Source organism: Asterias rubens, chromosome 14, assembly GCF_902459465.1.
Source record: "Asterias rubens chromosome 14, eAstRub1.3, whole genome shotgun sequence".
Taxonomy (NCBI): Eukaryota; Metazoa; Echinodermata; class Asteroidea; order Forcipulatida; family Asteriidae; genus Asterias; species Asterias rubens.
This window is the reverse complement of record NC_047075.1, coordinates 10,005,174-10,065,805: the sequence shown is the minus strand read 5'-3', so window position 1 is coordinate 10,065,805 and position 60,632 is coordinate 10,005,174. Positions and strand designations below refer to the sequence as shown.

At 38.7% G+C, this 60,632-nt stretch overlaps 2 protein-coding genes across 4 annotated transcripts; one reads left to right on the top strand and one right to left on the bottom strand.

The window, feature by feature from the left end:
• Positions 1-9,512: 9,512 nt before the first annotated feature.
• Positions 9,513-47,243, bottom strand: LOC117299542 (APOBEC1 complementation factor-like). Of its 3 annotated transcripts, XM_033783090.1 has the most exons (9): positions 46,422-47,243; positions 31,026-31,200; positions 27,159-27,351; positions 26,154-26,340; positions 23,807-23,890; positions 22,532-22,630; positions 21,391-21,520; positions 13,199-13,468; positions 9,513-11,282 (listed from the first exon to the last, which is right to left on the bottom strand). In XM_033783090.1, the coding sequence occupies exons 1-9, from the start codon at positions 47,112-47,114 to the stop codon at positions 11,185-11,187; spliced, it is 1,929 nt and encodes a 642-aa protein (XP_033638981.1). In that variant the 5' UTR covers positions 47,115-47,243; the 3' UTR covers positions 9,513-11,184. The 3 variants fall into 3 exon arrangements, with proteins under 3 accessions (XP_033638981.1, XP_033638979.1, XP_033638980.1); XM_033783088.1 differs by lacking the exon at positions 13,199-13,468; XM_033783089.1 differs by lacking the exons at positions 13,199-13,468; positions 23,807-23,890.
• A 4,980-nt stretch (positions 47,244-52,223) lies between these two features.
• Positions 52,224-58,779, top strand: LOC117299412 (U1 small nuclear ribonucleoprotein C-like). Its single transcript, XM_033782951.1, has 5 exons — positions 52,224-52,342; positions 54,254-54,296; positions 55,460-55,568; positions 56,397-56,627; positions 58,482-58,779. The coding sequence occupies exons 1-5, from the start codon at positions 52,335-52,337 to the stop codon at positions 58,577-58,579; spliced, it is 489 nt and encodes a 162-aa protein (XP_033638842.1). The 5' UTR covers positions 52,224-52,334; the 3' UTR covers positions 58,580-58,779.
• The last annotated feature ends 1,853 nt before the right edge of the window (positions 58,780-60,632 follow it).

Genomic DNA, 60,632 nt, shown 5'->3' with positions numbered 1-60,632 from the left:
TTACCTCGTCGACTAACACGGTCGGTCATTTATGAGAGTCAAATTTTTCAAAGGAAAACCACGAAATTTCGAGGCAAATTGTGTGGATCATTGTATTCTACTTTCAAAACATCTTTCCAACCACATGCATTTTATTACAAACGATTACAAATGCTTTTTTTACTGGCAACGTGTCCCTTTCAAATTACTACAAACACAAAATTTGGTTTCGTTTTATAAATTTATGTTGATGTATGATTTTCAGATGGGAAATAGTTTTGAAATATTGATTCAAGACATGATAATGTGCTCTCAATTTTTATGATTGAGCGGAAGTAGGTCATGGGTCACGATGTTACTTACATTAAGTTTACACTGTTGTGCCTGGTCCCCCACTCGATTTTTGCTTAGTTGTTTTCTGTTATTTATTTTCTGCTTAACAGCTCTATTAAATGTGACCCTAGTCTCCAAATTGTTAAATAGCTTTTTACATTGTTGAATGAGAAATGTCATTGTGAATTTTTGCCACATTGTGAATTACTTAATAAATAATAGTATGTACATAATCACCTAAAAAAAGGGATAATAAAAAACTCTTTGAACCATGTTATCTCTTTTGTCGGAATTGCCGAGTCAATGGAGATTAACTCCTTTCTGCATTTAATCTTAGTAGTGCCTAGCCTTGGCCCAAGACGTCAGTGATCAATAGTGGATAGTGTGCTGCCTTGGTTTCGTTGGTTACAGATGCTATGTCAGATTTTTGGCCCCAAACATTTAAAAAAAAAAAAATTTGAGTGAATGGTATTTCAAAGAGTATCACCCGCTCTAACGAAAAAAAAAAGTTTAACTTTTACTTTTAATGGTCAGGAACCATGACCATTTTGAGCACTTTATTTCACTGCTACTAATAATTGGCGGACTTTTTGAAGCAATGGTTCGAATGAAAGCTTGTAACTTTCTCGACCCCCATCAAAATACCTATTGAATTTTAAATCAAAATTTGGGTCAAATCGGCCAAAAATCTGACATAGCATCTTTAAATCATACCGTTGTAATGATTTACAACTGAGCGTAGTACACGGTCTACTATCGATCACCGGCGTCTTGGGCCAAGACTGTCATGAGTAGGTCACATGCCTTTGTTGTCTCGGCCTTGGTGTCCCTTTGAAAGTTTCCCATTAACTTGAAATATTTTCCATGCGCAGGCCTGGAATTTCATCTTGAGAGGGCATTGCCATTCTCATTTTGCAAAGGGCACTTCCATTGGAAAATCTAAAGGTCTTTGGGAAACTTTTGGAGAGGGACACCAAGGCCATCAGGGTAGACTTGTGGACAAGTCGTTAAATCGGCCCCACGCGGTAAAGATAGTCGAGTTGTAGCGGTGCTCTCTCGCAAGATCACTACTCTCGCGTGAACTGCTGGCTCCCCGATTTCTCTACTCACTAAATCGGGGAGCCAGCAGTTCACGCGAGAGCAGTGATCTCGCGAGAGCACCGCTACAACTCGACTATCTTTATCGCGTGGGGCCGATTTAACGACTTGTCCACAAGTCTACCATCAGGGCAATAACGGATGTGGCCTCTGTGAAATTCTAGACCCGAGGTCTTTATCTTGACCCGAGGTCTTTATCTTGACCCGAGGTCTTTATCTTTCGTTAAGTACTCCAACAACTATTTTCAAGACACGATTCCCTTTGAAATAAAGGGTTTGGATAATTTGTCACAAACATTTGAATCCGAGAATTAATTCAGGAGTGAATCGTTTCTCCTGCAACTCTTAGTACCCGCTAAGTGAGGATGGACTCAACGTTCTTGTGAAACTGGGGTTTTTTTTGCGATCTTCTCTACAACTAGAAACTGTATTGAGCTGAAACGTTCACATGTAACTTTTATTGTATTTTTCTTGAAAATTTTGCCAATACACATTAATCAGTTTTATGTTGACAAAAACCAATATACATGTAGGACCGTACTTTTAATCTGCAAATAATGATTTCTATATTGAAATTGAAATTCTCGTAGAATCAGAACTGTGTAGTGGTTGCCAGACTCAAACTCATCAAGAAAGAAACACAAAAAAGACAAACTCTTCCATTTCAATTCTTAGATGATTTTATTTATTTAATGATGGAATGATGATGATAAAATGATAAACAAAAATAATGTGAACCACTACAAACAGGGAAACCCCCAGATTTACAAGGGTGGCTGGCTTCCGTAAAATTCAACTAAAATAACTCTTATTAACTCATCAACTCTATATCAATAACAAGGGCTTTTAAAAGCATTCTTTTCATCATCAAGTACACATTTTGTTCATGTTAAATCTCGTGATTTTTCATACATGAGATATTTTGTCATGCTGCATTACGAACATGTTTTTTTTTAGTTGACCCCTTGCATCCGATGTCAAAAATCATACGGTGCCGTAACTGAGTTCAAAGGCAAATCGAGTTCCATACGACCATTTTTGTTCATGGTGCACACTTGCTTGATCTTGGCCACGGCAGCTTATATGCAAAGGGTCTGTTGATATTTGCTAAGCAAAAAAACCAATGTTGGTATCGTCACAAGGAATCTATAATCACAGGGCATTGCAATACTCCATTGCAAATGCCGTGTGACAAAATTATAACAATTTCTTACTTAGCAGTAATATTCATAACAGCTTTAACAGTGGGGTGTTTGTTTAGGTTTTTTTTAATTAAAGTACAAGTTCTGTTTAGTATCAAGTAAACTTTGGCAATCAATTTTTTTGTTTAAGGTCAAATTTTCCTTTCCCTTGACGCGGACCAGTTAACACAAAACATTGCAATCTGCACCTCAGTCACTGAATTCAACTTGAGTTTGATGGATTTCAGATGGTTCTGAAAAAAAATCCATTTGGACCAAATATTGGTCACCACTAAACAAGTTTTACTTCAGCCAAACAAGCTTGTTATATCAATTCTGTTTTCACTGGTCCGCAAATCACCAAAGGTTAATTTTGTTTCTTTTTGTTTCTTTTTACTCTCAAAATCACAACAAATAGTACAATTTCCTCACACCACTAAAATGTGGTGCATCAAAAGGCACTTTTCAGCCAAAAAATGTTGACGCAAGTTATACTTTAAAAACCAAAATGAAATAAAACACTCTGAAATATTAAATTTTTGTCCTCACCATCAGGTATTTTCTAAATTTTCTGAGTCGCTGTCTAAGTTCATTGTTCATTGAAAGGCGACTGATAAATTTCCATGCACCTAAGGATGCTCAAATATTACATCATCCTAAACTGACGAATCATGATCTCCGACAGGTATCTTGGACACTGTCTGGAGACATTAGGACACTAAACCGTGCAATGCGATTGGTCAACCAGAGGCAATATAAAAATAGAAAACACCTGAGTAGGCGGAGCTTTGTTGGAATCCAACTGCTGTTTAATGTTAGTTTTAAAATGCACACAAAACAGCAGTTGGATTCCATCAAACTTGTGTACCTTTCTGGGGAGCACAAGTGAATACTTGTTTAAACTAAAAAAACTTCTCTTTTTAAACTTTAGACTAAATATATATTTATTTCTTATAAAATAGCTTGAATGCTTTGAACTTTTTACTAGCATAAACAATGCAAGGTTTTAAAAATACTTGCATCAAAAAGGTTTTCGGCATGTTTTTGTTGTAGTTGCAAGTAGCAGATGTTATATAGTTGTAGATCAAAACATAAAAATTTTGTTTTTGATGGGCAAGAGGGTTTGTGTGTAAATCTCACAAGTGCCACAAATTATCCTAGTTGGGATAATATTCCAAAACGGGCAACATTTGAGCGTCTATAAAGTGACTGTATTTTAAGACGGGCAGTGTCACAAAAACTACCCAAATAGGGTTTATTATTTTCCCCACTGCGAACTCATCCACTCAATGGGGATAACAATAGTCTCCGATCTAGAACTTTTAGGGAGACAACAATTGTTGCAAGTCCATTCAGAGCCTGATCTTATAAATCCGCTTAACACATTTTGTACAAGTAAGCAGAGTTTGTATGAACTCATCAAAATCCATAGAGATCAACTCAGAATCTTGACGAGCACCCAATTTCTTGTAAGCAGGTTCTTTTTGTGCTTAGCAGCCTAGTAAATTCAGACTTAATACAAAGTTTGTAAAATATAAGTACAACTTGATGCAATGAACAACATTAACAGGCATGAACTCTTAACAATAACGTTAACATGTGTACACAATAATATACCTAACACTCCCCTCCTGTTTAAAAGAACAAACAGGAAAAGATCCTAAACTACCTTAAAAGGAACAACTAACTACAGTTTCAACAACTAGCTTCTAAAAAGGGGGGTTGAACTTCATGATAGCAGCAGGCCTCGTTTCTTTACATGGACTTATCTTATTATGAACTCTCGCCCAGTTACTGCATGCACACATGGGCCCGACTTCATAAAGCCTGCAAGCACACAAACTTGCTTATCAAAAACAGGTTACCAGCCAGAACACCAAACAGTTACCATTGCTGTGGCTGGTACCTTGATCATTTTTTTGCAAGCCACAAAATTTGCTTAAAGCAGAATTTTCTGCTTAATAGCTTTCTAAAACTGGATCTTCAACTAGCAGTAATAGATACATGTATATGGCTAGCTAGTGTACGCGTGCATGCAATAAGCGAATGAGAGTTTATGATTGCCATGTAATGCCACAGGCTTCAATCACGAAGACATTACAATTTTACATTGATTTGAACTTGTTAAATGGCGCTCTTAAACTCGTTTTTCAAGCTGTCAACATTTGTTGCAATTAAAACCTTTACAAAGATCTATACACTTTATGCAAATCAGTCTTGACGACGATGGACTTTGATTGGTTCAATATAATTGACCCTGTGAACCATGGCCAATGAAAACAGCCGTTTTATTTTCCGACTGGTAACTGGTTATAATTTGTTATGGAGTAGTTCCTGGCAGTCTACCAGTCTACTTTTACTGAAACAAGCCAATGGCATTAGCTGTTGCATCATTGGCAATAATGAACTAGCCAATCACATCAACCGTTCTATGCAGTCAAGAGAGATTTGCAGCATTGATCACACATACATAGCTTTACAATATTTCCAATCATGTCCTTTGTACTAGACTCAATTTCATAGAGCTGCTTAAGCACAAAAATTTGATAATTACGCTTACCAGGACATGGTTACCAACCAAGCTACAGTGCCACATGTACAGTTTGTGACTGGTGTCCAGTTCATTTCTGCTTAGCAGACAAATTAATTGTTAAGCAAATATTTTCTGCTCAAACAGCTCTTGTGAAATTGTGACCTCTTGTGTTGGGAGTTTGTACAAACAGAACGCAGTGATTTTTATCGTTTTTTCCTTAAATACTCTAAAAGCGAGGATATTTCTTTTTGTCCTTCACAGCAAGACGCAGTGAGCACCTTCACATGATTGTCAACATAAATATGCGCAAACTTCATCACTGTCAAATAATTACCTATCCCTATACATAACCTCTATGCAAATATGAAAATAGTTTTAAATAGTATGCATATTTTAATGATATGCAAATGAGATACAGTATTCAATACTGTGCAAAGTCAATTCACAGACATGTGTGCTGATGGTCAATTCATGATGTCATTGAATTATGAATGATTTGATTGGTCAAGAATGTGACCATGATATAATTCATGAATATTCAAAGTATGTAAATTCATGTAACTTCAAATGGAATGTTGCTTAACATTTTTTTCAAGTTTTAAAATGCATTCGAAAAGCTTAACAAAGTAAAATCAAAACGAGTTATTCAAACGAACTATGAAATAACAGTAAACAGAGAAATAGAAGTGTTTTAAAATAGTGCATACTATAAACCTCAAACATGAGCCAACTTTTCTACAGTAATTAAATCACCAGTACCGCACTGGGTGCTAGCTTGTGGAAGTACCACATTAAGACTTGACTGCACAACTGCATGGATCAACCATACATGCCAGGCTACACTAATACCAAAGCTGTACAAACAAAAAGGCATTGACAACTTGAGGCCACATAATGCAAACTTCAAACATCATGTGCCTTCATAATCCACAACAAAGGTTTTACATTCCGACTGATGTTTTTGTTTTTCTAAGTGACAGAATTTTGAAACTCTCTCAGGGTTGGAAATGGCAACTCCCCTACTTGACTACCAAGCATCTACGAATGAACTAAGTGGGGAAACAAATAATAATAAACAAAACTAAACAATAATATTAATACATACATAGCAAACTCTGCATATAGTTTTCTCTAAACTTTCCTGTTTTTTTGGCAGTTACATGGCTAGTAAATACACAATTTAGTTTGGCAATAACAGTACTGTTGCTTTCCTTAAAAAAATACGAGTTGGAGTTTGTTTTTTTGTACAAAAGATAAGAAGGGTTTTTTCCCCACGATGTGATGAAAAAAACCAGAGGGAATAATATGTGGTTAAAAATAACTCTTTGAAATGGTGACTGCTCTATATTTCGACAACCCTATGTTCCGACAACCCTTCTGAAAAACCCTTGATGGCTTACATGCTAGGGTAAGGGTGATGGTAACAAACAAACAATAGGAGTGTCAAAACGTAAGGACGTAACCATTAACACCAGTCAAAGATTTTGTGACCAATTAAGATGTTGACAAGTTATAGAAGGGGTAATTGGAGATTTTGAAATAGCACAGATCAGCTGAAGAGAACCAATGATTTTCCAGGTTTTTATTATCAGCCGTCGATTTCACCAAACTCTTCCTAACTTAAGATTAATCTTAGAACTTAGGACGGGTTCCTATACCCTGCACTGTAGAATGCAGACCTTAAGATTAATCCTAAGTTAGGATGAGTAACTCGTCCTAACTCGAGATAGGATCAATCCTAGCGTTTCCTGAAATCGGCTGCAGAACAATTAAAGTAACTTTTAAAACAAATCTTGCGCTCAACGTGAAAAAAAGGTCTAGATTGCAGGCCCGATACATGCACTTCACAGGGGCAGCAAAGGCGATTGCCTCCATGCCCCCTGGACAGTGTCTTGGTGCCCTTGAAATGCTCCAGTAGAAATGTCCAATTTCCTCATAGGGTGCCCTTTGCCAAGGTGAAAATGCCTTGGTGCCCTTGCCCTTTCAAAATCAAAGCATACAGGCCTGAGATTGACCTATTACGGGGGCAAATAATAAGCATTAATTGTCTTCCCCTTTATTACTTTATAAAATGCAAGAACTGGAAAATCATTGGTCCTTCTAAGCTATGCAGTCAAAGCAGAGCTAAATAAATACAGTAAGAAAAGAAAGAATACCTCGGCAGCTTTACAAGGGTTTGGGTTTTGGGTGGGTTTTTCTTTAGGGATAGGGTGAGGAAATCTGCCAAGACGTTAATGAACTCTTCTAGTTTTCTTAAAAACACAACTACTGATAAAAAAAGACTTTGCATAATGGTATAGCACACTTGTTGAAAATGACAAGAGTATCGGCAGATTTAGGAATCAGTAAATCCAGCAAGTTTTTCTTTCTTCTTCTTCAGTTAACAGTTAAATAATTTATATTACTCTTCGACTTATTGATTTTTTCTTGATAAAAGCAAGCACTTGATCTGATCATCCACAAAGAGTCACTAATAATTATGTTTGTTTGAAATTGGTCAAGATTTCTTTGAGTTGAAGCTGATCTTTTATGCTGGTTTTACCGATCCCTAAAATGTCTTTGGTTTCAGAATTTTGCAATTACTGATTACTGAATATTCATGAGCATGAGATGCTTTTTATCCAATAGAAAGATACTTATGAGGCTTGGTGACAGATTACAAAGGATAATTTGATGCATTTCTGCATACCTAAATGCAGAGTCACACTGCAGCGATAACGATCACTACGCAAAGAGAACGCATTCTATTGGTTGAATTGCTCCACGCAGAATACGCACACCCTCATCCAACCAATGGAATGCGTTATCTTTGCGTCGTTATCGTTCTCGTTATCTGGTTACAGACTACAAAGGATTGTTTATGTATTTCTGCATACCTAAAGGCCAATCACACTGCAGCGATAACGAAAACGATAACGATCACTATGCAAAGAGAACGCATTCTATTGGTTGAATTGTTCCACGCAGAATACGCACACCCTCATCCAACCAATGGAATGCGTTCTCTTTGCGTCGTTATCATTCTCGTTATCTGATTACAGACTACAAAGGATTGTTTATGCATTTCTGCATACCTAAAGGCCAATCACACTGCAGCGATAACGAAAACGATAACGATCACTATGCAAAGAGAACGCATTCTATTGGTTGAATTGCTCCACGCAGAATACGCACACACTCATCCAACCAATGGAATGCGTTCTCTTTGCGTCCTTTTCGTTATCGTTCTCATTATCGCTGCAGTGGGGTCGAGCCTGTAGTTTATAATGTGCCTCATAAGTATCCAGTTTTTATTGAGAGCTGATCTGCTCTGGGTTTTTTAAACTTTTTTTTCCTTTCTCTCAAGCTACTTTCATTTTTGCCGATTTAGTTGTATGATTACAACGGTTACCGTTTGTGATCAAAAAAGCCTTTTCGCTCACTTTTCTTAACCATTCCAACAAATAAACCATCGGTTGGTAGTTAAACTTACAGGGCCACATTGCCTTAGATTGGGTTATTTTTGGACAATACAAAGCATTTGCCATGAAATGATTTCAAATGAATATGGTTGGAAAGATGTTGAAAGTAGAACATAATGACCCACACAAATATGGCTCAAAATTGTGCGATTTCCCTTTTATTTTGTGAACTAACACAGTCCAACTGTATTGTAGTACCAAAATTGGGACTCCATGAATTGCGGACCGTGTTAGTTTACAAAATAAAAGGAAAACCACAAAATTCTGAGGCATATCTGTGTGGATCATTACATTCAACGTAAACCATCTTTCCAACCATATTTATTTGTATTCAGTTCCTTACAAAAACGCCTTCACAGCCAAGATCCCCCAATACGAGGCAAAGTGTTCCTTTAACTAATCACGTTAGTTATTAGAACTAGGCTTACCTTACCAAATAATCCAGTTATTTTTTCTCACTTTTGTTTGTTAACTTCCCCTCAAATTTGTTTCTTATTTTCCTCTCAATTCTATGGTAAGAATCTTTGGTAGTGTCTCGGAATTCATTCAACACTTTATCTCTTCATAATGCAATACATCTTAAAACACTTCTTTTAAAATCCGATTTAAAATTCATAGATTAACTAGTGATGATAACTAGTTATAACTTTCAAAAAACATTACTAGTCTAGGTTAAGACTAGTAACGATCAACCACTGAAGTTAAAACTAGATAAAAATTACTAGTTAGATTAAACCAGTTTAAAATGCGTCTATAATCTACTCTAACTACTGATATCATTAACGCACCAAGCATTAATAAACTGAGTAAAATTGAGTCATAACTAACTTTTACCTATTAAAAAGTAGACAACATATTGGGTAGTAATAATAAATGAGTTGTATGAACAAAAAACAATGATGATACGCTTGATGATACGCATGCTTTACTTTAAACTTGGTGAATTTAACATGAGTGTAAAAATTTGATGAATAACTAATGAATGATCAATAATGAATGCAACTAAATCTACTTCAAAACTTCAAAGGAAAAACGGTGAACACCAGGCTAGTTTCAAGACTGTTTAGTGTAGGCCAAAAATGCATAACCCCTGGTTAAGATTGAAATGACAGGTTTAATTATCATTTACCGAAAACGGTTTAAAGAGTTTTGGAACTTAACTTAAATCTAAACCATCTGGAAACTTGGCAAGTATTCAAATAAACAAGTAAGATCAAAACTTTCATAAAACTGGATTGATAAAAATTAGGAAATCTTTCCTAAGCCAAACTAAAATGGGTTATCAATCAAATGAAACTCGCTAACTAGTTTAACCAACTTGTTAGCATAATTTGTGGTAACTTCATGGTAAAAGTTTCGTAAATCCATACATTCTCTATAACACCTTAATCTACTAACCATAACTAGCAACATAATCCTGGTAATATAATCCAAGTTAACTATTATAAACTATCAACTAAGATGAATACCTCTTTACAGATAGAACAACCAAAAATAGCCAAAATATACAAGATGAAAAATCTCAACTCAGTAATCAACAATTATGTAAATCAACAAATATCCTCAACTCAAAAAGGTTAAACTTTAAACTTGCATTAAAAATTAGCACACGCTTTTGTTACCAAGCAGCGATGCAAACTTTGCACTTGGTAGAACCCGCTCACTCGGTTTAAAGCTTTTAATCTTTGGTATATTATTTAGCTGTATACTTCCTCAATGGGGATGATGAAAGGAACTACAAAAAGAAGAATGATCTAGGAGTGCTTATAAATGATGAATAAGGAAATGGTCAAAGTGCATGATGAATGATTTGTCTAGTAATATAAGTTTTATAAATCTTGAAAACTCCGCACCAAAACGATCGTCCCCTTTTTGATTTATACGACTGGTCTTGGGGAATTTTCATAACTCGTGGGATGAAAGTGTTTCTCCTTTCAACAATTTGATCTTAATCTGGCTAACGGCTGGATGATCCTGAAAATATTTGGCAACATTTAATTTATGGGAAAAAACATTTGTTTTGCGTTTTGGGTTTTTTTTTGTTTACCTTCGAGGGACTTAAATTGTCGGGACTCATAATAAGCGATCAATGCATCGTATGACCAATCAATACATCTCATGACGGATCAGTACATCTAATGACCGATCAAAATATTGAATGACTGATCAATACATCCAATGATTGATCAATAAGTCCAGTGCAAAAAGGTCAACCCAGGTTATCATTGTTTATCTTTAAGGATTTCACATTGTAAAATAAGCGATAAACGCATCAAATGACCAACCGATATATTGAATAACACATCAATACATCTAATGACTGATCAATACATCTAATGACTGATCAATACATCTAATGACTGATCAATACATTGAATGACCAATCAATATATCAATGTTAAACAATGATCGTTGACAACCTGAGTGTAATGTTTATAGATATGCCAAACTTTGAGGGTTTTACATTTTCTGGGCTCATCGTCATTTTTAGCGATCAATACATCAAATGACGAATCAATACATCTAACCACCAATCAAGACATCCGATATCTGATAAATAAATCCAACTTGGCAATCACAGGGTCGGTGCTGTCTTTGTTTAATATTGTGTCTGGTAGACCTCTGGTGAGGTAGGGGCGTATCCCTGGCCATGGTAACCTCCGTAGCTGTAGTGGGGGCTGTCTGGTGCGTCACCTCCTGAGAATCATACAGAAAAGAGGAACAGAGAGAAGAGGACCAAGACAAGATTTTGGAGAAGAAAATAAATGTTAAAATTGCTCATAAAAACACAAGATAACACTCAAAAAAAGAATGTACGATTAAAATGTATTTGCAATGACAAAAACAGAGCTGCCAAACAATTGCTGCTTGCAATGAGGGAGACGTCATGCAACCATCAGTGAGATTTTTAGTTTGCATTCAATAATGCTGTATGAAAAAGGTTTTCATATAAAATCAATCTGTTACCCTGCCTTTATAAACTCAATTGCTGACAAAATGTCCACAAATAAAAAGTACATTGTGAGTTGACCAATGGAGTGCATCTGATGCAACGTTAAATACAATTGAGGTGCAGTAAATGTAGCAAACTTTGAAGCTAATCACATTTTGAAGAAGAAAAAAAAGTGAAAAGAAGAAAAATCACAAAAACCATGCTTGCTGGGTTATCGTGTCAGAGTTACATGTACGCAGGGAGATTTTCAAATGAATTGTTCATCAGAACATTGAATAATTGGTTTACTTTCAGGGAACTTTTTTCAGAATCTGGTAAAGTTGGCAGCTCTATGGTAGATTTCACGGGTCCATATTTCAACAGAAATTAAACCACTTGGATTGTGACTTTTGACTGGTCCTTGTGTTTTAACTGGCATTTGGCCGGTGGACCAGGTAAGGTATACCTTTGGCCAGTGAACCAGGTAAGATGTACCTTTGGAAATTACTCCAAAAATTAATGATCATAAAAACTTACTTAGTAAAAAGCATGGGAGAGGTGTTGATGGTATTTTCAGGAACAACCCTTTTTGAAGTAGTTGACTTAGAATGCTTTTGCAGTGACACAACAATGTATGGCTTGACTTATGCCAAATGTCTGGCAAAAGTCAAATGATTCTAACAGTTTGAAATGTATGATTAATGAAGCATTAATTATTAACATGATTAAAGAGGGAGGGAAACGATCGATTCATATTTGCATGGTGCACTCATAATTCCAATTGCGTCCTTATGGAAGTGGGGTAAAAAGTTACAATTCTCTAACCTCATGTTAGAATGATGTAAATTGCCAATTTATTTGATACCAACCCAGTGCAAAATTTGTCAACATCCAGAACATCTGACTGCATCATTCTGACAAGAAAAAGGCCCGTAAACTTTTGTATAGGAATGTTTCGGTTCATTACTGACTGTTTTAGGGTGAAATTTGGAACATGACACCATTGGATTTCAACAACTAGTGGATAGATTATGCTATTCTATCAAAATATCAAATTCAAGGCTGTTTTGATTGAATATTATCGGAAAACAAGTTTTAAAGAGAGATACATGTTTGGTAATTACTGAAAACAAATATGAACTTAAAACTGACTTGGTGACGAGCATTGGAGAGCTGTGATAGTGAAGTAGTGTAGTTTTTGAGAAAGAGGTAATTTCTCACTAAAATATTAAAAGACTTCTAGCTAAAAGTCTTTTATTCCTATCTAAAAGCACACAAATTCGTCCAACAAGGGCGTTTTTTCTTTCATCAGTTTCTCGAAACTTCGATGACCAGTTGAGCCAAAACGTTCACAGGCTTGTTATGTTATGCTTATGATGGGATACACCAAGTGAGAACACTGGTCTTTGACAGTGCCTTTGAGCAAAAACATCCCAAGAGAAAACTGTAGAGACCTATTTTTCTCAGAATGTCATCAGATGTTCTGGGCGTGGACAAAATTGCACTGTATTAATGCAATGACATTTTTCACCATTTTATTGTGACGTTAAAGACTTGTACATGTTCTCCACTCACATGAGGACTCTATCTAATTGAAAAAGAGTATCAACGTTGATTTGATGATCATTTCCCCCCCCCCCCCTCTAAAAGGTGGAATCTAACATGATGAAAGACTGCATACCTGGCGTCAAAATCACAGGTGATGTTGTCGTGATAGGGACACTGACATATGTAGGCTGGTAATTAGCGGATGTGATGGCAGCTACACCATTGCTCATCCCGTGGGGGTTGGGTGGAATCCCGTGAGGGTTAGGCGGGAGTCCGTGGGGGTTGGACGGGACCCCCTGGTGTTGGTGTGGAGGTGGGGGATGGGACAGCATGTAGTCCCCGGAGCCTGTGGGGGAAGATGAGGTGACAATGGTGGTCGTGGGTGCAGCGCCGTCCAGCAGGCCTGGATGCAAAGCAAGAAGAGGAGGAGGGGTAGAACAAAACAAAAAAAGAAAGCCATGCAGGAATCAAACTGGCTGCTTTGTGAATGCGTGAAGCATAGAGATATAAAAAGGGGCTTCGATGTCAAATTCAGTTTTGTGATTCACTCATGTTCCAAGTGAAAAGGAGCATGTCAAAGAAGTCTTTAAACAAAAGTATCTAATGTTTAAGGGGTCTGGGTACTTTGTACATAATGTCCACAGATACTACAGCACCTAATCAAGTAGAATTTTAAAGGGAAGCTTTCTACTATCATTATCTTCAAACTGAGTAGGTTAATGGCAATCTGTGGACATTATGTTTTGTGTTTAACAAAGTACCCGCATCTTTTAATGGTGTAAGTACGTTTGATACCCTCCAAGTGCATTTTTTCATAAAAATTTTGAAAATGTTTGATGAATGTCATAATTTCAAAACGATTTTGTATGAGAAACTTTAAGTTGATTCCTGAATGCTGATTATACTTTATCAAAACAGTGTTGAATTTGACTTTTTGACTGCCCCAAAAAACTATTGTATAGACCCGTTTGTTTTTGATGTTCGTTTCAATTTTTGCTATGAAAGAGTCTCAGACAAAATGACATTTTACATTTTACACGCGACAAGAGAGTTTGTAAGTTTCCCCGGCTTTCTTGAGGACTTTATCTACTGGGCAAATGAGTGCATCACAAAACTAAACTCGACATTGAATCATTTCTTTCGGGACCCTTTCTCTATGCATGAAGGGAGGAAGGAATTCTTGACACATTTCTACATGAAGTGAGGAGGGAAGGAGGGGCGCATGAAAATGAGAGCATGATTCTATTACACTACATGGCACATGTATATCAAATAAAACAAGGGTGAGAGTCACTGCAAACAAAAAAGTCTAGTATCGAGATCTTAAGAGATCTTAAGAGGTACATTGAAATTATAGCATTTCTATCTTGTTAATGAAAAAATGTTGGCGACCCCAACCAGAAACATTGAGTTTCAGTGATTAAACTGTTTCCGATCAAACCATAACCGAGTTGTGAAGACATTTTTATTATTTTATATTTATCACATTGGCTCAGCTTACCTGAGCCAAAAGAATAGTATGTCAAGCCCTATTTCAGAGAGCTGCTTTAAAGGCAGCGGACACTATCGGTAATTACTCAAAATAATTATTAGCATAAAACCTTTCTTGGTGATGAGTAACGGGGAGAGGTTGGTGGTATAAAACATTGTGAGCAACGGCTCCCTTTGAAGGGCCATAGTTTTCGATAAAGAAGTAATTTTCCACGAATTTGATTTCGAGACCTCAGGTTTAGAACTTGAGGTCTCGAAATCAACCATCTAAACGCACACAACTTTGTGTGACAAGGGTGTGTTTGTCTTTCATTATTATCTCGCAAGTTCAATGACAGATTGAGCTCAAATTTTCCCAGGTTTGTTATTTTATGTTGAGATGCACGAACTATGAAGGCTTGTCTTTGACAATTACCAATAGTGTCCACGGCCTTTAAAGACACTGGACACTTTCGTTAATTGTCAAACCAGATCTCCTCACTTCCTTGTCGTATTTCAACATACTATGCATAAAATAACAAAACCTGTGAAAATTTGAACCCAATTGGTCTTCGAAGTTGTGAGATAATAATGAAAGAAAAAACACCCTTCACACTAAGTTGTGTGCTTTCAGATGCTTGATTTAGAGACCGCAAAATCTAATTCTAACGGTCTCAAAATCAAATTCGTGGAAAACTATTCTTTTCTCAAAAACTACGTTACTTCAGAGGGAGCCGTTTCTCACAATGTTTTATACTATCAACAGCTCCCCATTACTCGTTACCATGTAAGGTTTTATGCTAATAATTAATTTGTGTTATTACCAATAGTGTCAACTGGCCTTAAGCACATCAATTTTTCTGATTACTAGAAAAAGCCTCACCAACCAAAATCCCATACACACCCAATTAATTGTGACTAATTTCCTGCTAAACTGGGCTTATTAGAAGTTTATTGAAGCAATAATTTCTCCTTAAGCAGCTTTATTAAACTGGCCCCTGCATGGTTTCCTGCTAAACTTTGCTTAGCTGAAACTTTTAAGTGGCATTTTCTGCTTCTTCTAACTATAAACATATGGGCCATTTAGGGCACAACTCCCAAACGTGCAATGTGCTCTCAGCTGGCAAAACTGTAGCAGTTGTTTCACTATTTAGGACAACCTGTGGGTCCCACAAGTTAAATGTAATGCAAGTTGCCAAGAACCTCAAGTCCGTTAGTGAATGATGCGGCCGGCCAGAGATGCAGTTTAGTACATGTTTTAAAGGAACACGTTGCCTTGGATCGGTCGAGTTGGTCTTTTAAAAGCAGTCTGTAACCGTTTGTTATAAAATGCATATGGGTAGAAAGATGTTGTTAAAGTAGAATACAATGATCCACACAAAAATGCCTCGAAATTGCGTTGTTTTCTTTTTAACTCGTCGACTAACACGGTCGGCCATTTATGGGAGTCAAATTGTTGACTCCCAAAATGGCCGACCGTGTTAGTTCACGACGTAAAAAGAAAAACCGTGCTATTTTGAGTGATACTTGTGTGGATCATTATATTCTACTTTTAGAACATCTTTCTAACCATATGCATTTCATAACAAACGGTTTCATATTTTTATTGACCAACTCGTCCGATCCAAGGCAACGTGTTCCATTTATGTAATGCAAGTTGCCAAGAACCTCAAGTCCATTAGTGAATGATGTGGCCGGCCAGAGATGCAGTTAAGTACCTGTTTTAAGTCGGGATGGGTTCACTGTTCTTGATCAAAATATAGGGACTGCTTTTTGCTGGAGTTTTTTTTTCAACAAGTAGGCACTATGTAAATGATTCAGCTGAACCTTTTCACACGTAGCTTATCCAAGTATCTTGATTGCCAATTTGGCCTATAAATCAGCATTACACCAACAAAACCCAATCTATGACCCTCAGCATACATTATATTTGAGCCTGTTAATCATTGGACTGTGAGCTTTTTATCACTACGTGTATGAGTAATCCATGATAAGAGATTGTGAAATACCCCCCAAAACAAGTTGTGTTTTTCTTTCAATGCTGCGAGGAACAACCTACATGGCCACTGGAGCACAGAGTTTTATCTAATGAGATAAGATTAATAAAAAATACTGTCCTGCTGTTCCAAGTGTTTTATTTTTGGGGTAGTTTGTTTTTCATCCAAAGATTAATATTCTCAGATGAAGCCGTTGTACTCTAATCATTAACCACTTCACTTCAGTATTTTACTTTTTTCCGTGCCCACCCACAATTTTTTTTATATAGAGAAACCAACCAAAACGATAGTTAATGTAAAAAACAGTTATTGGCATGACATTTGTACCATAGCAGAGTCTTTTATTTCAGCTTCTTGGAATTTGTTTTCCTTTGAAAATATCATCGCCAAATAAGCCATTTTCAAATTCGATTTGAATCAAGTCTGGTACAATGACTTGCTTAGTCACAATGTACTGAAGACATTTGTACCATAGCAGAGTCTTTTATTTCAGCTTCTTGGAATTTGTTTTCCTTTGAAAATATCATCGCCAAATAAGCCATTTTCAAATTCGATTTGAATAAAGTCTGGTACAATGACTTGCTTAGTCACAATGTACTGAAGACATTTGTACCATAGCAGAGTCTTTTATTTCAGCTTCTTGGAATTTGTTTTCCTTTGAAAATATCATCGCCAAATAAGCCATTTTCAAATTCGATTTGAATAAAGTCTGGTACAATGACTTGCTTAGTCACAATGTACTGAAGACATTTGTACCATAGCAGAGTCTTTTATTTCAGCTTCTTGGAATTTGTTTTCCTTTGAAAATATCATCGCCAAATAAGCCATTTTCAAATTCGATTTGAATAAAGTCTGGTACAATGACTTGCTTAGTCACAATGTACTGAAGACATTTGTACCATAGCAGAGTCTTTTATTTCAGCTTCTTGGAATTTGTTTTCCTTTGAAAATATCATCGCCAAATAAGCCATTTTCAAATTCGATTTGAATAAAGTCTGGTACAATGACTTGCTTAGTCACAATGTACTGAAGACATTTGTACCATAGCAGAGTCTTTTATTTCAGCTTCTTGGAATTTGTTTTCCTTTGAAAATATCATCGCCAAATAAGCCATTTTCAAATTCGATTTGAATAAAGTCTGGTACAATGACTTGCTTAGTCACAATGTACTGAAGACATTTGTACCATAGCAGAGTCTTTTATTTCAGCTTCTTGGAATTTGTTTTCCTTTGAAAATATCATCGCCAAATAAGCCATTTTCAAATTCGATTTGAATAAAGTCTGGTACAATGACTTGCTTAGTCACAATGTACTGAAGACATTTGTACCATAGCAGAGTCTTTTATTTCAGCTTCTTGGAATTTGTTTTCCTTTGAAAATATCATCGCCAAATAAGCCATTTTCAAATTCGATTTGAATAAAGTCTGGTACAATGACTTGCTTAGTCACAATGTACTGAAGACATTTGTACCATAGCAGAGTCTTTTATTTCAGCTTCTTGGAATTTGTTTTCCTTTGAAAATATCATCGCCAAATAAGCCATTTTCAAATTAGATTTGAATAAAGTCTGGTACAATGACTTGCTTAGTCACAATGTACTGCCTACATATTTTTGGATTCCTCAGACTATAGAGACAGTTGCTATGTCACATGGTTCGGGCCAAGCCTTTGTATAGCAACCTCCAGATGAGCAAACCCTGGTACTATTGTTCCATACACACATATTCAGAATTGTGTATGGGTGTTCACCATCACTTCTGTAACTACCTAAAAGCTTGCCGCTAATCATGTGGTATAGCAACGGTCTCGATAGTCTGAGCATGGTCTTAAGGTACTCAAATTTTAGTGGTAACTTGCGATCAAACACGTCATTGCACCAGACAATTATTCAAATATAACACTCAAATGGCTTATTGAAACCTTAATTTGAAACAAGTGTTCTCATATTTAGCTCCTGGATTTGATTTTGTTTATCATGTGAAAAAAAAACCTGAGTAGAACTCAACTCACTGGATTCACAGAACCTCGGCCGTGAGCCACTGCAAATATAATTGCACTGGTATAATGGGATTTCAAAAAGCAGAGACTTCCCTCTCATTGAGCCGAATATAATGACAATTAATGGTGGCAGCCCGTCTTTTCTTGGTTGCTGCTTTTGTACAAGAATACTACTAGAATCGGCCAAAATAGGGTTGGAATCGGCGGTTCCACAATAACCCTCGGAAAGGGAGTTTACAAGGCATGTTTCCTAGAACCTGTTGTCGCTCTTGATACAGTTGAAACAAAGCACAGTGTTATGTAGGTGCGTGCCTGTTCACACTGCACACTGGAAAGCCTAGATTAATAAAAAATGTCAACCGTCCGTTTGTCACAAACAAATTTGAGGAAATCCAAAGCAGTTTCAAGCGTTAAAAAACATCTTGCGGATTTTGCAGGATATAAAAAAGGTCGTCCGACGTGAGGTGGATAGGTTTTTACAAAATGAAAATGAGGCCAGTCTACTTCCAAATTATCTTCACACTCTACGAGCAGAAAATTAAAAAAAATAAAAAATAGGCAAAAAAATCAAAGTGCTTGCTGCCAAGTGTGCTGCTAGCAAGTGGCAAATTTTTAAAACAATTTTTTTTTTTTTAATCAATCACTAAAACTAAAAGAGATAAAAATTAGTCTACACTCAGCAGCTTTGGCGTGTAAGTGATAGTGGGACAAGGTCATCAAAAGCTAAGCTCTAACCTCAACAGGAATGTGATTGCTAAATAAGTTACGACAATGAAAACTTAGCTTGTTTTTGAAACCATTTACATTTATAAGTCAAGAGTATCATTTTACAACCCAGACAAATAACTTAGATAGGGTATTTTTCCGATTGTCTGATAAAACCCCGCCCCCCAGACCTTAAATAAATACCCATTTGTTATTTTAGATGATCACTCTAAATTGCAATAAACAGAAGATAAGAGATTTCTACCTCTTTCCAGAATCAATTAGAAGCAAGAAAAGGTCTTTTCAAATAATCCTGACTTACAAGGTATTATACAGGATGATACAGATGACATACATTGTATTATAACACCCCTTGCAAGTATTCTGTCTGCTCATTGGTTTAGAGCGCGTCACATGACATCTTAGTTTTGCTAGACGACGGCCGTGTGATAGTGCGTCGGTTTGCCATGCGCTAGTCCGAAGACTAGCACACGGCGTGCAGTACCCAGACGTCCGTTGCGTGTACGATGATGATAAATTTATAGTCTGTAACCATTTCGGATTGCACGACACTACATGCAGCACAGTAAAAGTGTTTGCAATCTGTATTCGCGTCGTCCGTGGATTGTGGCAATCAGTTCTGTAACTTAATAATAATAGTACAGTATTTAGAAATGTTTGGGGTGTTATAAAACAAATATTGACTGCTTTTACTCGTGCAATGGTTAAAAACTATGACTCCCGAGGTGATCCCCGTAGCCTTCTATTTTCCCTCGGCTTCGCCTCGGGAAAATAGAACGCTCCGGGGATCACCTCGGGAGTCATAGTTTTAACCATAGCACTCGAAGCAGTCAATATTTGTATACTAGTCACAGATAGTCGTGTTTTGTGGGATCAACTTCAGGGTTGCGTTTTCATCTTTGAGAGGGCCTGGCCCTATTTCATTTTGAAAGGGCCACTTCCATTAGAAGTCTATATAAAACATTTGAAGGGGCATCGCGGCCTAGACCATGGCAACAAAGGCAATGACCTCCTTGTCCTTTGTGAAATTCCAGGCCTAAACTTTATAACGAACATGTGGAAATTTTGATGCGCTGTTCGAGTCAGAAAACAAAAAATGAGAAACCCTCCAAATTTTGTTTAAAAGTCAGCAGATAATGTTCAAGTTTTGTGATCAAAAAGCCTACATGAAATAATGAGCCTGTGAAAATTTGGGCTGAATGTTTGCGAGTCAGGCGAAAAAATAGTGAAAAGCCATGAATAATTTTCAGCTTGTACACACATCAATCTTTCTTTAATTTGGTTTTTAACACCGAAACCACCTGCTTTCTTTTTTTTTTAATAATAATAATAATATGAAACATTTTTCAGCTTGTTTATTATTATATTATTATTTTGTACTCTGCTTTTTAAATACTTTTCTCGAATTGAATATAATATCTAGATTTCGGAAGGAAATATTTCTGAGAGAGAAAAATGGATCTTGTGTGATGAGGTTCATTTCAGTAAGCTTTCAACTTTAACTATTTGTTAATTTTTACCAATCTTGTGTGAGGCCTTTAAATCAGGAAATTATCTTGGTAAACCACAAATCCGGCAAGTTGAGCTAAAGGCAATTTCTTTTTTTCCCCTGTTCATTCACGAGGATGCGGCCTTATAGCATTTGTAGCATTCACATTCCGAGTTGAGTAATAGACCGATCCAGTAGGCTCCGCCCACAACGCACATGTGAGCAAGAACCAAGGGCTCTCCAATGCCTTTCTGCACAACTCTGCCGCGCGCGCCAAGATACTCACACGCATGTCGGACCTTATTTGTCGAACGTTCGTTGGTTGTGATTGGTCAATACGCAATGGGGCGGAGCTTAATGGATCGGTCTTTTGAGCAAGCCTTTGAACCTTGATTTGAGTGCAGCTGCAAAAACCTCCACCATTCATACCATGAACCGCAACGTGCTTTCAGCAAAAACAAAAAAAAACACTAAGAAGAAGACTAAACACTATCCCTGCGAAAAACAAAAATGGCAAGACTACCCTTCTACGCCCATGATGATTTGACACCAGGAGTTTGGTTTCCGGTGGGGGGTTTGTGTTAGTACCTGTCGCGTGGCAGAAGAAATGCCGCAGCTTCGTGTCTCTTTAGAATTACCGCTTACCATCTAACGGGAGCCCCATAGTGGTCAGGACGTGCTCGGACGCCAGGGATTTGGCGTCCTCCACACTGGTACAAAGCTTGGAGGGTTGCATCCCGCCGGGATAGCTCTGGTTCAGGGCTGGTATTTGGACCTGTATGGTGGAAGAACATAGATTGAATACAAAATCTGGGGGAGAACCCTGAATGCATTGTTCTTGTTGTTTGTAGTCGTAATCAATTACAACATTCCTGATATGTCACAAGTGAGCCAATTTTCACATCTGAACAGAGTTTCTTAGACACTTTTAAAGACAGTGCAGGACACTATTGGTAATTGTCAAAGAATAGTCTTCACAGTTGGTGTGTCTCAACATATGCATGTAAGATAACAAACCTGTGAAAATTTTAGCTCAATCGGTCGTTGAGTTTGCGAGATAATGATGAAAGAAAAAACACCCTTGTCATACGAAGTTGTGTGCTTTTTGATGCTTGATTTCGAGACCTCAAATTCTAAACTTGAGGTCTCGAAATCAAATTCGTGGAAAATTACTTCTTTCTCGAAAACTACGTCACTTCAGAGCGGGAGCTGTTTCTCACAATGTTTTATACCATCAACCTCTCCCCATTACTCATAATCAAGAAAGGTTTTACGATGATAATTATTTTGAGTAATTACCAATAGTGTCCACTGCCTTTAAGAGCCAGGGTTTTCCCTTAATTTTTACAAAACGTGAGCAGTCTGGAGCAAAATTTGTGTGTGTTTGGCTGAGCACGCTGAATTGTAACAAGGTCTTTATTAAGGTTTTTGTGTTTGTTGTCTATTTGGTTTTAAAAGTTATACTGTGCAATCTGGAGCATTCTGTTATGGTTTTCTGGACAAATCTTTACAAGACCAATAATGGTTTTACCAGACCAAAACTTCAAAAGGCAGATCAAGTTTCAATGTTTTTATTTGCACACCAACACTTTTTATATAATTTTACTGAATGACAAGTTGACTTTGATAACAACTGTTTTTCTCTCTTTTTTGTGGAAACTGTTTGTCCATTAGTTTTTTAGGGTGTTTGGATGTTTTGTTTTTGTTTGTTGGGGTGTTGTTTGGTTGTTTGTTTGTCTGTCTGTCTTAGCTGTCTGTTTGTCTGTCTGTTTGATTTTCACTGTACCTTGTAGACAAAGAGCTGGTCATTGTTGGGTCCTCTGCTTGACAGCAGTGTGTAGGTGGGCATGCCCCAGTTGTGTTTGGTGCATTCCTCTTCAAGAATCTGATGGAACAAAAAGGCAACAATTTTAAAATGCTTTCGCAAAATTCCATGATAAATCATTACATTGACCATTGATACCATATATATAAAGGTAGGACCACAGATTGGTTTTTCGCAACTTTAAAGTGATTGATTGGCAAAGTTTTCAAGAGCGTAACAATAAAAGTCACACGAGAAAGTCTCAGCTGAAAACAGCGTAAATAGTATTTTAAGGTCGTTAATTGTTGGAGTAATTACCCATGCCCCGCCTCATGCTTAACACATGCAACAAAACAGAAATGTATTGGCATGCTTTTGTGGAATGTCCCGTGCTGATGGTAACCATGCATATTATATAGCGAAAGAAACATGCCATGCTATATTTCCCAGTCAAGTCCTTAACGGAACTCGTTGCCTTGGATCGGTCGAGTTGGTCTTTGAAAATCGTTCTGTAACGGTTTGTTGTAAAATGTGTATGGTTAGAAAGATATTGTAAAAGTAATACAATGATCTACATGTATGCCTCGAAATTGCGTGGTTTTCTGTTTACCCTGTCGACTGACACGGTCGGCCATTTATGGGAGTCAAAATTTGGACTCCCATAAATGGCCGACCTTGATAGTTCGCGACGTAAAAGGAAAACCGTGCAGTTTCGAGTGATACTTGTGTGGATCATTATATTCTACTTTTAAAACATTTTTCTAACCATATGCATTTCATAACCAACCGGTTTCAAACGCTTTTAATAGACCAACTCGTCCGATCCAAGGCAATGTGTTCCTTTAAATGCATGCTACAAAATCAATCCAAAATGTGTTTATTTATTTGATGACTGTGTGAACGTAACTTCGCTTGAGCATTAAAATGGTTGTGACAACACAAAGTGTGTGCTACTAAAACTTCTAAGAATTGTAATATAAAGAATATAATTAAAAACACACCAATGATCGTTTGTTGAAAATGAACCTCATAGACTGTTCTTCTTTTATTTGAAATGAAAACCAAATATTGATTTTCAGTTATTTTCCTATGAACCAAGTTTGAAAAAAAAAAATTCAAATCTTTTGAATACCAGATTGATAAATACACTAAATACATGTACATATGTAGCTCTTATTATTAAATGTTAAGAAAAGAAAAGAAATTCTTGTGATGAATGTTGTCTACTCTTGAAGGATAAAAAAATGGATGAAATACCTGGACGAAACTCTTCTGAGGCTTGAGGGTTACCGGGTTGGTTGGTGTCAGTTCCATTCCAGGGATTATATCATATAGCCTTGACTATTAGTACAATAGTGATCAGGTATAGGGAGGGGGCGTCGGTAAAGATGTTATGTGAATCATGGCGGAGAAGGGATGGGGTGCAAGATGGGGTGCAGTCGTTGATCACAGAAGAAGATGAGAGGGTGCCAATGGATTGAGGAGAAGGAGAGGTGAAAAGATGGGGTTGGGCCATCAAGATTGGAGAGGGTGTGGTTGGTTGGTTGATCACAGAAGAGGTTGATAAGGGAATCGGATAGGAGGAAAAGGAATGGGGTGGGGATGGTCCAGCGAGATAGGGTCGGTGGTTGATCACAGAAGAAGAGATGGTGGCAATGGATTGAGGAGTAGGTGGGAAAAGATGGGAGATGGGCCAGCAAGATTGGAGAAAGGGGTTGGTTGGTTGATCACAGAAGAAGTAAATTTGATAGAGGGGGAAGAGATGTGGGATGGGCCAGCAAGATGAGGTGCATTGGTTGATTGGTCATAGAGGAAGATAAATAGAAGGCAATGGATAGACGTATTAAGGGAGAAGAGACGGGAAAGGGAGAAGAGACAGGAGCAGGGTTGGTGATGAAAAGTATGTTTGTTTATGTTGCACAATTATGACAATTGTATGTTAACAACAAAATAAGTAAAATGACAGGAGTAGAGTTGGACAATTGGACAATGATAACGTTATGATAAATGAAATTATTTTGGAAAAAGTTGTTAAAAGATTTGAGTTAATCAAAGAAAATACAAGATTATTGTGACAAAATTGAGACAATTTATTTTTGTTGATGATTTTTTTGTTTATTCGAAGAATACATGGATGTGCAATAAATTCACAACATCATGAACAATAGAAATGTTGCCGGAAATGTTTGTTTTAGATTTTTTTTTTTTACAGGTGTTCGGGATACATTAGGTATAAGAAGTGTACAGAGATTTGCATACAGTCATGGTTGGTATAAGAAAATACAATTTTGGAAAAAGTGTTGGAAAATGTTGGGAAAGGGAATGGATGCGGAGTAGGGGGATTGTGCAGATCATGCAAATGTAGAAGGTTTTTTTTTAATGATGCAGGATTGTCATTTGAGGTGCAAGTTGGAGGATGTTCATGATGTGTTGGGGAGAAGTTTGGAGGGGTATAAACGAAAGGAAAGGAGAAAATGCAAAAAAAAATAAACATGCTGTTAGAGATTAGTTAGTAATCAAGCTCAAAGTTATAAAACAGAAATGTTTAAAATTATTGATGTTATTTTTAAAGAAATCTAGCTCAGGTTACCAGCCAAGAAGGCATGCCATTCAACATGTTCACATTCTTTGACTCTGACTGATGCCTTGTTTTTTTTAGTCAGGATTAATTTGTCCAATTCTCTTTGATGACATTTTCTCACTCTAGATTTTCGGCAGAAACTCCAGTTATATCAGGCTTGGAGTGTCGTTTTTAAGAGAGTGAGGCCATTTTAATTTTGCAAAGAGTACTTCCATGGGGAAATCTTCAAGTCGATGGGAAACATTTGAAGGAGCACCAAGGACAAGACCTGGGCCCAATTTCATAAGCACAATTTCCTGAGCACAAAAACCTGCTAAGCACAGGAAACTCTTGCTTAGCAAAAACAGGTTGCCAGCTTTCCATAAAGTTAACACCGATGCGACTGGTTTCCCAATTTACGTAACTGGGCCCTGTGCAACATAGACCATGAACTCCAAAAGAAGGCTGGTTTAAAGTCGGTCGCACGATGGTTGCGTGATGAAAATCTTGACGCACGCTCATAACAAAAACAGTTTAAAGTCATCGCTGAGGCCCAGTAATGACTATAAATTGTTTACAATATGATTGTGCGTCAAGATTTCTATCGCGCGACCAACATTAACCTGGCCTTTAAAGCCATTGGACCCTTTTGGTAAACAGTATTGTCCAAGGCCCACACTTCGTGTATCACAACTTCTATATCAAATAACAAACCTGTGAAAATTTGGGCTTAATCGGTCATGGGAGTCGGGAGAAAGTAACGGGAAAACCCACCCTTGTGTCCGCGCGTTTCGCCGTGTCATGACATGTGTTTAAAATAAATCCGTAATTCTCGTTAACGAGAATTGATATTGTTTTACTGTTTCCTCGAAAAGTAAAGCATTTCATGGAATAATAATTTCAAGAGAAGTATTTCACCACTACCTTCTGTAAACCCTGTTAGTTATTTGTAAATCTGTGAACTTTTTTTTCCTGTACCGAAAGGGTCCAATGGCTTTAATGTAGCGCTAAGGCCTGAGGTTTAGATCAAAAGACAACTCTTACCTCAGCTGGTTTGCGACCATCGTAGTTATACCTCCCATAGCCACCACGTCCTCCAGCCTGAAGGCCTCCATAGTTCCTCATACCACCAGCACCGCGCATACCAGCTGCCCCACGGCCACGCCCCCTAGGTGAGAAGGCAGCACCACCTCCACGCATGGCAAGACCACCTCTACCTGCTGTTCCAAATCTAAGGATAGGGGACAAACTTTAATTGGCAAGTGAGCTTTTGGGTTGTGATACAAACGTTGGGCAGTGAAAGAGATTCAAACACCACTTGTGCAAGGCTAATTTTACACCATCTTTACACAATTAACAGCCCTTTTCAAATTACTCTTTTCCCCCCTTGGTTGACTGTCTTAATCCAGAGTTTTCCCCCGGTCTGCCCCGGCAAAAAGGCATACCCAGGAAAAGAGCCACCCCTGCTCCAGAGTAGGGGTTCTTGCAGTGTGCAGCCGTAACCCCGTGGAATAGGGACCTAGGTAGGGACAGAGTGAAAATGCGCATGGGAAACGATGGGTAAAAAAAGTCCCATGGACCTCATCAGTGCTGTATTCCCTGGGGATTAGAGTTACATCGGGAATGACCTTATAATAAATTATCACGTAGACAAGTCCATATAGTCATATTATAGTCAACTACATCCATGGTGTTTTTGGCCCACTTAGAAATTTTAGCCCAATTTGGAGCAATCTAAGCTAATTTAAAGAAACTGTTATGTGATATAGAACAGTTAAAACTTAAAATGTAAGATGATTTAAAAGTAAATTGCGGGGACTCGATCCACAGACCTCCGGATCAAAATAACGGCGCTCTTCCAACTGAGCTAGGATTTAAAAGTTTATCAAAATGAACACAATCGGCTGTTCCAGGAAAAAACTTCTTTCATTTCATTTTCATTTGATTTATTCTGCTTGTAAAGCCAAGGACTCTCAGAAAAGTGAACTCAATTACTGCACTAGCGAAGAACCCAATGGAGAGAGAAGACAAGGAACGCAGTTTTCTTACCCATTGACAGCTCCTGTGTTGTTGTACGGCTGGTAGTATGGTGGCTGCTGGACGGTCAACGGCTGTTCATATGAGCCATAGCCATAAGCTCCAGGCTGAATGTAACCTCTACCACGGGGGAACCTCATCATGTTGTTTTTGTCTACTGGCTTGGCAAACACTACCTCGATGACTGAACCGTCAATGGTGGCACCTGAAGATAGCAAATTATAAGAATTTGGTGATGTATGAAAACAACATAAGATCCTCTTTACAAAGTAATACAATATAAGAATAATAATACAAGGTTCTATAAAGCGCTATAACTAACAAAGGAATGTACCACAGTGTTGTACACAATAGCCCGATCCATTAGGCTCCACCCACGGCGCACGTGCGAGCAAGAACACGTGAGCCACTCCAATGCTATTATGCACAACTCTGCCGCGCGCGTCAAGCGCACGCGCAAGCATGTCGAACTTTAATTTGTCGGACTTTTAGTTTCGCAATGGGTTGTGATTGGTCAATACATAATGGGATGGGCTTAATGGAGTGGTCTATTAACAATGGAAGAGGGCAATTGTCGTCCCTGTGCCCAAAACTTCACCAGCCAACATAGACAATTTGCGACCCATTGCCCTCACAGATCACTTTGCCAAAGTGACAGAACACTTCATTGCTCAACAAACAATGGCGTTGATTAAACCCAATCTCGACCCCGCCCAGTTCGGAAACATAAAGAACGTATCCACCACGCACTGTTTGATTGATGTTCTTCACACACTCCATGCCAATGCTGAACTACCCAAATCTATATCGTCCATTCTTCTCACTGACTTTTCTAAAGCTTTTGATCACATCGACCACACAATTGCAGTTTCCAAGCTCCTCAAGTTGGGAGTTCCACCACATTTAGCCGCATGGATCGGTGATTTCATCTCTAATCGTGAACAGTGCGTGAGATACCTCGATTGCTTTTCGGAATGGACCCATACTAATGCAGGTGTCCCACAAGGCACTAAGCTCGGTGCCATTATCTTCCTGGCAATTATCAATGACGCCGGTTTCAAAGAGAACAATACAAGTATAAAACACTTCAAATATGTTGATGACATGACTGTCATTGAAACCCGTGATGCCAGTGTTGGATCCAACCTCCCATCTGCAATAACTGATCTGGATGTTTGGTCGTCGGACAACAAAATGCAACTCAACGTGAACAAGTGTTTCACCATGGACATTTGTTTCTCGCGGAACCAACCAGATCCCCTCTCATTGACTCTAATTAATGACAAAACTATTACACAATGTGCAGTTATTAAGCTTTTAGGTGTTTTTATTCAAGCCGACTTAAGGTGGGACACGCATGTAGGCTCAATGATCAAGCGTGCAAATTCCCGCCTTTTCATGCTTCGTAAATTGAAGTATCATTACCTAAGCATATCTGATCTTGTTGATATATATACCTTCTTTGTGCGGCCAATTTTGGAGTAAGCTGCACCCGCCTGGTCAGGTGCTTTGTCAAGTAAGCAGTGCAATGATCTGGAAAGGGTGCAAAAGCGCGCATGCAGAATTATTCTTGGCAATGACTACGTGCGCTACTCAGACGCTCTACAATTGTGCAGTATTGAAACACTGGTATGCCGTCGTAACCACTTGTGCCAATCTTTTGCCAAAACTCTCCCTTCATCAGTCCTAAAGCGCCTCTTGCCACAGAGGTATGATAGTGGGTACCAACTTAGGAACTCCGGACTTCTGGGTCAGTTTAAATGCCGAACAGAGCGCTATAGAAAGAGCCCTCTCCCTCACCTCACACGCCTTTTTAACAACTGAATTGCAATACAATGCAGCTTTTTATGCGCCCTTTGACTGTGCCAGCAATATTTTTTATCCAGGTTTTTTTTCCCGCAACTTTCAGAACAATTTATTTTATACATTGTAAATATTTGTCTCTCCTTAATCAATTATTTCTTAAATAATGTGACATAGTGTGGTTTTTTTTTCTTATTTTTTAATCTCTGTATATTTTCCTGTAATTCGACCTCCGGTCGCCATAGGAATTTGTTTTTAAAATAATAAACCAATTATGAATGAATGAATGAATGAACAACGAGCAATGAAATAAACAAACAAGCAAACAAATCAATCAAACAAGTGGGTTTTTAGAGATTTCTTGAAAACTTCTAGTAAGCTACATTAGAGTGGCGGATGCTGTCATGGTAAATTGTTCCAGAGTTTGGGGGCAGCAGCGTGGAAGCTTTTTCCCCCAGTAGCGGTGCATGTTTTGGGGATGGCAAGTAGTCTGGTGTCGGCAGATGACCGGAGGTATCTATTCAGTTTGTACTTAACTTAATGAGATCCGTTAGGTATGAAGGGGTAGAGACTGTATTGAGACATTTGAAGAGCATGGGCCCATTTCATAGTGCTGCTAAGCACACAAATTTGCTTAGCATGACATTTCTCCCTTGATAAAAACAGGAATGCCAACCAAATTTTCATTTGATTTTCAGGACAAGCAAACAACAGCTGAACACCAATAAGAAGCAACATGCAACAAATGGAAATTTGGTTGGTAATCCTGTTTTTATCAAGGAAGAAATTTCATGCTAAGCAAATTTGTGTGCTTAGCAGCTCTATGAAATTGGGTCCAGGGTATAGTATTTTAAAGTTGATACAGTTGAAAAATAATTGTAGTGATTAGGCATGGGCAGCTAGTCAAATTCACTAACCCGACTAGAACAGGAGGTGTACATCAAAGACGAGGGTTTTTTATGTCTGAAGAAAACAGTATATTTTTTTCCTGTAAGTTGCCTTGTGTATTTTAAATATAAAAAAAATCATGTAGCATTAAACATGTACAATGTTCTTGGCTATCATGACCTTGCCAACTTTTATCCATTCACGCAATCGATACCACAATGTTGATTTGTATGACTTTGCTATTTCCCCCAGCCCCTGAGATAATCAACATTATTTGCACTGTAACTTGTACAGTGTAAGCTCACACAGGATTGAGAGGACTAACTAACAATGACCAAGTGTATTATTTCATGATTTGAAGGCTTTTCATTTGCTTTTCAGTTGCTTTTCAGTTGCCCTTGTGGCTTTATAGTATGGAAATATTGACTGCTTAATAATCAGGGCACAGTTAAAATTATAGGCCCAAGGTGGTGTCAAAAACATGGAGTCATGGAAATAGTTATGACCCCTTTTTCTATCAAGATGACGACATAGTTGACTAAGCCCGGGGTCAATCGACTTTGTCCACCCTGAAAATAACAGTCACAAATAGGTCGTTCGTGTGTACTGTATGATATGTACATGGATAATGTCAACTATCGTTCCGTGTCAAGGCGCAACCTTTCTTCGGTCTGAAATTTTGAGTTTGGTATACAGCTGAGGGCATAGCCATGGTTTTGACACCACCGAGGGCCTATAATTTTAACTGTGCCCTGATTATTTGTAGCAGTCAATATTTCTTTTGTATACCAAATTAAAATTTTAGACCGAAGAAAGGTTGCGCCGTGACACAAAACGATAGTTGACATTATCCATACAGTACACACAAACGACCCATTTGTGACTGTTATTTTCAGGGTTGACAAAGTCGATTGACCCCGGGCATAGTCAACTATGACGTCATCTTGATAGAAAAAGGGTCATAACTGTTTCCATTCATGATTATGACATAATAGTGGCATCATTAGCTTCTTTTACAATTTATAATGTATTGCAGGCCATTCCAAACTAGTTCTTAGTAAAACAAACCAATTTACACCAACATTAAATGCAATTTTTCTAAGAGAACACAAACCCTCCCCTATCCTCGCCCTCCGCAAAAAATATTGTGAATCCAAAACAATCTCAAATCCTCAACACAATGCTCACCATCCATTTCTTTCAGGGCAACATAGGCATCCTCCCGAGACATCAGATGTACAAAGGCAAAATCTCGCAGCTTCTTGACACGTTCAACACTGCCTTCCTTCAGCTTGTTGAAGGCTGCCTGGATGGTCTCTTCAGTAGTGTGCAACATTAGGTTGCGCACATACAAAATCTTGACCTGAAACGGTAGAAAGAATGATAAACTATTGGTTACAACCATGTAATTGCGTTAAGGGCAGTGGACACTATTGGTAATTACTCAAAATAATTATCAGCATAAAACCTCACTTGGTAACAAGTAATGGGGAGAGGTTGATACTATATAACATTGTGAGGAGCGGCTCCCTCTGAAGTTTTCGAGAAAGAAGTAATTTTCCACGAACTTGGTTTCGAGACCTCAAGTTTAGAATTCGAGGTCTCGAAATCAAGCATCTGAAAGCACACAACTTTGTGTGACAAGGGTGTTTTTTTATTTCATTCATATCTTGCAACTTTGACGACCAATTTAGCTCAAATTTTCACTGGTTTGTTATTTTATGCATGTTTAGATACACCAAGAGATAAGACTGGTCTTTGGCAATTACCAATAGTGTCCACTGTCTTTAACACCATTCTGTATAAATTGCCAGGTAGAGTTTGTTCTTTAGAGAAATGTCTTGCTATTCTACTACAGCTGAGTATATTTTCCATGTTTTTCCAGAGACTTCTCAGTTCTGAAAAGGACTGTCCTGCTTTTGAACTACTAGGCCTATATTAACCTGGCTGGAAGATAGAAATTGGCTGGGACTACTCTATGTACTACCTTGGCATAGGATTATTAATAACTGCACTACCACTGAGTGACTTCTGAATTGGTCTCAATGTTTTGACTAGCTGCTCTAGTCGTCATCAGGAGACTGAACAGATATAATTATCTTTTGAGGGAGTGTTGGTTGTGAAAAGAACCGATTGGTCTCGCTTTCACATTTCGAAAAACCTTCAAACACCACTTATTTAGATGCCAATGTAAGTTTTTATTCTAGCATCTCAACCAAAACTTGTTTGCCCTGGCAAAAACAGACAAAACTTTATGTACGTACGGCCTGCCCCTGGCCTTGCCTTTGTGCCCCATTAAATGTTTCCTGAAGATTTTCCAAAGAAATAGAACCCTTTGCAAAAAGAGAATGCCTTGCACTCTCTAAGATTACAAAAAAACCAGGGCTGATTTGTAAGATGTTTTTGGTTTTGTTAAATGTGGCTTTACAAGGGATGGAAAGAATCACAAATCTTTGTATTAGTGTCTGGCATTTGCTCCATGCTGGCATTAAGGCCACAGACACAATGAGATCTATTTCACTGTTAAACACACAGGGTCTTTCAAGTCAAATATGTGGCTTACTAACAAAATGAATTCTTTAGAGGCTCTACCATTGTCTATTAAACTACAAAGTGTGTTATTTGTTCTTATTGTGCCAAACAAGTCTGTGTAAACCAACATGTGTACACATGTATGCTTTGGTCCAGAGCCTCATCAAAGAACCAGTTTGCATCCTAGGTAAAACGTTTTATGGTCATAAAGTTCATTCATAGTACTGTCATTTTACAACCTGAATCTTCAAATTGACATACAATAGACCCCAAACAAGGAGCCTCCATTATGGCAGTACTGCTGTTTTTACTGGAAAGTGCGTACCATGTTCAGTATTGTAGCCATGGTGGGCGGTGCTGGGCGGGCCTGCCCAGGACCCACAACTTTTGCCAGAGAAAAAATATAAAAATTTACTCTGAGAAAAATACAAATGTTGCCCAGCACAGATTTCAAATAATATTGTCCACTTCGCATTGATCTGAGACACAGCTGATGATGAGGAGAATCAAATGTCACAGAGAAAGAACACAATCAAAAGGACTTGATTATTGGAGGACAATTCTCATGACTTCAGGCCCTAATTCCATGAAGCTGTAACTAAAATTAGTGTTTAATAGCAAATTAAATGCTGAAGAAAAAATTGAGAGCGGCACTGTTGGCAGCATTGGCAACATTATTCACTTGATGGGATTCTTGGCTGGTTATCCATTTCTGCGAGATTTTTCCGTGCTTAGCAAGTTTTTGCGCTTATTAGGCTTCATGAGATTTGTAGTTTTGTTATGGACCAACAAGAACAGAGAAAACGCAACACAGCTCCACTGTTTTTTTTATTTGCAGGACAAGCACCATCAGAAGATTTTGGGTTTATACTCAAAAGAAATATAAGATTAATCAGACTTTAAATCACTGTTTGAACCCCGTTTCAAAATTAAAATGGCTTCGCCCTTTATCTTAGATAAAATGTTTGACCTGAAGGAGTACAGGTGATCAGTGAGGGTGGATTTAGGGGTGTTGGGGGGGGGGGGGGGGGTGAGTCCATCATGATCACATTTACTTTATATATGTAACCATGGAACAATAATGCAACATACATTGGCAAAACCACCCCTAAAATCAGTGCACTGTTTGTCTTATCTGGCCTCTTAAGAGCTACCCTTAATTGCATGATAAGAAAAGGACAGATAACTCTAGACCCCCCTCTTATCAATTATCCTATCACCCAGGATAATGGATGGCTATATCCCAAGGGTCAACAAACACTCTGATAAGAGGGGAAACTAAATGAGGGGAGGGGTGGAGGGACTGTGACCATCAAGATACCCAATAATAAATTGATACCTGTTTACAACTGCAAACAATCTGTGATGTCAAGTAGTATTATCCAGTTGGAGAGTAAACATGTGCACAGTAGTTCACAGGATTTTAGAAGAAATTTGAGTTCAACTTTACAATAGTTGCACTTTACAGTTTGGGAACAAACACATTTTTTGGAGACTGGAAAAAAGACAAGTTTTGCAATAAACAAAATTTGTTGAGTAGTCCACGGCGCTTAAATTTGTCGAGAGGTCCACAAGGCATTATACAAGTGCATTTTACTAGCCTCCACACATGTTTCAAATACATGATGATAAACTAAATGGATGTTAAAGTACTGGAAGTGGTATTTTTTCAAAATAAAGCTTTTGTCACTAAATATGTGTTTTGATGAGTGGAATGTGAATAAACAGTTAACTAAGGTTTTAAAAAATCAGTTCTTATGTTATCTACAAATTTAAGAGTAGACCCCGACCCGAGAGGGCGCTGTTCGTGACGTCAATCGAGGCAGACTTTGCCTGTAATGCGTAGAGTAAACACAATTGCAAAGTACATGTACGGACCAAGTCGTGAGTTTGTACATTTCAAAAAAAGATTTTTTGGGTTTTTTTCCAGCAATGCCGACCAGGTGTATTGCTGCTGAATGCAGAAAAACACTTTTTGAAACGTACCAATTCACGACTTGGACGTACATGTACTTTGCACGTGTGTTTACTATACGCATTGCAGGCAAAGTCTGCCTCGATTGACGTCACAAAAGGGGTAGGCGGAGTCAGCCCCCAAACAACTTTATATATTTTTTAAACATATAAATCGTGACAAACAATTACTAAAAAATTGTTTTATTGTTCGTAAGCATATACTCTTATTTTTGAAAGAAAAAAAAATTATATTTCCAGGTGACTTTAAATAAGTTTGGGTTTGAACAAGGAGAAATTTACCGTACAGGATTTGAACCAACGACCTCTGGATTAAAATTCCAGCTCTTTTCCAGGTGAATTATATTTCGTCAATACCTATTATGTCAAAAGCCAGACATTATGTGACTTTCATTGCCAGGGACAACACCCAAGTTCTTAACACAAGTATTGTCATAAACCTTAATTTCTGATTTGTTAATGGTAGTGATCACAAAAATGTACACGCTTATTTACATTTATTATTCACATCTGAAAAGGGAAGAGTAGGTTTTTACCAAGTTTTCAAATATTTTTATAGCTTACTGGGCAAGCTGAGAAGTAAGTTACTGAGTGGTGTTTACTACTTCTTCTGGTTACTCTACTGGACAATGTATTAATTTACCAAGAAAGCATTTGATATAAATAGAATTTGAAAGTGGTCAAATGTCACTGTCAGGATGGCTTACTGACAACAACCACATTTGACATTAAACTGTGCTATTTAACTCCTGGAATTTCCAACTCCATTCCCACCAAGTGTGGGAGCAGTTTCAAGCCTTCTATCCCGCAGACATTTGTCCCCACTCTCCAAGACCCATCACCAATCAATCACTCATCTGGGCACTTGGAAGTTATCAACACCCTTGATGTGGTGTAATTGGAATCCCCACTTATACAATAACATTTATCTTGTTCTTAATTACATTAGGGCTTGAGACAGTTACTGGTCTATTTCAAGACATGATGGGAAGACAGTGGTACTGGTGGCAGGAAATCATGCTCCCTTCACCCTCCATGGTCCACATCTACTATCCATAATCGCTAGTCAGTGGTTTATAGAATGATCTGTCACATAATAACAACAATAACAGGAGTTAGTCAAAGCGCTCCCAAACTATTACCCCAGTCAATGGGCCTTAATTCGTTCATAAAACCATCTCAGCTCCCTGGGGAGTATACATCCTGCACAACAAATACACGCTGCTCAGCTGGTTTCAAGATCCTTGCCATTTAGATGGAGGATTGTCCGTCACGTTATAGCAAATAAAAGTACTATTGCTACGTCACTCACCGTGCATTTGCACGACGCATAAAACCTCAATGCTGGGGGCGTGTCTTTGGTAACGCAACAGTACATACTGCAAGGCACTTCATTACGGCGCCCGCATCTCTCAAAATGGCTAAACACACATATAGTCACTGTTGAATCCAACAGGCCGAACTAAAAACGGCTGTACTGTCACAATTAGAAATTGTATGCCTACGCTTTATTCGTTTTGAAAGTTGTACGGCCAATTAAAATGACAAAGATCTACAATGTACTTGGATGTTAATAAATAAAACAAATAATGAATTCTAATGAATAAAACAAATAATTAATTCGTTGAAAGATTGAATATTCTATTCAACAACGGAATCTTTCAACTCTTCAAAATATTTGCACCAATGATTGCACTCATAAACATTCATTGTTTGTATTATTGTACCAGTCCCTAGCACTTCTTCACTAGACAATGTACGCCAGACAGGTATGGGCATGCTCCGGTTGGGGGCGAGGTGTACAAGTACTTTGCCAATTGCAACATTACTTTGCAAAAAAACATGGGGTTGGGAGTAGGCCTAAATACCTTGAAAAAGTTTTAAGTACACACTAACAAACTTGCCAGTTGCCAAGCTCTCTTCTCTTACCCCCCTTAGCCAAAACCCCACGCAACAATCTACAATATGGCATGTAGAGTTTCGCATGAGATTAAATTTTAACTAGCGCTATCTTGTGTATTATCATAATTCAATTGTTCATGATGGTGAAGATTTATAAATGGGGCGAATTAACTGATAAAATGTCAGCGAGGTCAGGCTAGGCTGGTTAAGCCATGTGGCAATCAGCAAAGACAGGAGTATCGTTTGATATTTATCTGGGATGTCTCTGGGTTAGCTTTTCTATTGTATAATCAGGCCTGATACTTCAAGTAGGCATAGGCAACCTAGGTGATTGTCTCCATGCCCCTAAGCCTTGGTGGCTTTGAAATGCTAATTACTTTTAGTATAACTTTATTATTTCCTCCTATAGGGTGCCCTATACCAAGGAGAAAATACCTTGGTGCCCTTGTCCTTTCAAAAACGAAGCATATGGCTGTATAGTCTATGTTCAAATTGATTGGAGGTTTATCAGAAGTGCAAATTTTTTGCCAAATTCCAATGGACTAATGAAGTCTTCCCAGGTCTCAACGCACACTAGCCCACCTTGACTTTTTTAAGTGTAAGAAATTTGCAATCAAACTACCTCGCATTTTGCGACCTTTGAAAACTTAGCGTTTAAGACATGTATCGAAGGTGGGATGTAATGGTGACAGTGATGAGACCGATGTTAAAAGCGGAGCCATTAACAGCTCAACAAGGTGGGCTAACCGCACACTAGCACGACATAACAAGTTCTATGGGCTAGGTACTACTCAAAACTGTGCAACCTGCATACTAAAAAAACTCTAATTTCTTCCTTCCAGATGTGAATAGTTGTTAAAATGTTTCTTTTAGTGTATAAATGTGTAACTCGTTGACCATTGAACTGGTTGTAATCACTATATTAAATATTAAAATACTCCAAAACACACCAGAAACTTCGTTTAGGAACGACGAACACCCTTTTCACACTCATCTCTCCATATCCACTGGAATACAGCCCCGATGTGGCGGTTTCAGACTTCCGCCGTGTTCAGTTTTCCGGGTGACGTAGCCAGAAATTTCGACACGTTGCTCAAACGGTTTTAGCTTTCCGGCGTGTTCAGTTTTCCGGGTGACCTGTCAGATACCGCCGCGAGTACCCTGGCGAGTACCCTGGCGAGTACTGTAGTTCTCTCAGCAGTGACCCCCAAATTGTTTATATTACGATTCTTTTCTGTGTAGTCACATAATCTCTTGCCCCATCTTTACATGTATTCATGGGTACAACTTTAGGCAGGTCACACTCTGCTTGCATAAAAAACAACTCATACGATCCACGCGTTTGCCGCTAGTTGTACTCGACTCGTGGACGCCGCCATGACAGCTACCGGAGGGTAATGGATGACTCAATACGGCACTAAAAACGGACTACTTTCGCTTGCTGTGCGCAGGCATCGCATGACGTAATGCTACCGTATTTGGTCATTCGGAAAACTGAACACAGCGAAAAGTTGAAACCGCCACCCCGGGAAGGCCCCTAGACATTTTTACCCCCATGGTTTACCCTGGCACACTAGTTAATTGTGCATTTAACTTCCCCTAGATGCTCCAAGTTTAAAATGTTGTCTTTCTGATGCAATAATGGTAGCAAGCACATCACCCTTTAAATTTACACCCTCAAAAAATCCCCTAAATGTATCAAAGACATGAAACTTTGAAGTGTATTTTTGTTTTAACAGGGCTTAGTTAAAACTTTGATTCACCCTATTATACCAAGAAGAATGTTGGGACGGTTTAGGTTGTTCATTTTTAAAGGCCCAGTTCTCCCACCCATGCCGTGAGTACAGCACACATGTTTCCCTCAATTCCTACAAACAAGCCAAACAGCATAACCCAAACAGACACAACCCTTCTTCCAAAATTTAAGACCCCTCAGGGTCCTTAAATACTACCTACAGTATTCATTACAGCATTGTGTTAAACCAGTGACAACCATTTAAAAAGTCAATAAGCACCAACCCTTTCCACTGTTGTGAATTGTAAAGGAACTGTAAAGGTTTAACACATGTTTCATGAACACTGTATAGGGCACACTTCTGCCACAATCAGGGCACTGGGGGACAGAGGAGGTTGCCCACAATGCTGGGGGATTAGGAGGTCGTTTGGCACTGTTAAGAAGTGTTAAGAAGCCTGGATGGTCAATTAAAGATCACCTATCAATTCACCTGGTTTTATAGGCCTTGTTGGCTTTGTGGTTTCATGGTGTTTAAGCAATGCATGGATCATGCTTTGGGGCATGTTGATAGTCAACAAAACAAAGTGTCCTCTCCCCTTTGATCTTGCAGCTTCCATGGACATTATTGGCCTTTACTTTAGCATGTTTTCAGCAAGGAGCAATACAAAAAGTTATATGTTTTTAAGTAACTGATCTTTATAAATGATAACTGCTTGGATGTTTTGAAAAGGCTTCCTTATCCTTTCAGAGGTCTTTACTGGTTTGCTTTATTGTTTGTTCTCATGTTTCACAAATAGGGGCTTTACACCATTATGACCAGGGCTGAAAATTCACAGCAGACCACAAACCTGAGGTCAGTGATCTTAAAACAGTATCCTCATCAGAAAAGTCAACTGGCTGGGCTCAAATTTGGGGGAAAAAATCCACAACTAACAGAACCCAGAGTTTGTAACTCAAAATTGTCATTGGCCAGGATTCTTGCAACATGCATTGTGTTTTATTTGTGAACAGTTAATAAACTAAGGGTGGGGACTATCAACAGGTGTTTTGGTTTATTTTATTCTTCAAGAGAGCTAATCAAGAACATTACAAAAACGATGAAAAAAAAGTATCAGTTGTCATTAATGTGTTAAACTATTTCATTTTTAAGAACCCATTCAAGAAAGGTTTGCAGCCAGAAATATGATCTTGAGAGAAACGCATAACAGACATGATATTTGGCCATTTGAAAAAAAAGTTAGATTTATTTTTAGCAGAAGGGCTGACTAAAACAATTGTGTTTAAGGTCTAATAGACTTTTTTATGCCATTTAAAGGCAATGGACACTATTGGTAATTACTCAAAAAAATTATCATTATAAAACCTTTCTTGGTTTCGAGTAATGGGGAGAGGTTGATAGTATAAAACATTGTGAGAAACGGCTCCCTCTGAAGTAAGTAGTTTTCGAGAAAGAAGTAATTTTCCACGGATTTGATTTTGCGACCTCAGATTTAGAATTTGTGGGCTCGAAATCAATCATCTGAAAGCACACATTTTCGTGTGACAAGGGTGGTTTTTTTTTCTTTCATTATTATCTCGCAACTTTGACAATCGATTGAGCTCAAATTTTCACAGGTTTGTTATTTTATGCATATGTTGAGATACACTAACTGTAAAAACTAGTCTATGACAATTACCAATAGTGTCCATTGTCTTTAATCAGTCTGTTCTTCAAATTTGTCCAAGGACAAAAATCTGAAACCAGACTAAAGTAGGAAAAATGGCATATCTGGCATAAATAGGGCGGCGGGTCTACAATACTTGCAACAACTGAACAGTCCCCTTTCACCCACATAAAAAAGTGGGCGTGTACACAAATTTATGCATGCACACAACTAACAAAATACAGGATGGATATATTGGTAAGCTCAACATGTTACAATGAGTTTGTTCAATGGAGGACGAGTTCATCGTATCTTCGTCACCGTGTGACGAGGTATTATCTTTACTCATGACTACAAAGTTAATTATACACCAGGAAGGTCCAAGGGTTTATTGTATTGGCGAGGCTACTAGGCTGTGTCTAAAGTGCACGTGGCATCATACATATCCTCAGATGTAGGTTTAGCTAATGTCGGTTGGTTTTGTTTGCGCCATATTGTACGGAGTGTCGGTATCACTGCTTTTGAGGAAATGATAAGAAGAAGACTGTCCTATTATTTTTTTTTAAAGTTTGTTTATAAATGCAATTCTGGATGGCTAGGTTAAATATTGCTTGTTTAATGTTTAAAGAGCGGGGTTATGGACAACTTTTGGTAATTACTCTAAAAAAATTCCCTTCAAAGTAATGGGGTTTTAGGGAGCGGAATTCAAAACATTTCAATCTGAGAAACGATTCCATAATTACAAATTGCCTGTACCATATTTTTAGCAATATCTCAAAAACCCAAGTATGCATTTTCAACAGCTTTGTTTTATTGTATACATTTATTTAGAATTAAAGCAATCAAATATTATTCCAAAAACCAAGCGAATAAAGTTACCTGGAAAAACTGTACCTTGAATACAGTGATGACTTATTGAGGAAATTGAATTAAAAACTTTAAGAGTAAAGTTTTGTAAAAAATGTCCAATCAACATTTTAGGGAGGCGACTGCTGCATTGTGTGTACCAACCCCATTTCTGGCTATGAAAATTTCCAAAAAATCACTGCAGGCAATATTTGGGGATTCAGTTGTTTTATTCAACTTAGGGGGATATGCACTTTTGGATGCAAATTTCTTGTCCTGATCATCACTAGCATGACTCTGCCTTTAACACACTCTACCCCAAAAATGTATAATACTTTGTTATACATTAGTTATTTTGTCATTTCAGTCTGAAAAAGGTCAATAATTATATACAGAACTTATTGTGTCTGTATTTCAGCCTACCACATTTTACCAGTGTTTTCAGTAAACCATTCACAACCGGAAAATCTTTGCACGGATGGGGCCTATAATATGAAAATTGGAAAACATCAACTTCTACAGGCTGTATGATTCTGTTATAACTTATACTCGGCTTTGCGAAAAGTTTGATGCCCATGGATCGATAGCTGAAAATAACCGTATGGCATATTTTGCAGAGTGTTTATAATTTAACTTGCCATCTTTGACGGAAATTCTGCCTTTGTTTTATAAGTTTAATTTAACACAATGTATCCAACCCTGCATGGATCACCACACCATACAAAAAACAACCAATAAGGCCTACATGAAAACAAAGGCAAGAACCATCAAACACTAGCAGATGGTTAAACAATTTTTATAATATTTTATTTGAGCCTGGTCTGGTGCCCTAAAAATTTGCGCCTAAGGCTGAAGCCTACTTAAAGCCACTGGACACTATTAGTAATTGTCGAAGACCAGTCTTCTCACTTGCTGTATCTCAACATATACATAAAATAACAAACCTGTGAAAATTTGAGCTCAATCGGTGGTCGAAGTTGCGAGATAATAATGGAAGAAAAAACACCCTTGTCACACAAAGTTGTGTGCTTTTAGTTGGTTGATTTCGAGACCTCAAATTCTAAACTTGAGGTCTCAAAATCAAATTCGTGGAAAAATACTTCTTTCTCAAAAACTATGTCACTTCAGAGGGAGCCGTTTCTCACAATGTTTTATACCATCAACCTCTCCCCATTACTCATTACCAAGTAAAGTTATATGCTAATAATTATTTTGAGTAATTACCAATAGTGTCCACTGCCTTTAAGGCTGAAGTTGCCTTGCTTTAACAGTTTCGAAATTCTTTGCCTGCCTCGCGCCCCAACTACACAAGTATACTTGTTACAACAAAGTTTCAGTCCTGTATTCATATTCAGTAATTCAGTGATATTCAGCTCGTTCCTTCAAGGTTCTGTTGCAGTTTAAAAATTAACCAGACTTATGTTAATACTAAATTACTTAGAGCGTAATGTACTAATAGGAGGCTAAAGTCCTGACAGTGACAAGGCAAGGCATAATGATTGCGTGGTACAACTTGCAGGAATGAACATGCATTTCTGTTCCCACCCACACAAGATCAGTTGATGCACAATGTCAGACCTGTATGCTTCGTTTTTGAAAGGGCAAGGGCACCAAGGCATTTTCTCTTTGGCAAAGGGCACCCTATGAGGAAATTGTAAATTTCTACTGTCAGAGCATTACAAGGGCACCAAAGCAATGGAAAGGGACAATCGCCTCCGTAGCCTGCTATGTATAACTTTTTGTTTTCATGTTCCCAGTGTGTGAGGAATAGAAAAAGCAATCATGCAAAGTGATTTTGACTACCAACATTAAAAGGGGCCCAGACTTACTACCATTTGAGCCCCAAATTAAGTCATTTTTAAAATGCCAGAAACTTGCTAGAGGAAACAAACAAACTATAGTGCCTGCACTATTTAGCTTAAAAAGGGTGCTTTATCATTTGATGCAGTTTGAGGGGGTGTGTCACAATCAGATGGTTTGCAGTATGGCTTACTAAATCAATGATTGACACGCTATCATGGTGCCACTGTTGCTTAATTTGCCACAATATTGAAAAAAGCTCCTGAAATCAAACTGTTTTTCGGAAACAGTACTGAAATTCAACAAGTCCATGAGTCTATTCAGTGTTCTCCCTCAACATTGTCTGCTGATGAAATGCCAGTTAAAGGCAGTGGGCACTATTGGTAATTACTCAAAAGAATTATTGCCATAAAACCTTACTTGATTACGAGTAATGGGGAGAGGTTAATGGTATAAAACATTGTGCGAAAAGGCTCCCTCTGAAGTGCCATAGTTTTGGAGGAAGAACTTATTTTCCACGGATTTGATTTCGAGACCTCAGATTTAGAACTTGAGGTCTCGAAATCAACCATCTAAACGCACGCAACTTTGTGTGACAAGGGTGTTTCTTTCTTTCATTATTATCTCGCAAGTTCGATGACCGATTGAGCTCAAATTTGCACAGGTTTATTTTTTTATGCATAAGTTGAGATACACCAAATGTGTGAAGGCTAGTCTTTGACGATTACCAATAGTGTCCACTGGCTTTAAAACAATTGAGGACCAGCCAAATTCTGTCCAACTGGCCAGCTAGCTCGGGATTTTTACTTCCCACTGACTGTGCATCACCTTTGTTTTAAAATGAATCCAAATTACGCGGCTTTGCATTTCCAAGATAAAATTATAAGCCACATAAGAAACTGACCGGGTAAATTTATATTAAAATTTTGTTTCCTTTGTGGTTTATAAATTAATTTCAAAATTGTACTGAACTCTTTCTACATCATCCACAGCATCTTGTTTGTAAAAATCACATGGCATTATGTTGAATACATTTTCATTGCTTCCAGGTCATCAGTACATCTACTGTATTTGTGTGTACACTGCACTCACACATAATACACACAAATCTGAAATGTACACGACCCCGAGAGACAAAACAAGATGGCGGCCAACAATAAAATAGAATAAAAAGCGTGCAATAAAACACAGGGAAAGCCCTGGCTCACTCTGTAAATATGTCTCTGGTCTGATTTACGATAGAAAATGACCATGGTTAGAGGATTATAACCCTTGGACAAATTTGAAGGAGGACAGGTACCATTCACACAGTTGAGAAGAAAACAAGCTAAAGAGGTTGCGCTTTGTTTGGCTAGTAATGTTGGTACAAGTCCTTTATTGTTTGCATGGGGCTAGAGGGTTAGTTAGTGAAGATCCTTTCTGTGGTTTGTGCGAGTGAGGTACTCATTCTACAATCATGACGTTGTCCACTCTTTTCTTTGTAAAATCATGTAAAAACTACCTGATTGAAATATGAAGCTATTGAATTTTAAGCTATTTAATTTCTCAGAACTACTTTAAATTGAAATTAATAGAGCCTGTCAGGCCTGGATACACTAAACAGGGCGATGGCCTACATGTAAGAATGTTTTACATTTTAAATCTGGTAATTTATAATGGCTTTCAAAACTAGCCTTTCTTAGGAAACAACTCTTGTTTTCTTTGGATTTTTTTAAGATATTGATGAAAAGATAGAAGTTTAAAATGTTTAGCCCTGCACACCAGCAGCAGTGTGTACAAGTTGTAGGTGACATTTAGACCTTGAAGTTCATCTTTGAGAGGACAAGGCCAATTTCATTTTTCAAAGAGCACTTCCATTGGTAAATCTTTCTGCCAGTTGAAAATGTTTGAAGGCGTGCCTTAGAAGCAATAACCACAGCAACAGAGGACATGGCATCTTTAGCTGACAATTTATTTGAGGTTAACATGTAAATCCCTCAGCCAATAATCACTGTTACCTTGACATGGAATTGACAATTTTGTTTACCTAACTTAAATACCAATTTGAATATTTTTCTTTTGTGGTTCACAACAAAATTTAGTTTGTTGAAAAGTGGTTCTGTGTACCTTCCTTGAATAGGCAGAGTTAACCCACAAAAGTAATGTTTACTGACATCTTGGTTGGTCATGATTCCCTTTCAGTAGAGGTCACTGTCCAGATCAACTTTACAGAGAAGTAAACCAATTGAAAATGGTAGGCCCCCTCACTAGCTGGTAACCTTTTTCAGGTTAGCGAATGTCAGTTCTTCATGCTTACCATAATAAAATCCATGCCACATGTAGGCCTGCCGTCTGTGACTGATACTATTAACTACTTATTTTTGCTTAGCAGAAAACTGTCGAACAATTTTCCGCTATTGAAGCAGCTAATGCTATCTGAATTTGACCCAAATGGAACTCCATTTATATTTTCGGGGAACTACCCTCCCCTGTCTGTCGAGCAATTTTGCACAGCGAAATATTCAGACTGAAGCTACCCATAGATCTGTATTGTGAACACTAAATGTTAATTTTGGAGTTTGAAAATGTAGGTTTTTGAGTAGAAATTGATAAAGTTTGTCAAGCATTTTACTGTGCTCTAAGGAATTGCAGTCACTCTTCAACTTATTTATTGAGGCTAATGCTAACAAAAATCATCAAAAATCAATGTGAAATATTATTCTCAAAATACCACCTTATCTTTTGGGATTTTAAACCTTAAAGGCTTAAACTTTAAAGGGGTCCCAAAAAATTCACAATAAAGTTTCAGTAATTGGATCCTGGTCCTAAATAAAGATTACATTGTATTACCAAAAGAGTTTTGTGGGTAAAGCAGATTCCATAAATACAGGAATAACTTTTTCAATGTTGTATTTTTATTGGAGTGTTTTGATAAATGAACCTATCTGGAGTAGTACACATTTTCCAGAATGTTTTCTAAAGGCTTTTCACCAGTTGTTGCATTCGTGTTGGATGGGTGTCAGTACACTTCGTATGTTTGCCGCTAGTACCCTGGACATCTTGTACCTTTTGCAAGGTACAAATTGACTTTGGACTCTTGGACACTTCGTACTGTACAAGACACTTCGTACAATGTTTCAGGACACTTTTTGGTACAAAGTGACCAATTTGGTTTTGATACGAAGTGGCAAAGGTACAAAGTGTCTGACTTCCATTGGATGTTAACCAGGATTTTGAAATACATTTTTGGTGGTCGTAATTATTTACAGATTGAAAGACCTGGATTTTAGGTTCTTTTGAAAATAACCTTTTTAAGTTTCTTTGAAAAGAAATTACTTGGTTTACCAGAAAAATCCACTATCAAGATGGATGAAGGCTAGTTACGTTATCGCAACGAGATGAAGGCGGGGTCTAAATTCATTCATTCCTCCATGGTTCATTTAACAGTTTAATATTGACTTCAAACAGTTTAGCCTCATACGACTCTATAGACCTTATGCACATGACGTCATTTCAGTACGGCACCCCCGCATTGAGGTCAAAAGGAGATTGTTCATTGGTCAATCTATGTGCGTTTTGATTGTTTCGTCACCGTTTGACCTCAAAGATGGCGGCTGGATGACGTCAATGCATAAGGTCTATTAAAAAGGAAATCTTCTGTTGTCTATTTTACGATAGTCTACCTGCAAAATAAACTTGAAATAACTAAGCAAATGAAACGACACTAGCTGATTAACTTCCATCATAATTTAAACCCATACTTTGTGTTGTAATCAACAAGTTTATGATTTTAAATTTAAACTTTTATCTGCAATTTTTTTTTTTTTATAAATTAGGATGGAAAAAAACACGCTTTCATTATGTCAATAATTTGAATAAAGCCTGTGTCTACAAAATTTCTTAAAAGTAAACATTTTCATAATTTGAAAAACTCAATGTGGACCCAAAAGCCCCCTCAGTTTCTGGTGATAATACCTGATAATGATTTAGTCACTTATTAAGCAAAAACAAATTGTGTAGTTCAGGAAAAAAGGCAATGTAATGTTTGTTTTTCTCCGTTTTTCTTCAATCATATTTTGAAGTTTTTTAAAGTATTTTGAATGTAATTATTGGAGGTCAGTTCCTTGTTGTTAAATCGTTATTCTTGTTTCAAACAGGTTATAATGAACTTACGTTCTTCATGATGTCCTCGTCGACATCTCTTTCTGGCTCAGCCCAGTCCACCATGATCTGATGTCCCCACAGCTGAATTCTACCGGGGATGAGTTTTCGTCTCGCCATGGCTGCCGCTCGGTGGTTCTCGAATTCGACGAAAGCAAAGCCTCTGTTTTTCGATTTATCCGTCGCCGACGGGTAGACAATGACATCGGTGACCTGCTCGGTAACTTTGGACATTTCTTCGAGGATCTCATTTCGCTTCTTGTTCTTGGGAATCCCTCCAACAAAAAGGCGGCAGTTGTCGACGCTTGGGCAGACCCCGAGGTATCGGCCTTTCCGGATTTCGTAGTTGTTGAGCTGTTTCACCGCTTTCTTGCCATCTTCCTTGTTCGTGAACATCACAAATGCATACCCCCTGTTGTTACCACTAAAATCCATCATCAGTCTCAGTTCGAAGATTTTCCCAATTTTCATGAAGACCGGCACAAGCTCGTCTTCGAAGAGATCACGGGGTATTTTCCCGACGAAGACCTCGCAGCCCCTGCTCGGTGGCTGTCCCTCCCAGCCAGGGCACGGCCCGCCGTACTTCCTCTGGCCGTTCTCCTGGACAATGTCGTAGCCGGTCTTCTCCATAAGCGCCAGAAGGGCTGCCTCATTCCGGGCCCCGGCAATTCCCTCGGGTGCTGACTTTCCGATTGAGTCTTCCATGATTCGTTCCTATTTGATTCGGTGTGATTAGGGCTAAGGTTGGCCAAGGAATGATCTGAAAAATCACTTCATATCTTGATGGTTGAATAATTTACTAGAGATTAATCTGGTGTCGATGTCACATGTACCTTGCCAACAGCGTGCGTCAGATTGTGTGCGAAAAGTGAGCAGCAAAACTGCCCCCTATCGATACAAAACCAAAGTATCGATCTATCGAAACAAATGTTTAGGCTCGTAAAAAAACAATCTCGTCTGTGATTTTTACAAACTTTTGCTCAAATTCTTGAAAAAAATTTCCTTTTGAGGAATTTGATCACTTTCAAATGATTCTGGTCAGTCTAAGATTTGCTTCCACGGTCTTTTTATAATTGCCGATTTGTAATAATTGATTGCTACCAATAAAAATATCACCTCCGGCGTCATCGCCTCAAGTGATCCAGCGCATGCGCAGTATCCGAGATGGCGGCGATGTCGGCTGCTCACGCAAAGTCAATAATTATTGATTGTGTTAGCAGGTCAGATGTCAAAGTTGTAATTGGCTCAAAGTTGTCCTTTTCATAATCTGTTTTTTTAGGTAGAGCTAGTGTGTTATTTCATGAAGAGCATAACAACCAAAAGGGCATTTCGCTGGGGCATCGCGGCAATGGCTACTGGTGGCCGCAGTAGAGGTTCAGGGCTGACTTTTAAAGGCAGTGGACACTATTGGTAATTGTCAAAGACCAGTCTTCTCACTTGGTGTATCTCAACATGCATCGGCTAAAAATAACAAACCTGTAAAAATAATGAGCTCGATTGGTCGTCGAAGTTGTGAGATAACTATGAAAAAAAAACCACCCTTGTCACACGAAGCTGTGTGCCTTCAGATGTTTGTTTTCGAGACCTCAAATTCGTGGAAAATTACTTCTTTCTCGAAAACTACGACACTTTAGAGGGAACCGTTTCTCACAATGTTTTATACTATCAACCTCTCCCCATTACTCGTTACCATGTGAAGTTTTATGCTGATAATTATTTTGGGTGGTTACCAATAGTGTCCACTGCCTTTATATTAATAAGTTGTGTTTGTTGCAATAATTATACCTACACGTGCAGTTGCTATAATATTATTTTTTGGAGACTACGACTATATAATAGGCACTACTACAACTTAAAGAGAGGGGTTCCATAATAACTATAATAATAAGCAAATTCGGGGAGGTTGCATAATAGGCCTCGGGTGAAATCTTTTGAAAACAAGTTTCAGCACCCACTTTGTAGTTAATAGCCTTATGTTGGCATAATTTTGATAAGAAAGCCGCATAAATTGTTTAAACCGCATTTAAAATGGATTATACACCATCCAGTTTAACCAAACAATGTTAATGGGGGACACAGATAACAAATTTCAACCTTGATTAACGAGTTGTGTTTTTCGTTTGACTGTTTCAATGTTAGCTGATGAGCCAATAATATAAAAAGTCGGTGTTCGGTTCTATATAGGGGCGTATACTTTGTGGTGGGTGGGGATACGAGAAGTACCGCTCCGGAAACGACGAATGATCTCAAAAATATTTTGGTGAGATTATCAGGGCAGTGCATGCCCGTGGCCTGCAAGGTATACTAAGACAGTGTGGCCAAGTTCAATAAAGGATGTAAGCGCAAACAGAAATAGCACCCAAACAAATCTTAGCAAAACTTTAGGATAAGGCCTATCAGCCAAAACACTGATGCTGCAACGTATTAGGCCTACAGTGTCATTTCTTGCTTAGCCAAAGTAATTTGCTAAGAAGAATGTCACTTCTGCTTAACAGCTTTATGAAACTGTGTCAAGGTGGATCCACGGAGGTGTGTCAGTGAGTATCGGGGGGGGGGTGGCAGAGAGGGGTTCGGATCTTGGACAGCCGACCGGGAGAAGCGTGGTTGGGGGATGGGGTGTGTGATGCCGCTTACATCCAGCTATACAAATTACTGATACCAAGAATAAGCACACATCATAATTTTATGAACCAGTCTCTGATGGGGCGGGCCCCCAACCTACAAAAAAACAATTCACGGCAGCAGAATGGGTTTTAAATTGGCGAAGCAGACACGGGATAAATAATACTTGTTGTGCACATCACACATTGCCTACAGATCGTTGTACTAAATTGATAACTATAATAACAATGTGTGTACTCTGTACTCCTGCCCCGTATTATCTCTAAAAGCCGATAACTCAGAGATTACATTACATAATTAATCATGTTGGTTATGAGAGATCAATTGTTATATCCCGATATTCTAATTAGAGTACAAAGGCCAATATTGTTTATAACCTAATGGGGTCTAATATAATAGGTCGGGTATAACCTAAAAGCTGGATTACATCCCCGTGAACGAGAGACTGTAGATAATGCGCATCCACATAGGCCCCTTGGTCTGAACAACAACTACTGCATGCTGACCAGATAAAAAAAAGTATAATATTTTGCACATTTTGCGTTTAGAGGGCCTTCGACGTCTAATCCCCTCCCCCCCCCCCCCAACCCGGCCCCTCCAAAAAAGAGAGAAAGATTTCCCCATTCCCGCTGTTGCCCCAATGAAAACAGAGGGAAAAACCATCTATACCTCCCTCCCCTCCCCCCCCCCCCCCTACACCTATAACTGCATGCATGCACCGAGTACACACGGAATGTGTAAAGTCTGGAAAATAAAAAAACAGGCATGTCGCGGTCTAGTTTCGATTTGGTTTACCACCCAATCAGTTTCCCTCAATCACACAGTCTCTCCACCATTATAACCATTGTAGGTACACGCCCATTAAAACCACCAGCTAATAGGAGACTTTCCAACGCTAGGTGGCAGCAGACATACCGGGTAATTAATTTCCATTGTTTACGTAGTTCTGAACATGCGCATAATTCTGAGAACAATGGATTTACCCGGTAAGTCTGCTGCCCTCTATCGTCCCAGAAAGTCTCCCATTGGGAACGCGTTTTATCTGCATTATTAGTAACAAAACATTAACTTATTTCGCTTTGCGCTTTAAAGATAAATCGCCTATACATACCCGGGTGGCGTGTGATAATGCCGCCAAAGGACGTGGTGCTTGTACCGCCGGTCCAGTAGTAATTATTATTTTGATGACAGGCCTACACATACAAACACGGCGGTACACGCAAAAAGGAAATCCTTGGATCTGGGCCCAATTTCGTAGAGCTGAGGCCCAAAACAGAAAATTAATATTGTGAAAAGAAAAAAAAATCCTGCTAGGCAAAAATAATTATTTTATGGCAAAAGTAAGCATACCGCCCAATAGTTTGTACATTATGTAGCATTCTATTTTCGGCTGGTAACCTCATTCTGATTCTGGTAAACACTGTTTTGTGCTAAGCTATGTTTTGTGCCAAGCAGCTCTGTTCAATTGGACACTGCCTGTGGACAATCATGGTTACAAATTTGACCATAGAGAAAGGATTTGACTTCTTCAGAAAACAAAAATTAAATCATGTATTAACACGATCGTATAAACATTTTTTACAATTCATATTTTTTCCGGTCCTGTATTATAAGGAAAGTCGATGTAATGTTTATCGTCAGGAAAGACAAATTCGGGATATCTGAAGGACACAATTTCATAGAGCTGCTTACACACAAAACGGAGTAGCTATAACAACAATGATTACAAGAATAATTTTAATAGCATCCAAGAGTACCATTTTTCGCATGCAACAGCTGTGACTGTTATCCTGCTTAGTGTTGCTTATACCAACAACTTCTTTAGAGAACTGTCTTTCTAATAATCTACTATACGTGGAGTATAGGTCTTTCGAACAATAATAATTGTTCGGGAGACTTCTCAGTTCTGAAAAGAACTGTCCTGCTCTCCGGACGGAAGGTACAGATTGAAACTTAAGCTTAGACATAGTTTACTTATTATATAATTATTTTATTTTATTTTTTCCCCTCATACATACCGTTTTTCGCAGTCAATACACGTGAGCATAAACAATAATCACAGCATAATGGACAAGGTGAATAAAATAACCCAAGTCCCAAATTATAACGCGGAGGGGTAGGGCAGGATTTGCCAGTCTTTTCTTTGCCAAACAAGGATCTCTGAGCGGCGGTCAGTCGAACAAACATTCTTCATTTTGCGGTTTCGTCTCAGACCTGACTTAGGCCTTTGATCTTTAGCGCCGTATCGAGTCTTAGTCTTGAGACTCTCTCGTATTAGGTTTGCATTGTTGTGGTGGTGAAGTTGGTAGTGGGGATACGCTGACTTTGTTGAAGAACAGATGCACACTCAAGCAGCTGCCCGTCTGCTCTTTGGGAGTTATAGCGCCCTCTTGTGGATTGCAATGAAAGAAAACCGTTTCACACAAAAAAAATAGTGATACAAAAAATTAAAGTAATAATACAAAAAAAATAGAAGTCTTATAGCTTTTGACTGTAAAGGGGAAATATTGTCCATTGACTCTTGAACTTGTGCCCCTCCTCAATCATTTTATGGGAAGCCCATGAGACAGTCAAGTTATATCCCTCCTCATTTTTTTTTCCCGGCCTCATGATCCAAAAACACATCAAGTTGGAAGTCAACATTCAACCCCCATCTCAGTTCACATTGACCAAATTTTCACTGAAACCCCTTTTTGGGCTCTTAACTGACTATACCAATGACCAATGTAATTCATTATGATAAACATCTGAACATTTTAATAATTGTGTTTAGTACCAATTTCAGGTTGAAAATTGACGACAGTGAATTCTTTGCCTCTGGGGATTATAATAATAATTATTCCCCCGCGCGCCCCAATAGGCGCCTGTAGGCCTATCGGTGAATATTGTGTAAAAACTTCAGCAGCCCTCACTGGCTCATTTTAGATCATCTTCCGTCAGAATATCATTATGCTTCCGGATAAACATTTTTGATTTCTGTACATCAATAAATTGTCTCTGTGCTTTTCACAAAAAATCAAGACAAATTTTGACCATGGCCATTCTATTAATACAAGGGGATTAATTATTGCCAAACCATTATTATTTTTTTTCCCGTTGATGTTGTGGCAGTTTTCCTTGCGGAAGTTTTGTTAGAGCGCCCTCTCGCGACTGCATTTTTCGGATACGTTGTCTTGCGTAAGCTGTAAACAATCAACGCGTATCCGAAAAACGCTTCAACCACAAACAACGAAAGAAAGCGTGTCCAAAACGACGAACCGTGTAATCGACTGACGAGGAAAATCTGTCCTTTCCACAGACAAAATGCCGAAGTAAGTTTTATAATGTAAAATATAAGAGATGGGGGTAGTTCTCTTTGTAGTTACAACTACTACATCCACAATATTTGAAGAAAAGGGTTTCCGTGTGTACGTCCGTCCGTCATGTGTCCGTCATGTGTCCGTGTCGTTTTTATTTTTATTTAGACAACTCGTCCGTCGGACAACTCGACCGTTCAGACTGGTCCTACTACTGGGTACCGGTCAACTCGGTCCCAAGCCAACTCGGTCCCAGTCAACTCGGTCCCAAGTGAACTCGGTCCCAAGTGCAAGTCAACTCGGTCCCAAGTCAACTCGGTCCCAGTCAACTCGGTCCCAAGTCAACTCGGTCCCAAGTGCGAGTCAACTCGGTCCCAAGTCAACTCGGTCCCAGTCAACTCGGTCCCAGTCAACTCGGTCCCAAGTCAACTCGGTCCCAAGTCAACTCGGTCCAAAGACAGGGAAGCTTTGCACGCACGAGCCCGGGCGCGGGGACCACAACCCTAGTTGCGATAACGTAACCCTCCTCCCGACGGCCGCCAGGCCTGAGGGTTACGAGATTCCTTTTGAGCGGAAACGGTTAATCTGGTCCAACACGTACAATTTCGACAGCTAGTCACCAGATTTGCCACATTTTTACCACTTTCAAAAATCATGACACAAATTCTGAGGGGACTGAGAGTATGAACTTAATCCGCAATGTCTAATGCAGCCTGCCATATAATACTCAAAACACCATTTAGAAAAATATTTTGAAGAAAAATTGACAAAAACTTTCCAGATCCCCGAGCGAAATCCCAGGTTCATATTTTGAACCTGTCGCATCGCTTTGCAAACGCATTATTTTGTTGGGCTAAACCATTCTGTAAAAGGGGTGTTACAATGTTGCAGTGCTACAATGCGTGCGCGCCATTATGAGTGAACGGCGTGCAATGCAAACGAACCTGTGGGGATAGGGTACTTCTTCTGGGAACCACGAAGAATGTACACATACTGGTACCCTGTGCGAGCTTCGTGGTTCCCAGACGCGCGGACATGTGTTTTGTACACAAAGCACAGATCGCTTTTTTTTTTCTTTCTATGAATTACACAAATCAAGAAATTGTGATTCAGTTACTAGCCGACAATAATTATTCTAGTCATTGTGAAATCAGTGGTCCTTTCCTTCCCACAGTTTCTTTCTGGCATTCAACAAAATCCACCAGGTGGTAGGCCTAAAGTACAGGTTATTGTGATAAGGTCTATACTTTGAGTGCGTTCGCATTATGAAAATTGCCCTCTCTTTGATTTTAAAAAGTAAATATTTTTATCATGCACTAGTCTTTTAGAACAAGCTACAGTACCAGCGTCATCAGAAACACTCATTCTCTCAACACATTTCAAACCCATAATTGAGAATCTTCTGGTTTAAAGGCAGTGGACACTATTGGTTTACTCCAAATAATTATTAGCATAAAACCTTTCTTGGTAACGAGTAATGGGGAGCTGTTGGTAGTATAAAACAATGTGAGAAACTGCTCCCTCTGAAGTAATTTGGTTTTCTAGAAGGAAGTAATTTTCCACGAATTTGATTTCGAGACCTCGGATTTAGAATTTGAGGTCTCAAAATCAAGCATATGGAAGCACACAACTTCGTGTGACAAGGGTGTTTTTTTCTTTCGTTATTATCTCGCAACTTTGACGACCGATTGAGCTCAAATTTCCACAGGCTTGTAATATTTTATGCATGTGTTGAGATACACCAAGTGAGAAGACTTGTTTTTGACAATTACCATTAGTGTCCAGCCTGTCTTTAAACAAGTTAATATTTTTTTATTAAGATTCCTGGTTTAGGTGGAACTTTCTGTAGCTGGAGCTTGAGCCTTATAATATTGAACATAATAAATCAAAAATAAACAAGTCGTGTTTTCTTTTTTTCTTCTTCAGGTATTACTGTGACTACTGCGATACATACCTCACACATGACTCGGTAAGTCTGCGGGATTACTTAGTTTGACTAAGTGTCAATCATCATTGTCACGGCTTTGCTTCATCCTGAACAAAGCCTAGAGAATGGTCCTTGGTCTTAGGATAAAGCAGTCACAGATCCCACTTAAAAAAACCAATGTTTTTATTGGATCAGAATCATTGATCTCTCTTATATTGACGGGATAGGTGGCAGGCCTGGAATTTCATTTTTGAGACGGCAAGGCCGTATTCATTTTGCAAAGGGCACTTTCATAGGAAAATCTCAAAGTAAATGGCTAACTTTTGGTCTGCGTGTGATTCAAGGCCTGAGGTACGCAACGCAAACATGAGTTTAGTTACTGAATTTCATCACATTTTGCCTACTTCTACATATAGTTTTTGAAGAAAATTTCAAAGAAATTAAATGTGTAGCTATAAAGGAACAAGTACATCGTAACTTCAAGTATTTTTTAATCAAGGTGTGCGCTGTTACGTTAAAAATGTTTACCCTTTTTGTGGTTTTTAGACTGCCTTTTCTATATATTAAGTGTTGTTTTTAAAATATTGTATTTAAGTGGAAAGCACCTTGAGGTCTGTCAAGCATAAGGCACTATATAAATACTCTATTAGTATTATTATTATCATTGGTTACGCACCGCGCTGCCGTATGCACTGTGCGGACCTTGAGAAACGGGTCTGTGCCTAAGCTTGGGCGATATCGATTTATTTTATTCACGATATATCGCCGACAATATATCGCGATATTCGATATAATCGCGATTAATGAAATTTGACATCATCAGTCTTAAAACTCCAAGTGAAAGTTGTAGAAGAGACAGTCCTAGCATAAGAGAGGTGTTCTAATGACCTACTCTTCTGGTTTTACTCCAAACCTATGGGGTGCAAGATGTCTCAGCTAGCAAATACATCGCGATATTTAATCGATATATCGATATATCACGATATATCGCGATATATCGTTGTTTCGATTAAAACCAAATCCATCCGATATCGACATCGTGTCCAAATTAATATCGTGATATTCGATAATATCGTGATATAGCCCAAGCTTATCTGTGCCCTGCTTACACAGTAAAAATGCAGCGAGTGTGAACTAACCTTAGAGTTATGCACTAATGCAGCATTACATCAAAATGGTCACTAGATTCTTAATTTCATTCACAGCCATCGGTGAGAAAAACACACTGCAACGGCAGGAAACACAAAGAGAACGTCAGAATCTACTACCAGAAATGGATGGAGGAGCAAGCCCAGAGTCTCATCGACAGAACAAGTAAGTAGCTGTTTTATTTAGTAAACACACATTAAAGTATGTCGCCATCTTGAGCTACATGTAGACACAGTAGTCAGGTAGTTGGTCAATTTTAATTGATTTCACACCCAAATCACCTAGCCTAGAACTTTATTTTTAAAAAGGGCAATGTTCTTTTCAGTTTCACAAAGGGCATTCCCTTTGGGCACCAAGGCCAAGACGAGGGCAATGGAGGTAATCCAGGCCTGTATGTTTTTTTTTTCTCAAAGGGTATCCGGTAAGGGCTCAAAGGCATTTTCTCCTTGGTAAAGGACAGCCTATGAGAAAATCGTAAAATTACCGCTGAGAGCATTTTAAGGGCACCCAGGCAAAGATCAGGGGGCATGGAGACAAGTCACCGCTGTTGCCTCCAGAAATTATCAGGCCTAGTAATGGCTTGGCTTCACTTTTAGTAATTCACAACTGAAACTGGGAGTTGGTTTTTCAAAAGTTTTATAAAAAAGAGCAGTGTCGCGCCATAAAATTAGGGTTAGTCAGGTAACCGGTAGCCGAGCTGTGTTTTAGACCATACTGACAAGCCACCAATCTATAGACGATGTGACCTGTGTTTACATTCAAACCGCCCGCCGTTGACAAATCACTGTATACGTCATATTTCGCCGGGCAAAAAGATTGCATACACTTTCTAGCTGGCTGTCAAAACCTCGAAAGGTTTTGCCCAGCGGTATGCGCACGGATCATGTTATGGTTTTCGTGTGACGCCAGAGGTCACATCACCTATAAGCAATTAATGTTAAAAGCAGATCAACTGTTTTAAATCTGAAAATAAAATTCAATATTTGCCAACAGCCGCAGCGTTCCAGTCCGGTAAGATCCAGCACAACCCGTTCAATGAGGGCGGTGGGCCACCCCCTCCAGGCGGGGCTACCGTCCCACCCCCACAGAACTATGGTGGACCAAGGGGGCCCATGCCACCCAGGGGGCCTATGGGTGGTCCAGTGATGGGTGGGCCACCAGGGGGTCCCAGACCACTCATACAGAACCCGCCAGGCCTGATGGGTATGGGGCCCAGACCGCCAAGTAAGTAGCTCAGTTTTGTTTTCTTCACTTTAGTTTTCGTTACAGGCAATGGACACTATTGATAATTACTCAAAGTAATTGTTAGCATAACAAATTACTTGGTAATGAGCAATGGAGATACTAGTATAAAACATTGTGAGAAATGGCTCCCTCCGAAGTAACGTAGTTTTCGAGAAAGAGGTATTTTCTCACTCAAATAATAAAAGACTTCCGCTGAAGCCTTTTATTATGCATCTGAAAGCACACTAAGTTGTGCATCAGCAGGGGTGTTTTCCATTGTTACTTTTTTGCAAATTCGATGACCAATTGAGCCCAAATTCTCACAAGTTTGTTGTTTGGATACACCAAGTGAGAATACTTGTCTTTGACAATTACCAAAGGTGTCCATGCCTTTAAGCGTTGAAGTAGAGATGGTGCGCTTAGATTACGCGCTGTTACACGGGGAAGCCAGCTTGTTATTCATTCGTGCGCGTTTAGTCTTGGTGCAAGACGTTCTTGTTTCCTTTCACACGCAGCGCGGCCAACTCACCGACAGCGCCAGCATCGCCCATCACAAGAAACGTCTTGTACCAAGACGAGTGCGTAGTATCCGAAAACAACCGGTTATAAACAGAGCTCCAGCTGGTCATTTTCAAAGGTTTAAACACCCCCACGTGATGCGCTCTCCACCAAAAGGAGTAGAGAAATTGTCTGGGGTATTTCTGAATGTGGTTTTTACAGAGAGGGATTCAACAAAATTTAATCTGAGAAATTGTTCACGCTCAAATCGTTTCTCAGATCGTGTATTCCAACAACAGGTTATTCTTACTACAGGTTATTCTTCCTTAATCCTACGTGGACATAACCACTTAAGATTTTCTGCAGTATCTCAAAAAGGCTACCACCTTTTAAAATGAAACTTTCATTACGGCAAAGTGCAGAGCAGGAGGCACTCGTCGGAGAGGTGGCTCGTGGGGGCCAGCTGCGGGGCTCTCGCCCGGCTGCAGTGGGGGCCCGGCACGGGGCCCCGACTTGGTGGAAAGACGGTGTTCTGGGTGCACGGCAAAGTGCAGAGCAGGAGGCACTCGTCGGAGAGGTGGCTCGTGGGGGCCAGCGGCGCTCCGTCCCCCACTGGTTAGTTTTATCTAGACCTACAGGTGTGTATAGGATTAAAACAATCAAACAGTTCTGAGAGGAACTGTCCTGCTCATTAACTATTACCTGAGCGGATGGTACAGAAAGAGGCTGGGACTACTACTTTAGCTTATAGGATCGTTAAATTAACTGTACTGCCAGTCAGTTCTTGGGTTGGTCTCAACGTTTCGACTACCTTGCTCTAGTAAGTCATCGTCAAGAGACTGACGTTTATGCTAACGCAAATTTTTTCTGCACAAAAATGTGCTTACCGGTAATGAGCTTTATGAAATTGAGCCCACGTTGTCAAGCTATGTTTTAGTTTGTTAAAGACACTGGACACTATTGGTAATTGTCAAACACCAGTCTTCTCACTTGGTGTATCTCATCAAATGCATAAAATAACAAACCTGTGAAACTTTGAGCTCAATTGGTCATCGGAGTTGGGAGAAAATAATGAAAGAAAAAAAACACCTTGTCATACGAAGTTGTGTGCTTTCAGATGCTTGATTTCGAGACCTCAAATTCTAAATCTGAGGTCTCAAAATCAAATTCGCAGAAAATTACAATGTTTTATACTATCAACCTCTCCCCATAACTCGTTATCAAGTAAGGTTTTATGCTAATAATTATTTTGAGTAATTACCAATAGTGTCCACTGATTTTAAGTTGACTCCTGGCTGTTCATGACATGTTGATCCATGGTTGATCTAACTTTATTGTATTTTTGTTATCACACAGTGATGGGACCCATGGGACCTATGCCGCCAGGTACTATGCCACCCCCAGGAGGGCTACTGCCAAGACCTGGCATTCCAGTTGCAAACAGACCCTCATAACATTCTACAAGCTGTTTTTAGTTTTTTTTTGTTTAAGTAAACTTTCCAAGTTTTTCTTTTTTTAAAGGGTCTATGTACTTTTTGTAGGACAAAAAAACACAATGTCCACAAAATTACACTAATCGTACACAGTTTGATGATAATGATACCGGTATGTGAAATCTTCCCTGAAAATAGAACTTGCTGAGGTGCTGTAGTTTTTGAGAAATGAGTAAAACAATGTCATGAAAATAATTTTTGTCTCAATTATTTTGGATTGTAAAAACATATTTTCATGACATTGTTTAACTCATTTCTCAAAAACTACAGCACCTAGCAACTACCATTTTAAGGTATGCTTTCTACTATCATTATCTTCAAACGGTGTAAGTTTAATGCAAATCTGTGGACATTGTGTTTTGTGTTACAGAAAGTACCCAAATCCTTCAAATCCTTTTCTGTTTTCCTGTGCTATGTTTTTGTCCGTTGACCCAAACTTTTACCGACTCAAAACCCCCCAAAATTGTGTAATTTGTTGGAGACCTCAACGACCACAAGCAAGCTTGGCCCAATTTCCCAATAAACCCCTTGTATTGACCGCCATCGTTGATGCAATGTGCACCTGTGAAAGGCTATTTATTATTGGCTGAGAGTTCCTATGCTTCAGTTTATTTGTGCTGACCGGTCTCTAGCGATGCTTCAATTTATTTGTGCCGACCGGTCTCTAGCGATGCTTCAATTTATTTGTGTCGACCGGTCTCTAGCGATGCTTCAATTTATTTGTGCTGACCGGTCTCTAGCGATGCTTCAATTTATTTGTGCCGACCGGTCTCTAGCGATGCTTCAATTTATTTGTGCCGACCGGTCTCTAGCGATGCTTCAAATTATTTGTGCCGACCGGTCTCTAGCGATGCTTCAATTTATTTGTGCCGACCGGTCTCTAGCGATGCTTCAATTTATTTGTGCCGACCGGTCTCTAGCGATGCTTCAATTTATTTGTGCCGACCGGTCTCTAGCGATGCTTCAATTTTTGTTTGTGCCGACCGCTCTCTAGCGATGCTTCAAATTATTTGTGCCGACCGGTCTCTAGCGATGCTTCAATTTATTTGTGCCGACCGGTCTCTAGCGATGCTTCAATTTATTTGTGCCGACCGGTCTCTAGCGATGCTTCAATTTATTTGTGCCGACCGGTCTCTAGCGATGCTTCAATTTATTTGTGCCGACCGGTCTCTAGCGATGCTTCAATTTATTTGTGCCGACCGGTCTCTAGCGATGCTTCAATTTATTTGTGCCGACCGGTCTCTAGCGATGCTTCAATTTATTTGTGCCGACCGGTCTCTAGCGACCGGTTTAAATCCATTCAGCAAAATAAAGATCGCACGGCCACACAGTTTTCAGAATTGGACAGTACCCTTGAGGGTGCTATTGCAACCTTTTTTTTTTGGGGGGGGGGAGGTCGCCATTTTCAAAAAACCAATAAACAATTTTTATGTCCATCACACAAAGACAATTCTTGGCCTGTCAGTCATTTTGTCTGTCTTTCCCTTGATTTATTTTTTACTTAGATCTTTTGCCGTAAGTTTTTATCAACAATGTTCACTTGTTTCCAATTGCATAGCATATTATGTGACGCAAACAATTTTTCTGATTGTGAAGGAAATTCGTGTGAAGTATGAACCAGGCTTAACACCGGGAAATTGTGCTCCTTTTTAGTATGTATGTATTTTGGAAATAAAACATTCTCATTTAACATAAATTGATTCTAATTTTGGTTGTCAAATTTGTTGAGTATTTTACAAATTAATTACATGTAACCCTGTTTATATAGAGCTCTGTTTTATAAATAAAAAAGTTTGTTCTGAAGTTCTGAATCCAAGAATTTGAAAAAATTTGCTTGAAATGCGTTCGCCTCGGTCCATTAACAGTGGCCAGCCATTAAGCCAGGGCCCAATTTAATCATTTATGTCCATACAGCTGTTAAAGACACTGGACACTATTGGTAATTGTCAAAGCCCAGTCTTCTCACTTGGTGTATTTCAACATATGCGTAAAATAACCAACCTGTGAAAATTAG

What these genes read in the sequence shown, in the direction of transcription:
- LOC117299542 (XM_033783090.1), bottom strand. Translation starts at nt 47,114, where the DNA reads ATGGAAGACTCAATCGGAAAGTCAGCACCCGAGGGAATTGCCGGGGCC. An exon ending in ATGGTCGCAAACCAGCTGAG is followed by an intron (nt 23,891 to 26,153) that starts GTAAGAGTTGTC and finishes TTGTACTAATAG; the next exon opens with TCAAGGCTATATGATATAAT. An exon ending in ACCTGTGATTTTGACGCCAG is followed by an intron (nt 11,283 to 13,198) that starts GTATGCAGTCTT and finishes TATGATTCTCAG; the next exon opens with GAGGTGACGCACCAGACAGC.
- LOC117299412 (XM_033782951.1), top strand. An exon ending in CATACCTCACACATGACTCG is followed by an intron (nt 54,297 to 55,459) that starts GTAAGTCTGCGG and finishes TTTCATTCACAG; the next exon opens with CCATCGGTGAGAAAAACACA. An exon ending in GAGTCTCATCGACAGAACAA is followed by an intron (nt 55,569 to 56,396) that starts GTAAGTAGCTGT and finishes ATTTGCCAACAG; the next exon opens with CCGCAGCGTTCCAGTCCGGT.